The following is a 72,089-nucleotide window of genomic DNA, read 5'->3' as shown; positions in this document are numbered from 1 at the left end:
ATGCCCGTTTTAGGGCAATGGGTAGCTTGGGTTTTTGTTAGAGTTAGGTTTTTTATTTTGGGGGGGTAGTGGGGTTTTTTCTGTTGGGGGGTCTTTGTATTTTTTTCATGTAAAAGAGCTGATTTCTTTAGGGCAATGCCCCTCAAAAGGCCCTTTTAAGGGCTATTGGTGTAATGATTGTGGGATATTCCACTATCAGACCAGACTTGGCCAGTAGTCTTCTTATCCCAGCGTCAAGATGGAATAATAGGGAATATCCCAGAGCAAAGAAAGAATCACTTGAAGGATTGGAAACATACAGGATAGTCTCTGAAGGCAATAGGTAGGGAATCCAGTGGCAAGACAGTTCAAGGATAAATCAATAGAATGGTCAGGCAGGTAGAGTTCGGCAACAGAATGGCAATCCAATATTTTAGGGTTAAGGCAAGCAGCATAGTCAAACAGGCAGAGTTCATCAACAGTTAAGTAATCCAGCAATCCAGAGTTTAAGGCATGTAGCATAGTCAAACAGAGTTCATCAACAGTTAAGCAGTCCAGCAATTCAGGGGTTAAGGCAAGCAGCGTAGTCAAACAGGCAGAGTTCATCAACAGTTAAGCAGTCCAGCAAATCAGGGGTTAAGACAAGCAGTGTAGTCAAACAGGCAGAGTTTATCAACAGTTAAGCAATCCAGCAATGCAGCGTTAAAGGGACACTGAACCCAAATTTTTTCTTTCGTAATTCAGATAGAGCATGACATTTTAAGCAAATTTCTAATTTACTCCTATTATCAAATTTTCTTTATTCTCTTGGTACCTTTATTTGAAATGCAAAAATGTAAGTTTAGATGCTGGCCCATTTTTGGTGAACAACCTGGGTTGTCCTTGCTGATTGGTGGATAAATTAATCCACCAATAAAACAGTGCTGTCCAGAGTACTGAACCAAGAAAAAAGCTTAGATGCCTTCTTTTTTAAATAAAAATAGCAAGAGTTCAGGAACAGTGAATCGATACAGCAATACAGCATACAGATATACAGCACCCAGGAGCACAAGAAGTAACACCTATACTTGGGCACAGCTGAGAGCGACTGAGGCCTTTTACATAGGGAAGACAGGATGGGCGGTGATGCAGTTACACTGCCCTATCCCCAGCAACAGGAGGAGTGCCTGTGTCCAAGCAATGGCCACAGCAGAGCATAGGAGCAGCGTGACAGAGCCCCCTTCTCAAAGGGTACCTCCGGGACCCTACAAAGGCTTGGTGGGATGTGCAGCATGAAATCTGGAGATTAAAGATAGAGCATGCACATCATGGCAGGAACTCAGGAACGATTTGCCACAGGGCGTAGCCCTTCCAATGTACGAGGTATTGTAGTTGCCTGTGCCTGTATCTGGAGTCAAAGATCTTAGCAACCTCATACTCAGGTTCACCATGAATCAGAAGCGGGGGAGGAGGTGGTTGGAGCTGAGTATATCTGTTCTTGATGTAAGGCTTGAGTAACAAGATGTGGAAGACAGGGTGTATGCGCAGGGTTCTGGGCAAGGCCACTTTGTAGGCAACAGGAGACAGTCTTTTAATGACCTTGTAGGGGCCGATAAACCTAGGTCCTAATTTGTGTTTGGGTTGACATAGACGAATATGTCTAGTAGAGAGCCAAACACGATCAGCTACCAAAAAGGCATGTATGTTCAGCTGTCTCCAGTATCTGGAGACAGCTGAACGTAACTGAAGCAAATACGTTGCCAATGAGTAGTGAGGTTAGTAATGTGTCAGTCTGCAGCAGGAACCCCTGTGGACAGAGCAGAAAGAGGAAAGACACAAGGTTGATAACCTGCTGTGGCTTGAATTAGAGAACATCGTAGAGAAGAGTGCCAATGAGTGTTCTTTGCCAGCTCAGCTAGTTGGTATGAAGAGAATTAACAAAAGTTCTGAGATAGGCTTTGAGATCTTGATTCACTCTCTCAATCAGCCCATTAGTCTGAGGATGATAGCTGGATAACAAGGAAACAGTGGTTCCAAATGACTTACACAATGCTCTCCAAAAGGCAGAAATGAATTGTGGACCTCTGTCGGAAACAATATTCACGGGAATGCCATGAAGTCGTACCACATGTAACAGAAAAAAGAGACAATAACTCTTGGGCAGATGGCAGTTTATTTAAGGGTACAAAATTAGCCAGTCTGGAAAATCGATCTACCACAACCCAGATAACCATATGATGGTCAGAAGGAGGGAGGTCCACAATGAAATCCATTGTTATGTGTGTCCAAGGTTGTTTGGGAATGGACAACAGTTGGAGTAAGCCAGGAGGCAAGGATCAAGGAGTCTTATTGGCAGCACAAGTCATGCAGACTTTCACATAATCCTGAGCATCAGTCTTTATGGTAGGCCACCATACATGCTTGGAAAGAAGCTTAAAAGTTCTTGTTAATCCAGGATGTCCTGAAAGTTTACTATCATGAGCCAAGGATAGCACAGGGGTGCATAGGTTCAGAGGTACAAAGAAGATATCGGAAGCCGTAGGGGCTTCAGGAGGCTTTCTAGAATGGGCACATTGCAGTCTTTGAAGAAGAGAGGTGTTAAGTTGAGCAACCACACAGGAGGGGGGTATGATGTGTTCAATAGGAGCGTAAGAGGAATCACTTGACTGAGGAAACTGATGGGAAAGGGCGTCAGCCTTTTTATTCTTGGTCCCAGGAAGATAAGAGACCACAAAGTTAAAATGGCAAAAGAACAACGCCCTGGCCTGTCAAGGATTGAGTCGATGAGTGGTCTCAAGTTACGTCAGCTTCTTGTGGTCAGTGAGAATCTGAATGGGATTGGCGGTACCCTCTAGCCAATGACGCCATTCAGTTAAAGCCATCTTAATGGCTAAGAGTTCACGATTACCCACGTCATAGTTCTTTTCTGCAGGAGTAAAGACCTTGGAGAAAAAGGCTACAGGATGCAACTTGGAGGATAAAGGATCCCTTTGGGTCAAGACTGCTCCAGCTCCAATTTCAGAGGCGTCAACCTCTAAAGTGAACTGCAGGTCAGGATCAGGATGGCAGAGCACAGGAGCAGAACAAAAAGGCCTTTTTCAGGTGAGAGAAGGTCTCCACGGCTTCGGGATGCCAATTTTTGTTCCGTTTAGTTAACTCAGTGAGGGAAGCAACTATTTAGGAGAAGTTTTTTATAAACTTGCGGTAATAATTAGAGAACACCAATAATCTCTGTAGTTCCTTTAATGAGGTGGGTTGAGGCCATTCCAGGACTGCTGTAAGCTTAGAAGGATCCATGGCAAAACCCTCCTTCAAGATGACATAGCCAATTAACTGGACCTGAACTTGGTCAAAATCACATTTCTCCAGTTTGGCTACCAGGGAATTGTCTCTTAGGTGAAGAAGTACCTGTCTCACATGTCCATGATGCTCCTCAAGGGTGGAGGAGAAAATAAGGATGTCATCAAGATAGACGATGACAGTGCGATTGAGGAGGTCACGGAAAACATCATTGACAAATGCCTGGAAGACAGCAGGGACATTACATAGCCCAAAAGGCATTATGAGGTATTTGTAATGCCCTGATCTTGTGTTGAAGGCAGTCTTCCATTCATGCCCTGGGAATATACGAACAAGATTATATGCCCCACGTAGATCCAATTTAGTGAAGTAGTGAGCATTCTGGAGCAAATCATAAAGTTCAGTGATTAACGGAATAGGATAGCGATTCTTGATAGTGATGTTGTTAAGGGCTCTGTAGTCGATGCAGTGTCTGAGCCCACCATCCTTCTTACTGAAAAGAAGCCAGCCTGGCAGGAAAGAGGAAGGGCACATAAAACTTTTAGCTAGGTTCTCTTGAATATACTCCTCCATGGCCTTAATTTCAGCTTTCGAGAGTGGATAAGTCCTCCCTTTAGGAAGTGGGGCTCCAGGAAAGAGGTCAATCTTTGTCAGTCGTAAGGACGGTGGGGTGGCAGCACATCAGCTGTTCTCTTTTCAAAAACATCAGTAAAACCTATGTAAATTGAGAAAAGGCTTGAAGGTATCTGTAGGCTGGCAATGGGGATGTGGCGCAATGGAGTAACTTTAGCCAGACAGGAGTGGAAGCTGGATGTACACCAGGAGGCCAACTGTCCCTCAGTCCAGTCGAACTGTGGATTGTGCATACAGAGCCAAGGAAGACCAAGAATTGCTGGTTGTGCTGGAGAATGAATGACATTGAACTGCAACTGTTCGGTATGAAGGACTCCCACAGTCATGGTTAGGGGTGCTGATTCAAAATAGATTAAATCTGATCCAAGTTGAGTGCCATCCAGAGCAGTTATTTTAAGACAGTGTTCTTTCTGCAGAAGAGGTAACCCTGCCTGAATCATGAAATGGTGATCCAAAAGATTTCCAGCGACCCCTGAATCAAGAAAGGCCTGAGTGTGGACAGAATTCTGAAGAAAGGAGAGGGTAACAGGTAACAGGATTCAAGAAGATTGAGGGGATTAAGTAGTGACCACGCTTAGAGGTACCCCAGTTTTATCCTCTAAGCATTGGCTTTTCCCAGCAGGGTATCACAGTTCTTTAGCTGTTGTGAGTTAGAACCCCAGTAGAAACACAGTCTCAATCTCCTTCTTCTCTGTCTTTCAGATTCTGTGGCTTTGAGGAAGGAGAGATACATGGGTTCCTCTAATGAGGTAACTGGAGGTGCTGAAGGGGTAGAGGATGGTCTAGAGACCCGATGAGTAGGAGTACGGGAAGGAAGGATTCTATGAGTTCTGTCTCTCTCAGCTTGTCTTTCCAGAAAGCAAGAGTCCATAGTGATACAAAGTGCTATGAATTCATCCAGGGAAGTAGGGACGTCACAATAGGTAAGTTCTTCCTTGATTTGTTCATGCAAACCTCTCCTAAAGGCTGCCTTGAGAGCACTGCCATCCCAACTGGTCTCGAGTGCCAAAGTGTGAAACTCAATGGCGTATTGTGCCACAGTTCTATTACTCTGGCGGAAGTCCAAGAGTGAGTACTCTGCAGCAGCGAGGCCAGAGGTCCCCAATACAGAAGATAATGCAGAAGTGAAGGCATCAGCATTGTTCAGGAGTTTAGCGCTCTGTTCCAGAAGAGGAGAGACCCAGGCTAGGGCCTTGTCTTTCAGTAAGGAAACTGGAAGATGTGGTGGTCATTGCGAAAGTGCAACCTGCATTGGTTCAGGAAACCCCTACAGTCGGTAGTACCATCATACTTGACGGGCAATAGTTTTTGACGGCAACAGGCAGGGAATCAGTTGTAAGGCAGTTCAAGGGTAAACCACTTGAAGGACTGGAAACAGACAGGATAGTCTCTGACGGCAATAGGTAGGGAATCCAGCGGCAAGGCATTTCAAGGATAAATCAATTAAATCAATAGAATGGTCAGGCAGGCAGAGTTCGGCAACAGACTGGCAATCCAATATTTTAGGGTTAATTCAAGCAGCGTAGTCAAACAGGCAGAGTTCATCAACAGTAAAGCAATCCAGCAATGAAGAGTTTAAGGCAAGCAGTGTAGTCAAACTGGCAGAGTTCATCAACAGTTAAGCAGTCCAGCAATTCAGGGGTTAAGGCAAGCAGGTTAGTCAAACAGGCAGAGTTCATCAATAGTTAAGCAATCCAGCAATGCAGAGTTAAGGCAAGCAGCATAGTCAAACAGGCAGAGTTCATCAACAGTTAAGCAGTCCAGCAATTCAGGGGTTAAGGCAAGCAGCGTAGTCAAACAGGTAGAGTTCAGCAACAGTGAATCAATACAGCAATACAGCATACAAATATACAGCATCCAGGAGCACAAAAAGTAACACCTATACTTGGGCACAGGTGAGAGCGACTGAGGCCTTTACATAGGGAAGACAGGACGGGCAGTTTTGATGTCATCACCGTGCTGCAGTTGCACTGTTGTATCCCTAGCAACAGGAGGAGTGCCTGTGTCCAAGCAACGGCCACAGCAGAGCATTGCATCAGCGTGACAATTGGTAGTTTATTGTAGGCTAGGGGTTTTTATTTAATTTGGGGGGGCTTTTTTATTTTTATAGAGCTATTAGATTAGGTGTAATTTTTTTTATTTTGGATAATTTTTTTGTTATTTTTCGTAATTTAGTGTTTGTTATTTTTTGTACTTTAGTGTTTTTTATTTTTGTAATTTAGTATTTTTTATTTTTTGTAATTGTAGATTTAATTTTTTTTAGTAGTGTTAGGTTTTTTTAATGTGTAATTTAATTTATTTAATTGAAAGTTATTTTAATTTTAGTATAATTGTAATGTTAGTTTAATATATAGTTTAAACTTAGTTTTTTTTAAATTTCCCAGGTAAGTTTTAATTTATTTTAAGATAGGGATCTTGTAATTGTAATATAAAGTTAGGGGGTTATTAGGTTTAGGGGTTAATAGTTTAATTTAGTTTTTTGCGATGTTGGGGGCTGGCGGTTTAGGGGTTAATAGATTTATTTAGTGGCAGTGATGTCGGAGGCCAAAGGTTTAGGGGTTAATAACTTTATTTAGTGGCAGCAATGTCGGGGAGCGGAGGAATAGGGGTTAATATCTTTATTGTAGTGTGGGCGATGTTGAGGTGTGGGGGAATAGGGGTTAATAACTTTATTATAGTGGTGATGAGGTCAGGAGCGGCAGATAAGGGTTTAATAAATTTTATTAATGGCGGAGATGTCTGGACAGCAGATTAGGGGTTAATAACTTTAATATAGTATTTGCGATGCGGGGGGGCCTCGGTTTAGGGGTTAATAGGTAGTTTATGGGTGTTAGTGTACTTTGTAAAATTTTAGTTATGAGTTTTGTGCAACAGTTTTGCGGCGCAAAACTCAGAACTACTGGTCTTAGATTGCGGAACGGATCGTGTCGGTATAGGCTGTAACGCAAGCTTTTTAGCCTCACCGCAAAACTTGTAATGGCAGCGTTATGGAAATCCCATACAAAAACTTCATTTTTTTTAGTGCGGGATTGACGTTGCGTTACAGGCTAGAATGCTTGTGGTACAGCTATACCGACAAGAATCATAACGGCTTCTTTACTGTTTTAACACTGAAATGGCCATTTTTTCAGCGTTAAAACACGAATGCAAAACTCGTAATCTAAAAACCCCATAAATGAACCCCAATTATTTTAAAAGATTTAAGATTAAATAAAAAAAAACTAATATTACAAAAATGTAAAAAAACTAACATTACAAAAAACAACACTAAAATTACAAAAAATAAAAAAATCTTTTAGAGAAAAAAATAAACGTAATTATCCAAAGTATATTTTTTTAAACCTAAACTAATAACCCTATAAAAAGCCCCCCCAAAATAAGAACACCCCCTAATCAAACATTAAACTTCCAATAGCCCTAAAAGGGCCTTTTGTAGGGCATTGCCCTAAGTTAAACAGCTATTTTACCTAACAAAATTAGAAAGTAATACCCCCACCCAACCAACCCCCCAAAATAAAAAAACCTAAGTCTTTAAAAACCTAAGCTACCTATTGCCCCTTAAGTGGCATTAGTATGGGCATTGCCCTTAAAGGGGCAATCAGCTCTTTTGCTGCCCTAGAGCGATCAGCTCTTTTACCAAAATAACGTACCAATTACCCCCTAAAAGTAAAAAAAAACAAAAAAACCTAAGTCTAAAATACCTAAGCTACCCATTTCCCCTAAAGGGGCATTTATATGGGCATTGCCCTTAAAAGGGCAATCAGCTCTTTTGCTGCTCATTAAAAAAAAAAAAAAAATCCCTAATCTAAAAAAAAACCACTAAAAAAAACCAAAACAGAAAACCTAAGTCTATCCCCGAAATAGGTAATCACTGTTCCTGAAGTCCGGCGGCTGATTTTAACAGCCAATAGGATTTCAGTAGCTCTCATCATATTGGCTGATTTAAAAATTTGAGCCAATAGGAATGCAAGGTACCTTAATGGGGTACCTTGCATTCAATCTTCAGTGTGCGGCAGCAATTGGATGAAGAAGATCCTCCACGCTGGATGTCTGCACAGGCCATTGCTCTTGCTCTGCGATCGTCGGTCCTGCTCCATGGTCACCACCGCTCTGCGCCGCCTTCGCTCCAGTTGAAGATAGAAGATGTGAATTTTTATTTTATCTTATTTAGATTAGGGATTTTTTTCATTTTTTAATGGGCAGCAAAAATATATTCACATATAGATCTCGAGATATCTAGACATATATATATTTATATTAGACATGTGCGTTTTGGCAGAATTCGTTTTTTGGCCGAATTTTGGCCAATTTGGAGATTCGGATGCATCCGAATTTCCGAATCATCACATCTCAGAATTTTTCATTGTTCCTAATGTAAACCGCACATCACTGACACTAACTCTAAATAATTAAATAAAGCTATTAACCCCTAAACCGCCGTTCCCTGACATCGCCAACACTAACTAAACCTATTAACCCCTAAACCGCCCTTCTGAAACATCGCCAACACTAACTAAACCTATTAACCCCTAAACCGCATCCCCCACACATCGCCAACACTATCTAAACCTATTAACCCCAAATCCCAGTTCCACAACATCACCGACACTAACTAAATCACTAAATAAAGCTATTAACCCCTAAACCGCTGTTCCACTACATCGTCGACACTAACTAGGAATGAGAGCTGCTTAAATCCTATTGGCTGATTTAAAGATACAATATAACTATTAGTAAGTAGGTTTTGGCTAGATTATGAGCTGTGCTTTAGTGTAAAAAAGCAGCGTTAAGAGGTCCTAACGCTGCTGTTTTACGCCCGCTGGTATTACGAGTCTTGCAGGTTTAGGGGCACTGCACACTTCTTTGGCCTTACCGCAAAACGACTTACGTAAACTTCGTAAAGTCTTTTTTCTATGGGACTTCCATAGCACCGATATTACTGGGAGGCCAAAAAATGAGCGGTACACCCTAGCCTGTCAAGAGTCCTAACGCATTTAAAAGTCAGTAGTTATGAGTTTTATAGTACAACGCCGTAACATAAAATTCATAACTAAAGTGCTAAAAAGTACACTAACACCCATAAACTACCTATTAACCCCTAAACCGAGGCCCTCCCGCATCGCAAACACTAATAAAAAGTTTAACCCCTAGTCTGCTGCTCCGGACACCGCCGCCACCTACATTATATTTATGAACCCCTAATCTGCTGCCTCCAACATCGCCGACACCTACATTATATTTATTAACCCTTAATCTGCCACCCCAGACTTCGCCGACACCTACATTATAATTATTAACCCCTAATCTGCCGCTCCGGACACCGCCACCACCTACATTATATGTATTAACCTCTAATCTGCTGCCTCCAACATCGCCGACACCTACATACTATTTATTAACCCCCTAATCTGCCGCCCCCAACGTCTCCGCTACTATATTAAAGTTATTAACCCCTGAACCTAAATCTAACCCTAACACCCCCTAACTTAAATATAATTACAATAAATCTAAATAAAATTACTATCATTTACTAAATTATTCCTATTTAAAACTAAATACTTACCTGTAAAATAAACCCTAAGATAGCTACAATATAACTAATAGTTACATTGTAGCTATCTTAGGGTTTATTTTTATTTTACAGGCAAGTTTGTATTTATTTTAACTAGGTAGAATAGTTATTAAATAATTATAAACTATTTAATAACTACCTTGCTAAAATAAATACAAACGTACCTGTAAAATAAAACCTAACCTAAGTTACAAAAACACCTAACACTACACTATAATTAAATAAATTAACTAAATTAAATACAATTACCTAAATTAAATTAAATTAGCTAAAGTACAAAAAAATCACTAAATTAAAGAAAATAATAAACAAATTATAGATATTTAAACTAATTATACCTAATCTAATAGCCCTATTAAAATAAAAAAAGCCCTAGCCTAAACTAAACTACCAATAGCCCTTAAAAAAACCTAACACTAACCCCCTGAAGATCGACTTACCAGGAGAAGTCTTCATCCATGCCGGGCCGAAGTCCTGAATGAAGCCGGGAGAAGTCTTCATCCAAGCCGGGCGAAGTGGTCCTCCAGACAGGCAGAAGACTTCATGCAGACGGCATCTTCTATCTTCCTCCATCCAGAGCGGAGCGGGTCCATCTTCAAGACATCCGACGTGGAGCATCCTCTTCATCCGAAGTCTAAAGCTGAATGAAGGTACCTTTAAGTGACGTCATCCAAGATGGCGTGCCTTAGATTCCGATTGGCTGATAGAATTCTATCAGCCAATCGAAATTAAGGTAGAAAAAATCCTATTGGCGGATGCAATCAGCCAATAGGATTGAAGTTCAATCCTATTGGCTGATCCAATCAGCCAATAGGATTGAGCTCATATTCTATTGGCTGTTCCAATCAGCTAATAGAATTTGAGCTCAATCCTATTGGCTAATTGGATCAGCCAATAGGATTGAACTTCAATCCTGCTGGATGAAGATAGAAGATGCCGTCTGGATGAAGACATCCGCCCGTCTGGAGGACCACTTCACCCGGCTTGGATGAAGACTTCTCCCAGCTTTATTGAGGACTTCGGCCCGGCTTGGATGAAGACTTCTCCCGGTAAGTCAATCTTCAGGGGGTTAGTGTTAGGTTTTTTTAAGGGTGTTTTGGGTGGGTTTTATTTTTAGGTTAGGGTTTGGACGGCAAAAGAGCTAACTGCCCTTTTAAGGGCAATGCCCATCCAAATGCCCTTTTCAGGGCAATGGGGAGCTTAGGTTTTTTTAGATAGTATTTTATTTTATTTGGGGGGTTGGTTGTGTGGGTGGTGGGTTTTACTGTTGGGGGGTTGTTTTTATTTTTTTACAGGTAAAAGAGCTGATTACTTTGGGGCAATGCCCCGCAAAAGTTTAGTTTAGGCTAGGGGGGGTTTATTTGGGGGGGGCTTTTTTATTTTAATAGATTAGGTGTAATTAGTTTAAATATCCGTAATTTGTTTATTATTTTCTGTAATTTAGTGTTTGTTTTTTTACTTTAGCTAATTTAATTTAATTTAGGTAATTGTATTTAATTTAGTTAATTTATTTAATTATAGTGTAGTGTTAGGTGTTATTGTAACTTAGGTTAGGTTTTATTTTACAAGTACTTTTATATTTATTTTAGCTAGGTAGTTATTAAATAGTTAATAACTAATAACTATTCTACCTAGTTAAAATAAATACAAACTTGCCTGTAAAATAAAAATAAACCCTAAGATAGCTACAATGTAACTATTAGTTATATTGTAGCTATCTTAGGATTTATTTTACAGGTAAGTATTTAGTTTTAAATAGGAATAATTTAGTTAATGATAGTAATATTTATTTAAATTTATTGTAATTATATTTAAATTAAGGGGTGTTAGGGTTAGACTTAGGTTTAGGGGTTAATAACTTTAATATAGTGGTGGCGATGTTGGGGGCAGCAGATAAGGGTTTAATAAATGTAGGTAGGTTGCGGCGACATTGGGGGCGGCAGATTAGGGGTTAATAAATATAATGTAGGTGTCTGCGATATTGGGGGCAGCAGATTAGGGGTTCATAAGTATAATGTAGGTGGAGGCGGTGTCCGGAGCGGCAGATTAGGGGTTAATAATATAATGTAGGTGTCGGCGATGTCAGGACAGCAGATTAGGGGTTAATAAGTATAAGATTAGGGGTGTTTAGATTCGGGGTTCATGTTAGGGTGTTAGGTGTAGACATACATTTTATTTCCCCATAGGAATCAATGGGGCTGCATTAAGGAGTTTTATGCTGCTTTTTTGCAGGTGTTAGACTTTTTCTCAGCCGGCTCTCCCCGTTGATTCCTATGGGGAAATCGTGCACGAGCATGTACGACCAGCTCACTGCTGACTTGAGCAGCGCTGGTATTGGAGTGCGGTAAGGAGCAAAATTTTGCTCAACGCTCACTTTTTTGTCTTTTAACGACGGGTTTGTAAAAACTCGTAATACCAGCGCTGCAGGTAAGTGAGCGGTGAGACAAAACTGCTCGTTAGCACCGCATAGCCTCTAACGCAAAACTCGTAATCTGGGCCTTTGTATTTAGTTTTAAATAGGTATTTTTTAGATAATATTTGTAACTTTAATTTAGGTCTCTTTTAATTATGTTAAAATTAGGGGGTGTTAGGTTTAGGGTTAGGTTTAGGAGTTAATATAGTTTAATTTAGGTTGTAGCTTTGTGGGGGCCGGCGGTTTAGGAGTTAATAGATTTAGGTAGTGTTGGCTATTAACCCCTAAACCGCAGTTCCACTACATCGCCGACACTAACTAGGAATGAGAGCTGCTTAAATCCTATTGGCTGGTTTAAACAGCCAATAGGATTTAAGCAGCTCTAATTCCTATTGGCTGATTTGAACAGCCAATAGGAATGCAATGTTACCCCCAGTATAAAAGGGGTACCTTGCATTTGAATCCTCAGTGTGCGGCAGATGATCGCATGAAGAGAACTTCCCCGTCGGATCGATGGACATTCGCCTCTGAGCATTGAACGCTCCGCCTCCCCAGGGATTAAGAAGATGCCAGTGCCTCGATGGATGTAGATGGAGCCGCCTGGATGAAGATGGAGTCTCTGGGATGAAGATTGTTCAAGCTGGACTTCAGCAACTGTGAGTACCTAAAGAGTGTTAGGTTTTTAAGATTTTTTGGGGTGGGGTTTTTTTTAGATTAAGGCTAATGGGCAATCTTAAAAAAGCTGAATGCCCTTTCAAGGGCAATAAAAGAGCTGAATGTCCTTTTATGGGTAATGCCCATACAAGTGCCTTTTTTAGGGCAATGGGTAGATTAGTTTTTTTTTTTTTTTTTGTATTTTTGGGGGTTTGTAATGTTAAGGGGTTTTAGTTTTTATTTTGTAGCAAAAGAGCTGATTTCTTTAGGGCATTGCCCTTCAAAGGGTCCTTTAAAGGCTATTGGTAGTTTATTATAGATTAGGGTTCTTTTATTTATTTTTATTTTTTTTATTTATTTTTTTTGAAACGTGGTATTAGAATAGGAATAATTTTTATTATTTTGGATCATTCGTTTGTTATTTTGTGTTATTTTTCTTTTTCTTTTTGGGGTGTTTTTTTTTTTTAGGATGGGCAGTAAAAGAGCTGAATGCCCATACAAATGCCCTTTTCAGGGGAATGGGTAGATTAGGCTTAACTTTATTTTTTGTTTGGGTGATGGGGGTTTGTATACTGTTAGGGGGTGTTTGTTTTTCTTTTGAAGCAAAAGAGCTCATTTCTTCATTTTTGTAATGTTAGGTTTTAGTGTAAGGCAGCTTAGGTTTTACTTCTATTTCACTGGTAAGTTTGTATTTATTTTAACTAGGTAGTTAGTAAATAGTTAATAACTATTTACTAACTAGTCTACCTAGTTAAAATAAATACAAACTTACCTGTGAAATAAAAATAAAACCTAAGATAGCTACAATATAACTATTAGTAAGTAAGTTTGTATTTAGTTTTAAGGTATTATTTAGCTAATAATTGTAACTTTAATTTAGGTCTCTTTTAATTATGTTAAAATTAGGGGGTGTTAGGTTTAGGGTTAGGTTTAGGAGTTAATATAGTTTAATTTAGGTTGTTGCGATGTGGGGGCCGGCGGTTTAGGAGTTAATAGGTTTAGGTAGTGTTGGTGATGTGGGGGGTGCAGTTTAGGGGGTAACAGGTTTAGATAGTGTCAGCGATGTTGGGGAACAACGGTTTAGTGGTTAGTACTTTATTTAGTGATTTTGTTAGTGTTGGCTATTTTTTGGGATGGCGGTTTAGGGGTTAATAGGTTTAGGTAGTGTTGGCGATGTGGGGAGGGTTCGGTGTAGAGGTTAATTGGTTTAGTTAGTGTCGGCGATGTCAGGGAACTGTGGTTCAGGGGTTAATAGGTTTAGTTAGTGTTGGCGATGTGGGGGGCAGCAGTTTAGGGGTTAAAAGGTTTAGGTAGTGCTAGTGATGTGGGGGGATGGTGGTTTAGGGGTTAATAGCTTTATTTAGTTACAGCGTGGGTGGCAGCGGCTTTACATAATTTTGTTTCAGCAATCGCCGACACATTATTTACGTAAAATTTTTCATTTTTTCGGTTCCATTCTTTCATATGCATTATTCTATAACTTCAAATAGAATAATGCATATGAAATAAGAATGGATCCGAAAAAACGAACGGATCCGAAAAAATTAACGGATCCGAAACTGATTTAACAGAACGTTACTAATTTGCAGAAATTTTTTTTTTAAAACTTAACTAAACTGATTTGCCGAAACAAAATTAATTTTTAACTATTTAAAAACTAAACTAAACAATTTTTTTGTGGCGCACAAGTTTAATTCTTATATATCTCTCTATAAATAGATACATCTGTTCAAAAATCATCACATATATAGAGAAATATTTATTAATAAATAGAACATATTCTGTTAAGAAAACATTCTTGCATTATGAAATATTCGCATTTTCATGTACACTTTTCGAGGAGAATACATCATGAGCTTTGCTCAACAGATAAGGGTTTTAGTTTGTTTTTTTTCTATTTGTCTTCTTTATTGACTTCTATGGGGGAATACGTGAATGCGCAAGCGATCTGGGTTTTTGGATTATGCAGGTTAACACGCGCACAAAATAAGTTATTTTGTAATACCTGTGCAATCCCAAATGCGTAAAAAACATAACGTGCACTGTGTTTTCGCAATTGTGAAAAACGGATTTGCCGCGCAAGTTGTAATCTTGCCCATAGTGATTTCTAGTAGTAATCCAGTTTTGTACAAAGTACATTGCTTTACACACATTAGCACTAGACATGCATTTTTGCTCTTTGTTCACTAAATAAATGCAGAAAATGGCTTTGCTCTGTGGCATTTGTATTTTTTTGATGCCAGATACAGTATCTCACAAAAGGGAGTACACCCCTCACATTTTTATAAATATTTTATTATATCTTTTCATGTGACCACACTGAAGAAATGACACTTTGCTACAATGTAAAGTAATGAGTGTACAGCCTGAATAACAGTGTAAATTTGCTGTCCCCTCAAAATAACTCAACACACAGCCATTAATGTCACTCTAAACCATTGGCAACAAAAGTGAGTAAACCCTTAAGTGGAAATGTCCAAATTGGGCCCAAAGTGTCAATATTTTGTGTGGCCACCATTATTTTCCAGCACTGCCTTAAACCTCTTGGGCATGGAGTTCCCCAGAGCTTCACAGGTTGCCACTGGAGTCCTCTTCCACTCCTCCATGACAACATCACTGAGCTGGTGGATGTTAGAGACCTTGCGCTCCCCCACCTTCCATTTGAGGATGCCCCACAGATGCTCAATAGGGTTTAGGTATGGAGACATGCTTGGCCAGTCCATCAACTTTACCCGCAGCTTCTTTAGCAAGGCAGTGGTCATCTTGGAGGTGTGTTTGGGGTCGTTATCATGTTGGAATGCTACCCTGTGGCCCAGTCTCTGAAGGGAGGGGATCATGCTCTGCTTCAGTATGTCATAGTACATGTTGGCATTCATGGTTCCCTCACTGAACTGTAGCTCCCCAGTTCCAGCAGCACTCATGCAGGCCCAGACCATGACACACCCACCACCATGCTTGACTATAGGCAAGACACACTTGTCTTTGTACTCCTCACCTGGTTGCCGCCACACATGCTTGACACCATCTGAACCAAATAAGTTTATCTTGGTCTCATCGGACCACAGGACATGGTTCCAGTAATCCATGTCCATAGTCTGCTTGTCTTCAGCAAACTGTTTGCAGGCTTTCTTGTGCATCATCTTTAGAAGAGGCTTCCTTCTGGGATGACAGCCATGCAGACCAATTTGATGCAGTGTGCAGCTTATGGTCTGAGGACTGACAGACTGACCCCCCACCCCTTCAACCTCTGCAGCAATGCTGGCAGCACTGATATGTATATTTCCAAAAGACAACCTCTGGATATGATGCTAAGCACGTGCACTCAACTTCTTTGGTCAACCATTGAAAGGCCTGTTCTGAGTGAAACCTGTCCTGTGAAACCGCTGTATGTTCTTGTCCACCATGCTACAACTCAGTTTCAGGGTCTTGGCAATCTTCTTATAGTCTAGGTCGTCTTTATGTAGAGCAACAATTCTTTTTTTAGATCCTCAGAGAGTTCTTTGCCATGAGGTGCCATGTTGAACTTCCAGTGACCAGTATGAGAGAGTGTGAGAGCGATAACACCAAAGTTAACACACCTGCTCCTCATTCACACCTGAGACCTTGTAACACTGATGAGGCACATGACACCGGGGAGGGACAATGGCTAATTGGGCCCAATGTGGACATTTACACTTAGGGGTGTACTCACTTTTGTTGCCAACGGTTTAGACATTTATGGCTGTGTGTTGAGTTATTTTGAGGGGACAGCAAATTTACACTGCTATACAGGCTGTACACTCACTGCTTTACATTGTAGCAAAGTGTCATTTCTTCAGTGTTGTCACATGAAAAGGTATAATAAAATATTTACAAAAATTTGAGGGGTATACTCACTTTTGTGAGATACTGTATATTCATTAAAAATGCAACACACAAATATCTGCATATTTTTAAGAATAAATCTGGCACCGAATGTGACAGACCTCAATCTGAAATGTCTAATGTGCCCAGAAAAAAAAAATGTTTCAGACATATTGTTCTAGATTAGTTCATGGGCTTGTTTAGTTCTATCACATTTTGTTAACATTATTTGTTTGATAACGGAAATTCATAAGCCCCTTAATTCCTATAGGGGACATTTTCAGGGTAACAGCAAAGCAGCTGGGCAGCAGTTTAAACTTAAAGGGACAGTAAACATCTTGAGCTTTTTATATAAAATGTTTTTGTTATTTATTTTGACCTTCTTTCATATAATTTAACCAGGGCCGTCTTTAATACTAACTGAACCCTGGGCAAACATTTTCTTGGGGCCCCCCATGCAATTTCGCTCTCCACCCCAACATCCCAAAAAACAACTAAATCATTTTATGTTATCCTTTTTTTTTTAAATTATTAGCCCAGCAGTGGATCATCCACTGCTGGGCTAGTAATTTAAAAAAATGAAATAAATTGCAATATATGAAACTGGACCTAAGCATTACTAATAAGTAAATAAATATATAAACACTGTGGATTAAGTTAATATGCTTTTGAATGTGATTCTGGTGTGAGGTCAGCTGGTTAAAGAGATTTAGGGCAGCCAACAGGAGCAAAGCAAGGTAAAGACTGAGGAGGAAGCATGGAGGTGCAGACAAATATAAGTTTACTGACTGGAACAGCAGAACTACTATTGGAAGCTGTAAAATCTGAGACAGAGAGAAAAAAAAAACTATAAAAATAAACCTTAACTTAATGTGTGAAGTATCAGCATGACACTATATACATCAGCCACAGCAGCACATGTCACGTCTTTGCTAGGAACCAATTCTGATGCAGAGACCTTTTCTAATGCAGTAGGATTGGTTGGATGCTGAGTTAGGGCTTAGCATTCAGTGCTGCCCAGTGCACATCTAAAACAGCACATGGCACTAGCTTGGCACATTCTGGCACAGTTTCTCACAAATAAATATAAGTAGAGAACTTTTGACTGTGACAGTATTAGGACTGACTGTGTGCCCCCATGTCACATGACATTAGCAGCCAGGCATGAACTAAAAATTTTTTTTTAGGAATCTTGGACCCCTCAACAAAGACTGGGCCCTGGGCAGCTGCCCCTTTTGCCCTGTGTTAAAGACGGCCCTGAATTTAGCTCTGAAAATTGAGCAATTTCTGATTCTCAGAACTGGAAATGCACCCTGCTGACTTCGCAAGGCTAACTCTGCTACACATATGTTCCTAATTGGCTTTATTAAATAACAACTCCAAAACAATGCAATAATATATATAATAGTATATAATGATATAATAGTATAATGCAACATTATCATAGTAGTATCTTAGTATTGTTGTCTGTGTCTTGTAATTCAAAAATAAACCTATTAACCCCTAAACCACCGGCCCCCCACATCACGACACACTAAATTAAACTATTAACCCCTAAACCTAACACCCACTAACTTTAAATTAAACTAAGATTAAACTATAAATAACCCTAACTATTTAAAAAATTAACTAAAATACTCTAAACTAAACTAACTAACTAACTAAAAATAAAAAAAACAAAATTACAAAATTAAAAAATCCTAACACAACAAAAAAATAAAAAAAACTTCCATTACAAAAAAACTCTTAAATTACGAAAAATAAAAAAATCTAAGATTACAAAAAATTATAAACAAAATTATCCAAAATAATAAAAATTAAACCTAATCTAATACCCCTAAAAAAACAAAAAACAAAACAAAATAAAAACACCCCTAATCAAACAATAAACTACCAATAGCCCTTAAAAGGGCATTTTGTAGGTCATTCATTTTACATAAAAAAATACAATGTACCGCCTAACAGTAAAACCACTCCACCCAACCAGCCCCAAATTAAAAAAACCTAACTCTAAATAAACCTTGAAGGTTGTGGGCGTTGAAGGTCTTCTTCCAGGCGACTCCATCTTCATCCAGCGTGGGGACATCTTCTTTCTTCATCCGGAGCGAAGGCAGCACGGAGCGAAGGCAGCACGGAGCGAAGGCAGCTGCGGAGCAGGAACCATCCAGCGTGAAGGATCCTCTTCATGCGATCGTCGCCACACACTGAAGATTGAATGCAAGGTACCATTTTTATATTTGGGGTACCTTTGCATTTCTATTGGCTGAAATTTTCAAATCAGGTTTAATTTTTATTATTTTTGATCATTTCGTTTATTTTTTGTAATCTTAGATTTTTTTTTTTTTCGTAATTTTAGAGTTGTTTTTTTTGTAATGTTATTTTTTTAATTTTGTAATTTAGGTTTTTTTATTTTTTGTTTATTTTAGTTTTTTAAAATAGTTATGTTAGTCTTAGATTTTTAGTTTTTATTTATTTTAAGGTAGTTATATTGTAACTTTAATTTAAAGTTAGCAGGTGTTAGGTTTAGGGGTTAATAGTTTAATTTAGTGTGTTGTGATGTAGGGGGCTGGTGGTTTAGGAGTAAATAGGTTTATTTTAGTAGTTGGGATGTGGGGGGATGGCGGTTTAGGAGTTAATAGATTTATTTTAGTAGTAGCGATGTGGGGGTTTGGCGGTTTAGGGGTTAATAGGTTTATTATAGTATTTGCGATGCGGGGATGGCAGTTTAGGAGTTAATAGAGTTATTTTAGTAGTAGCGATGTGGGGGAAGGCGGTTTAGGGGTTCATAGATTTATTGTTGGTGATGTGGGGGGTGGTGGATTAGGGGTTAAAACTTTTATTTAGGTAGTAGCGATGTTGGTGGGCGGAGGATTTGGGCTTAATAGGTTTATTATGATATTTGTGATGCGGGGGTGGCAGTTTAGGGGTTAATAGGTAGTTTATTGGTGTTAGTGTACTTTGCAACATTTTTGTTCTGAGTTTTGTGAAACATTTTTGTTTTGCAAAATGCCTAACTACTGGTCTTTATTAGTGGAATGGATCGTGGTGGTATACGCTATAACGGTAGCGTAATTGCCTGACTGCACAACCTGTAATACGGGTGACCTGAAAATTCCACACTCAAAAGCCATTTTTTGAGTGCGGAATGGAGCGTTGCGGTACAGGCTAAAACGATAGCCGTACAGCAGCAACTTGTGATATGGGTGACCTTCCATTCCCGCACAAAGGCCAATTTTTCAGCCGTACCACAAAACTTGTAATTTAGGTGAAGAAGATTAATGGATCGCTAAAGAATCATTCAAATCTGCAAATTTGAAGCCTTTCCAGCCTCCAATTAATGCATTTATCGTCTGCTCAAAAGTCAATCCCACCTTTAAAAAAGTCATTCACTAGTTTGTTCATTAAAAGACCTGTTCACTTTGCATCTTTCAAAAATGTATACAAAGTAAACAGCAAAATTAATGGGGGTTTTTTTGCTTTCATTCACATTCCAAAGAACATCCTTTAATCAGCACATACTGGCGTAAGACTTAAACAAGAACAATGCAAAAAAAATGGCAAGAGTATAGCAGAAGAAGCATATGTTGTGTCACAATATCTGCCATAAATAAGCAGTATGGGAAATTAAGTCAGACAATGTTCTCTGCAGCTCATATTATAATGCAGCACATATCACTGAACAGCTTTTTATATCGCAAATAACAGCAAATAGTGCAAGGATAGCCCTTATAAATACAAGTGATAGAAGCCACAGGCAATGTAAATCATGTCAGTAAGTGTTAACTGCTGAGAGAAAAGCTCACGCTAACAATGATTTTGTCATGTAGATGAAAATGTCTGGTGTTAATGTCTAAATTCCTGATGCTCAGAAAATCTCTTAGATCCTGTGAACTTTTTTATGGACAATATTTGGCTATTTGAGTATTTTGTAACTGACAGTGACTTAGAGCCCAACAATAAAAGCATTGTCACAGTAATGCTATGTTCTAAAGCTATGCACATAGCCATGGATATTGCAGTTGAGATGTGCTAAAGGAATCTAATCTAATCTAATGCAGTCTTACAAAGAGGATTATAGTAAACTCCACTGTGGGAGGAGAGGGTTGTCTGCCACTGGCAGAATGTTCAAAGCTTTAAAGCATAGGCACTCGGCATCAGTAATGTCCCATAATGAGTGCAGCCTGCAGGGCTCTGTAAGAACCCTCTACTATAATCCTCCAACAAAAAGCAGCAGCACTCAAAAGATTCCAAAATTCCTTCTTTATTAGAACAGAATATGAAAAGACAACAACATTTCGATCTATCTGGCCTTAATCATGTTGTATTTTATGCAATGGTACATTGCACATTTTCAAACACTTTAATTGAGCAGCTAATTAATTGCACAGGTAGTTAACGCTTTCTCTATCTTATACAGCAACATATCTATAAACAGCACCCCTAGTGTTTATTCCCAATAAAACATCATAAATATGTATATATCACTCTAATATTAAACAGACATAGTGCAGGCTCATAGTTATATACAAAAAATCATCAGTTAAATGTAAAGCAATCAAACGTATGGAGACCAATTAATTTCTTGATTCATACCAATAGTATATGTCATGAGATGCAGGACACAGCATATCAGGTACAATGCTATTTTATTGCAGAGCATAGACGTATACAGCTTGTACAACACATCTAACTTGGTAATTGTGACATAGACAATAAAGGCCCTAAACCACGCCCCGTGACGTCACTTCCCACTCTCATCACATCTTCCCCCTTTTCAAAGGACAAAGAATACAATTTTTTTTAATACATCAAATAACAAGGTATACAAGAAGCATACATAAATAGTTTTGTTTAGTATACAACAAATAACAAGTTATTTCCTGCTTAACATCTCCTGCCGCATGCTAACAGGAATAAGCTCCTGTTTCCTGACGTAGAAGAATCGATAGCCCCTTTTAGCCTCTTCATCCCTCTTAAGGACCTCGTCCCGAGGAACAGAGCTAGTTGGCTGGAAGACACCCACAGAGGGTAAAGTGGTGCAAATCTGACATCCTAGCATCAGCTGTACCGGGCTAAAACCCGTGGCTTGAATGGGAGTCTCCCTATAGGCCAAGAGGGCTAGGTACGGTTCAGATTGCTTCAAAATGAACTTTGTTGTTTGAACTGCCCTTTCAGCCATTCCATTGGCCTGCGGGTAATGTGGACTCGAAGTAGAATGGACAAAATCATATTCACTGCTGAAAGAACTGAACTCTGTGGAAGCAAACTGCATTCCGTTATCACTCACTAACCACATAGAAGTATACAGCTTGTACAACACATCTAACTTGGTAACTGCAACATAGACAATAATGGCCTTAAACCACGCCCCCATCCGGTAACGTCACTTCCCACTCTCATCACATCTTCCCCCTTTTCAAAGGAAAAGCATACATTTTTTTTTTTAATACATCAAATAACAAGGTATACAAGAAGCATACAGAAATAGTTTTGTTTAGTATACAACAAATAACAAGTTATTTCCTGCTTAACATCTCCTGCCACATCCTAACAGGAATAACAATGCGGTCCTGGAACAGCACCAACCCATCCAGTTCCGTGAGCTGCAACCTTTCTGACTGGTAAGAACTTAAAGACATCCAGGCTGCCGGCTCTCGGGCCAACCTTCTTTTATGTACTTAATAACTTCTTGAAGGTCAGTATCTAAATATGTCTCCTTTCTTATTTGCTCTAGCTTCCCTGACGAAATGGATTTGGATGCCAGAACTGAATCTACATACACTTTCACATCTGATTCTGTTGAAGATTCTTCAGCAGCATCCAGCGGGAGCCTGGAAAGTGTATCTGCCACTACCAGTTGTTTCCACGGCACATGCACTGCCTAAACGTTGAACCTGAGCAGCCTCATCAGAAGTCTCTCGCATCTTAGGGGTGTTTTGTCAATATCATAGGAATTGATTAGAGAACTACTGGTTTATGGTCAGTCTGCAGGCCCAAACTGCAGCCAGGCACTCTTTCTCAATTTGGGTGTATTTCGACTCAGCAGCCGTCAGTGTACGGAAACAGTAGGCGAAGGGTCGTAGAACCCCAACACTGGGGCAGGCCCCAGCAGTGACTTGTCCTGCACAGAAGATTCTTCCTGTGAAGGTCCCCAGACCCAGGCAACATCTTTCTTTAGCAACTCTGTGATAGGGTATAGTATTGTGGATTAATCTGGAAGGAACCTGCCCACATGTAACATCCTCTGTACCTTTAAGAATTACTTATCCTCTCTCTATATATTTCTTAGACTTCCCAGAATACTTTGCTTGGTATTCCGGTTTTGCCCATTCGTATCAGCCTCTCAGAGTGCTCCCGCATGCATTACATACAACTGATACCAGAGTGAGTAACCTTTTCCTTCAGTGACTTTATCTCCCTTTTTGTCTGGAAATCATAATGTATCTTTTTTTGTATTAGCGCTTTAGCTATTTCACACAAATCTGCTTTATTGCTTAATGATATCATTATTCCTTGAGCTAAATTCATATTATTACATGAGAAGTGAATCCATAACAAATTCCTTGTTTGTGTTCTCAGATATTCAGCTATAATAATCTTGAACACATAAAAGGAACAAACTCTTACTAAAAACTTAACGTATGTTTATATATATATATATATACATGCACTTATGATGATATTGAATTCACAGAAGTCACCAGATTTGAAGTTCATAACAATGATAAAAATTATTTGTAATACTGTTTTGGGTTGTTACACCACATAATTCACAAGGCCCAATATTTGTCTCAGCTCATGTACATCCGAAGGACTTTTCATCTGTTCAATAGCAAGGATTTTATCAGGGTCTGGCTTAATGCAATCCCCATTGATAATATGCCCAAGTAACATAACTCAGCCTTCCTAAAATGGCATTTCTCCTTATTTAATTTCAGCCCGGACTCTCTAATGGTCTTCAGCACACAGTTCAATCGCTGATCATGTTCTTCCAATGTAGACCCATACACCAAAATGTCATCCATGATGACTGCAGTGCCCTTGTGGTCCCTTAGGTGAGAACTCATCTCTCTTTGAAGGATTTCAGGAGCAGAGGATATCCCGAAGGGGAGTCTGCAGAAGCAAAACTGACCTACCGGTGTAATGAAGGTAATCAGTTTGCGAAACTTTGGATCGAGAGGTATCTGCCAGAAGTCGCTGGAAGCATCCAGTGTAGAGAAGAATTTCGCCCCAGACAATTTTGAAACTATGTCTTCAAGTTTCGGCAGCACATATCTCTCTCTCTTTACCGCCTCATTCAGCCTTTTCAAGTCTACGCAGATGCGTACCTTCCCATTTTTGTTCGCAACAGGCACAATGTGGGCACACCAGTCAGTTGCTTCAACAGCCTCTTCAATAACTCCCATATTCTTCATATGCAGAAGTTCCTTCTCCACTTGAGGCATGAGCGGGAATGGAATTCTATGAGGAGTGGTAATGCTGTATGGGACTGCGTCACCTTTAAGTGATATTCAACTGGGTTGCAATTCAGTAGGCCCAATTCACCAAACATGTCTTCTGAAATCTCATTCACTCTGGCGACCAGGCAAAAACCACAGGTTGCTTTTCTGCTCAGTAGGTTGTTAACACACTGACCTCTAATCACATGTAGCCACATGGTGAATTTCCTCTGCTTGTACTCGCACCTGGCAAGAAATTTCCCCACACAATCAATGTGGCCACCAGGACTATGAACTTTTGTTGTAACTTTTGCCAGCTGAGGCTGTCGAGGCAGTTTAATAAATGCTGCAAGGGACATAACAGTGATGTCTGCTCCTGTGTCAATCTTAAAGGCAACTTTGTCTCCCATTACAGTAAGAGTAACCCGCCAATCTTCATCTGAACCAGACCGTTCAACAACAGACCCTACAAAGGATACTTCTTGACCCTCCTGGTCACTATCCACCTGCATCTCAATGTATTCAGTTTTACACGCCACTTCAAAATGGCCCATTTGGTTACATTTTCTACATATTTTGTCTTTAGCAGGGCATACGACACTCTGATCATGGGTATGGTTACACCGCATGAAGCAAGCATGCTGCGGCCATCCGCTTCTGGGCCTATCTGTTGCCCTTGGTCTACCGCTCACACTGTGAATTTCACTAGCAGTTTCACTAGCAGCTCTCCTGAATTGCTGAACTTCATCCACAATACTCTCGGACCTCTGATCAGCACTTTGCTTTTTACCAGTTCACTCTGGCGGGCCATCCTAATAGCCCCATCCAATGTTAAATCAGCCTCCAACTGTAGCTTCAGTGAGACTTCAGCATCTGCAATCCTATGACTATTCTGTCTCTGATTTGCTCCTCTTTAACAACACCAAACTCACAGAATTCAGCTAGTTCATACAGGCTGCACATAAATGACTCCACAGATTCTCCCACACACTGAGCACGTTTGTGAAAACAGGTCCTCTCATGAATCACATTTCTTTTGGGCACAAAGTGAGCACTGAGTTTGTTCATAACTATTTCAAAGTAAAATTCTTCCCCTTCTTGGAAAGTAAAGGCATTGAACACTGGCTCCACATCTTTCCCCATAGAGTATATTCCAAGCTGGACTCTCCTTGTCCAGCTTGGAAGCAATCCTGAAGTGTTGAAACCGCTGACGCCATGTGGGCCAAGCTGCAGGCTGAGAGAAATCAAAAGGCTCAGGTGGAGTAAACTTCGACATCATCATTAATAAGGAAACAGAAGCGCAGGCAAGTACTTCTGACACCATGTCATGAGACGCAGGACACAGCATAGCAGGTACAACGCTATTTTATTGCAGAACATAGAAGTATACAGCGTGTACAACATATCTAACTTGGTAACTGTGACATCGACAATAACGGCCCTAAACCACGCCCCCATCCGGTGACATCACTTCCCACTCTCCTAACAGTATATAATAAATCCAATTTAAATATCCAAAAGTTTTCTCTCTGTTTCAGTAATCTTTCTCTATCTCCTCCTTGTCTAGGTCTCTTAATCTGTTCAATCACCTGAAACCATAATTGGGAAATGCTGTGACCTGCTTCCAAAAAATGGCTAGATACTTGGGCCTGTTTATTTTTAGTACGTATATTGGTTGTGTGCTCAGTAATTCTATCTCTTATCTTCCTTGTTGATTCACTTATATACATTTTCACACAAAGACATTTGATCAAACACACTATATAATCTTTATTACAATAAAAAACACATAATTTTAAACCTCTGACCAGTTTTGGGGTGAAAAACATATTCACCCTTAATCAGACTATTGCAAACAGCCATGTCTAGGTGTCCCTAGAAAACTCTGTTTAACCATTTTAGCAGGTTCAGTATCTGCCCATATAAATTGGTCTCTAAAAATTTGACTATGTTTACATGCAGGCATGGGTCTTATCTTAAATGCTAGAATCTAAGGATTACATTCCTGTAGTATAGGCCAATTTTTGTTGATAATTTAAATAATATCTCTACTTAAAAGATTATATTAAGTAACAAATGTCAAGTTCACCCTTTTTATCCATCCTAGCGTTCTTAATTAATAATGGTCATTGCATACATAGCAAATATATAGGCGTTTCATGGGACTAACCTTTACAATGTGGCTCTGATTCTGAAGTCTCAGCTTGCACTTTATTGCACTGGATGTGCAAGGACGTTTGTGAGTATTCTGCGAATCTTCAATCATCATTTTTGTCTTGTTTCCCCATGATATCACACCATGAGGTGCCTCTTTCATCTTGTCTTATAGGATATCGCTGCTAACCTATATAATAATGCGGAAGCTTTGCATGGAGGGATTATGGTCTAAACAATACACACTAGCTTAGGTAAACATTTTCACACATATCTGTCTCTCTACCCTTTTGTTGATGAGATGAGCAATTGTACAAAGACATGGTTTTCGGCTATTCAGACCTTAATCATTCCAACTAACAGATCCAAAATAATGTTACTGATATTTTTTACACATTTTCCTAAAAAATATTTTTTTATTCTTTTTTGTTAAAAAACAACCCAAGACAAAAAGGATTACTTTAGTGTAAGGTATTATGTTAAGATTGTTTGTGGTTGCCACTCAGTCTCACAAATAATCGGGTTCACTGTAATAATGTGAACCCTATTCTGCTCCTAGACTGAGGGTCAACTCACTGGAGTTAATATACAGTACGCCACAATAAATTCCAATACCTGAGTTGGTAAAGTATTAGAAAAGTTGTCCCCTGCAGTTTAAGTCTGTTGATCCTGATAGTGACAGAGATTGCTGATAGGGCAAAAGATGGTAGCTTACCACTCCTGTAGCTGAGAATACTGTAATGGAGGAGATCGTCGAATGACTGTGTCGTCAGTGGAGAGCTGTGTTCCGGAGCACTTGCCTTAAAGTGGCTCAGCTGACTCTGCACTTGCAAAGGAAAGAAACAAACAAGTATGTGCTGAAATGTCCTTTGGAGAGAGTACAAACATGAACGACTGTAGGGAAAATATCCCAGATGCTGGAGAATCTGTAGTAACTGCTGCTAGGATCCGTAGAACAAGGGAGTTTGGATTACTTCCCAAATGCAACAAATTGCCAAGCACTGAAAGGAAGGGGGAGGTGCCTTTTAAAGGATATGCAGGAGTGGAATTAAAGGTACAGAGATAATTAGGTAGGAAGACAATTAAAGGTACAGTGATGCTTAAGTATGAAACCAATACATGACATTTAGAGACCATCCTGAAGTCATTTGATGATCATCAAACTACTTTAGAAGTCATTTGCACATCATCAGACATCATCCAGCTTATAAAGTCATCAGCTAAGGTAAAAAAATTCTGTACATTACTGATTACTTCACAAGCATGAACAGCCAGTGAATGACTCTAGAGTCATCTCATTTAAATATTTAAGCCTGTGGGGATACTTCAGGATGGCTTCTGTTGACTAGTCTGGAATCATTGATTACTTCAGAATGACTCCAGAAAAATCATCCTTCTTGACTAGGGAAGTTTAATTCCAGTTCTCAAATCATGGCTCTTGGATACAAAGACTCCTGCCAGTGTACCAAAAAGGACTCTACTCTACGGAAAATACATTTTTGAAGGGAGAGGGATGGATGTGTTGCTACAATACAAAAAAAGCTGAAATTTGATTGGGAGGGAGTTCCTACAAAACAATCAGGAGGAGGTGGGGAGGGGGCATCACTACCTTGCAAAAAAATAATAAATAAATAAATAAAAATACCTATAAACTGGATACTGGCAGACAGCTGCCAGTACCTAAGATGACTGCTACTTGTGGGAGTGTTAGATAGCTGTTTGGGAGGTATCAGGGAGGTGGGAGTGTTGAGGTGGGATCCCTACAGTGCATGAAAAAAAAGCCTTAAGCTGCATACAGTCAAACTGTCTGTAGTACCTAAATTTGTGGTGAGGAGTGTGGGTTGCGGGGGGACTGTTTGAGAGGGAACAGGAAGGGATCAGAAAAGTGGGAGAGGAAAAAAAGATCCCAGAGGGGCTTTTACAACCATTTTGTTATGACTGAACAAGCGATATGTAAATAATTTCAGTGAGAAACCCAAAGTTTGTGAAAAAGTTAACAATTTATTTTATATAATCTTATTTGTCTGCAAAATGGTGGCAGGAAATATACCAATGTGGGCCTAGATTATTACTTTGGGTTGTTAAAATAATAAATGCTGTATTTCTGTTTAAATGGAGTGATAGCAAAATGCTAAAAATTCTTTTGTATTTTGGGCAAGTCTTTCTCTGCCATTCCTGGTAGCAAATGTATTAAATAAAATACATAATAAGTATTATAAGTTTTGAAACCTTTAATATTAAATCTGTGTACAGTTCTGCAATGTAAACATTATTCCCCCTTAATGGGATTATTACAATTGGAATACCCCAAACAGGCGTAGCAACCAGTATTACTAGTTGTGATATACTGTTTAATTTTTTTATATCCGAATTGTACTCCTTCAAAATGGAGCAGTGTTTTTTTTCAAAATCTGAAGTATGCTGTGTCTTAAATGATTACATTCTAAAACAAACAAAATCTGATTTGCCTTCTTCCTAATAGAGGTAACCTAATCTAAAATACTCTATATGGTTTGAATAACCCCCTTCTTTTCTTGATGAATAAGTACATAAGGCTATCCCATCTGTAAAAACCTTTTGCCTATCTCCCTCAATCATAGTTATATGCTAGATCTTTATGACATCAGTACGTGGGACTTTCTTATAATTGTTTTGCTTTCATAGAATATGATTATTGGCTAGTGCCACAGGGTATCTTCATTTCTCATTGTAATCTTCAGAATAGCTGGTGGACAAGTGACCACTCATTTAAAAAAGGTATATATTTTTTATAATTGATATGAAGGGTCACTTGTCTCTCTAGGCCAAACAAGTTAATGGTTAAGGATTCTGTCAAAATCCCCCTCCCTCTCAGCTAAAACATCATTTTAGACTCTGCTTTATGTTGTTGTTATTTATATAATAGTATACTTTAATATAAGAATAATACATGTACTGTAAAATGTTTCTTTCATAGAAGATAATTTGATGCCTGTTTGTCATTCTCTCCCAAAATAAGTATTTTCCCCAAATGTGCAAAAACTCAATCCATCCCCTTCCATCCATATTAGATTTAAAAAAAATGGTGGATTTGGTGTGTCTTCTGCAGACAAACCAAATCAAACAACTTTGTGTGGATCATTGTCTGGCATATAAGGTCCGATTTTTTTCTATTAAATATTTCTTGCCCATATGCTGAAAAATAATATATTCTAAACGTTCCTATAGTTTTTAGTTGCAAGAGAAATGTTTTTACAGTCACTATTTGAAGCCAGTTTAAATTCATGTAGAGAATCCCCACTCTAAGATCTAGATTTGCACAGTAATAAATCCAGCTATGAACATATCTGAAGAACACAAGCTACTGCTTACTTCCTAATTCAGATCTTTGCCCAGACCAAACAGCAGACCCACAAATTTATCATGTCTTTCCAGAAGGGCAAGGTTGATTTTTTGAGAATCAGAATGTGAACATCTTTTAAGTCTATTGTGGACATAGTGTCTGATTCTAAAAAACAAGGGGTCGATCCGATAAAAATCGTCGCCCGCAAAAGCCGGCGACGCCAATAATTGCGCGGATTTGGTATCCTATATACGGCGTAAGCTAGAAGTTACGCGCGTATATTTCTGCCGTCGCCCGCAGTTTTTTGGGCCATAGGCAGGTATACCAAACCCGCGCAGTTTGGTATCCAATATGCAGCGTAAGGACTTACGTGGCGAAAATGGAGAAAACTTACTCCATTTTCACCTCGCCACAAAAAGCAGCCGTAAGAAGCCTTACGCTGACTATTGGAGCCCCGTAACTTCCTAAACTGGCTGCTAAAATAAACCTAACACCTAACGCATGCGCAATGTCTATCTCCCTGTCAACCGCGATCCCCCCCCCGAAATCCCTAATAAAGTTATTACCCCCTAAAACGCCGCTCCCGGACCCCGCCGCCATCTACATAAACTAACCCCCTACTGTGAGCCCCTAAAACCGCCGCCATCTACCTTATCTATCCCGTAATCTGACCCCTTACACCGCCGCCACCTATATAAAAATTATTAACCCCTAATCTAATCCCCCTATACCGCCGCCAGCTATATTAATATTATTAACCCCTAATGTAAGCCCCTTACACCGCCGCCATCTCTATTAAAATGATTAACCCCTAATTTAATCTACCTACCCCGCCGCCAGCTATATTATCTATATTAACCCTAAGTATATTATAGTTAATATAGTTATTACATTATATATATTAACTATATTAACTCTATCTAACCCTAACTACATTTATATTAAATTAATCTAATTAATTTATAAACTAAAATATACCTATTTAAATCTAAATACTTACCTATAAAATAAACCCTAAGATAGCTACAATATAATTAATAATTACATTGTAGCTATGTTAGGGTTAATATTTATTTTACAGGTAAATAGTTAATTATTTTAACTAGGTATAATAGATATTAAATAGTTATTAACTATTTAATATCTACCTAGTTAAAATAATTACCCAATTACCTGTAAAATAAATCCTAACCTAAGTTACAAATACACCTACACTATCAATAAATTTAATAAACTACAAACATCTATCTAAAAATACAATTAAATTAACTAAACTAAATTACAAAAAAAAACAAACACTAAATTACAAAAAATAAAAAAAAGATTACAAGATTTTTAAGCTAATTACACCTATTCTAAGCCCCCTAATAAAATAATAAACCCCCAAAATTAAAAAAATTCCCTGCCCTATTCTAAATTAAACAAATTTCAAAGCTCTTTACCTTACCAGCCCTTAAAAGGGCCTTTTGTGGGGCATGCCCCAAAGAATTCAGCTCTTTTGCATTCAACAAATACAATCCCCCCCCCCCATTACAACCCACCACCCACATACCCCTATTCTAAACCCACCCAAACCCCCCTTAAAAAAGCCTAACACTACCCCCCTGAAGATCTCCCTACCTTGTCTTCACCACACCGGGCCGAACTCCTGATCCGATCCGGGCGATGTCGTCCTCCAAGCGGCAAAGAAGAATTCTTCCTCCAGCGACGTCTTCCTCCAAGCGGCAGCAAAGTCTTCATTCTTCCGGCGGCATCTTCAATCTTCTTTCTTCGCTCCGCCGCCGCGGAGCATCCATCCCGGCCGACTGCTGAACTTGGAATGAGGTACCTTTAAATGACGTCATCCAAGATGGCGTCCGCCGAATTCCGATTGGCTGATAGGATTCTATCAGCCAATCGGAATTAAGTTAAAAAAAATCTGATTGGCTGATTGAATCAGCCAATCAGATTCAAGTTCAATCCGATTGGCTGATCCAATCAGCCAATCAGATTGAGCTCGCATTCTATTGGCTGTTCCGATCAGCCAATAGAATGCGAGCTCAATCTGATTGGCTGATTGGATCAGCCAATCGGATTGAACTTGAATCTGATTGGCTGATTCAATCAGCCAATCAGATTTTTTTAACTTAATTCCGATTGGCTGATAGAATCCTATCAGCCAATCGGAATTCGGCGGACGCCATCTTGGATGACGTCATTTAAAGGTACCTCATTCCAAGTTCAGCAGTCGTCCGGGATGGATGCTCCGCGGCGGCGGAGCGAAGAAAGAAGATTGAAGATGCCGCCGGAAGAATGAAGACTTTGCTGCCGCTTGGAGGAAGACGTCGCCGGAGGAAGAATTCTTCTTTGCCGCTTGGAGGAAGACATCGCCGGAGGAAGAATTCTTCTTTGCCGCTTGGAGGAAGACATCGCCCGGATCGGATCAGGAGTTCGGCCCGGTGTGGTGAAGACAAGGTAGGGAGATCTTCAGGGGGGTAGTGTTAGGCTTTTTTAAGGGGGGTTTGGGTGGGTTTAGAATAGGGGTATGTGGGTGGTGGGTTGTAATGGGGGGGGGTATTGTATTTGTTCTATGCAAAAGAGCTGAATTCTTTGGGGCATGCCCCACAAAAGGCCCTTTTAAGGGCTGGTAAGGTAAAGAGCTTTGAAATTTGTTGAATTTAGAATAGGGCAGGGAATTTTTTTTATTTTGGGGGTTTATTATTTTATTAGGGGGCTTAGAATAGGTGTAATTAGCTTAAATATCTTGTAATCTTTTTTTTATTTTTTGTAATTTAGTGTTTGTTTTTTTTTGTAATTTAGTTTAGTTAATTTAATTGTATTTTTAGATAGATGTTAGTAGTTTATTAAATTTATTGATAGTGTAGGTGTATTTGTAACTTAGGTTAGGATTTATTTTACAGGTAATTGGGTAATTATTTTAACTAGGTAGATATTAAATAGTTAATAACTATTTAATATCTATTATACCTAGTTAAAATAATTAACAATTTACCTGTAAAATAAATATTAACCCTAACATAGCTACAATGTAATTATTAATTATATTGTAGCTATCTTAGGGTTTATTTTATAGGTAAGTATTTAGATTTAAATAGGAATATTTTAGTTTATAAATGAATTAGATTAATTTAATATAAATTTAGTTAGGGTTAGATAGAGTTAATATAGTTAATATAAATACTATAGTAACTATATTAACTATATTAACCCTAATATAATTAGGGTTAATATAGTTAATATATATAATGTAATACCTATATTAACTATAATATACTTAGGGTTAATATAGATAATATAGCTGGCGGCGGGGTAGGTAGATTAAATTAGGGGTTAATCATTTTAATAGAGATGGCGGCGGTGTAAGGGGCTTACATTAGGGGTTAATAATTTTAATATAGATGGCGGCGGTGTTAGGGGCTCACTTTAGGGGGTTATAGATATAATATAGCTGGCGGCGGGGTACGGGAGCGGCGGTTTAGGGGTTAATAATTTTATTAGGTTGCGGCGGGGTAAAGGAGCGGCGGTTTAGGGGTTAATAGCATTTTTATTGTTAGGCTAGTGAGGGGGGATAGCGGATAGAGGGTTAGACAGTGCGGGCTATGTTAGGGAGGCGTGTTAGACAGTGCGGGCTATGTTAGGGAGGCGTGTTAGACAGTGCGGGTGTTTTAAACTTTAGGTTTTATAGGCGCCGGCAGTTTCTAACGTGGCGCAAGTCACTGGCGACGCCAGAAATTTGTACTTACGCAGATTTCTGGACATCGCTGGTTTGTCAGACTTACGGCACGTTAGCATCTGACGGCGACCTATATGGGATGGCTCGAGTTGCGAGCTGAAACTGCGGGCGATGCCAGTTCCCTCGCTTGCGCCGCAAACTGCGATCGATATCGGATCGCGCCCCAGATATGCCAAGTCAAACAAAAAATAAAGCCAACAATCTCAGGGGCTGCCCTCAGGAAACTCGACAAAATGTAATAGAGGTTGCTGGAAAAGGAAACCTTGCTGGGGAAGCAAAAATAGCCCTCTTTCAAAATTAAATCCTGCAGCGAGTACAAACCAGATTACTCTAGATTTTCTGAGTATAATATGTTAAAAGTCTCTTGTTTTAATATGCACGGAAACTTCAGGTCCTAAAGGGAAAAAATGATTTGGGAATACAAATGTATAAGCCTGTTTGATTCTTTCCATTTAGGTTGGAACCTGACAGTTGGCTTTATGAACTAATATATTTCCTAAGGAAATGGCAAATCTACTAATTTCTTGATATTAAAACATTTACTCAGAACTATTTAATCATGCAGATGACTAATATAATACCCCTTACCTAGTGGAGACAGACAGATTCTTCACATATAAGTTACAACATTATCCTGCACTCTGTTTTTTGTTTACCACTTTGTTATGCATATCCAATTAATCACATACCAAATCTCTGACCATGCAACTATAAAAGAACAAATGTTCATGCTTTACATAGGTCACTTTTAAATGTATATACCTTGCCCTGTATACTGCATATAAATATCACAGCTTCATTTGCACATCCAAATACCTGAAAAAGGGACCTCAGTGTCCTGAAAACTTGCAACTGTATCCACTATTAGTTAGCTATTAAAGGTATCACCTGTACATTACTTTTGTTCTTTTTTCAAAAGGATTTTTACTTTCTTCATTTTTTAGTTTGTGCATTTGTTCAGATAATCGTTTCCTGAAAACAAAACAAATATCCAAATGCACATGTCTAGTAAATTGCAGCATGAGTCATTATTTCCTAAATATTTTAAAAACACATGTATTCAGAAAATGAGTAGGTATGAATTACTAGTTTAACCCATTTTGAAGCTATATACATGTTCCTATCCCTGTCCAAAATCCCTCAGCAAAAAAATATAAAACAATTACATTATAAAATTTAAAAAAATGATAAAATAGTTGTACCAAAAGGCATCCTATATAGAATTTCACAAAATATCCCCCATTTTTACATTCTTTCGGTTCTCCCATATATTGTGGCATCTGCAGCAAAACAAAAACAAAAAAAACTGCTCAAGCTCAGGCTTCTGCCACATTCACTAAGAAAAGGTTCCTGTCTGAGCAGGCAGCGGCCATCTTTCTTTAGGGCAAATCTACTCATCACTATGGGGAGTGAGGGCAGAGCTTTGAATCATTATAGGAAAGGCAGATATGGAGCAGACAGGCAGGCACCCCTCTATGGAGGGTGCCTGTAGGTACATGCTTATTCTGCCTAATTATAAATCCAACCCTGCCCCTTCCTCTGTTAAAACAGCATTTTAAATGTAGCTGCAGGTATTTGCCAGTTTTACAGCAATTACCTGAAACTTACAGGGGCAACTAGCTGACTACCCTCTTTTAAATAAGGGGTCACTTGCCACTCTAGCCCAAACAAGGGGGAGATAGGGGCTCTGTTAGACCCCAATTCCTCTCTTTCAAATGAGAATATGGGAGCTGAGATACTGGCTTTCAAAGCTAGTAGCCGTGTTCAGCAAGCCCACCAAGCAAACGCAGAGCTCGCTTGGAGCGCTCAGAGAACACTTCCAAGCGAAGTGCTGGGTGTTCGCTGAGTGTTTGGATGACGCAAGTCCCAGCGTTTACAGCATGCTGGTAATGCTGGGACTTATTCAAGCAAGCTCAGATGCTTCTAAAGAAGGCATCCTCCATGATCAAAACGTGTGTGTATATACTGTATGCTTCTAAAGAAGGCATCCTCCATGAGCAACACGTGTGTGTATATACTGTATATATAGTGTTGAAAATTTGCCACATATGCAATGCTTTGACTATATGTTTAACACCATTTGCAAGAGATAAACCCTTAATTAAAAAAGGGAAAAGTTAATACCATATATCACCGGCAATCATTAAAAAACACATTGTTAAAAAAACATGAAAATACCTCTATAACAGTGCATGGTAATACATTTGAAAACTTGTAAAATATAATTATGTAGGTGGGAAAAACATAAAAGAGCAGGGTAAAGTTTAGTAGCAGTGCCAAGGAGGCCCATTTATCAAGCTCCGTACGGAGCTTATGGGCCCGTGTTTTTGGTGAGTCTTCAAACTCGCCAGAAACACAAGTTATGGAGCAGCGGTCTAAAGACCGCTGCTCCATAACCCTGTCCACCTGCTCTGATGAGACGGACAGGAATCGCCGGAATTCAACCCGATCGAGTACGATCGGGTTGATTGACACCTCCCTGTTGGCAGCCCATTGGCCACGAGTCTGCAGGGGACAGCGTGCACCAGCAGCACATGTGAGCTGCTGGTGCAATGCTGAATATGGAGAATGTATTGCTCTCCGCATTCAGCGATGTCTGTCGGACCTGATCCGCACTGTCGGATCAGGTCTGACAGACATTTGATAATTCGGCCTCATGGTGTTGATAAACAAGTACAACTGGTTCGGAGATAGTTTAATACAAGTACAACTGGTTCAGAGATAGTTTAATAATAAATGCATGCCGCAAGTTGTAGTCTTTGGCTTCTTTATTCTTCGTTGCGTTGTGAAGAATCTGTACGGGCAGTGTGGTGATGGGAGACATTGCACTGGGAACATTTTTTTCTAAGCTTCCTTACTTTTGGCGTCTCTATAGCACCATGTCATCGCTGAAGCAGATGTGCCGGCGCTAGCTCTGAGAGCTCGCCAAACGCGGCAACTGTTAGCTTTGGCAATTAACCCCTCCCTTTGTGATATCTTCCCAGTGTCGGTAGTGATATCACAAGGCCTACAGGGAAGAGACAGAAATGAGGAAATAAACTGCAGTCTCTTTCCCCAAATGAAGTGCAGGAGTCCCCATGATCAGATCAAAAGGGGGGGGGGGGACACCTGGATGATAAACCTATGTTCATAATCCGCACTGCAGGAAAGATGTGCATTATGAGGATGCCTCATCATGTGCATTTAAGTTGTTAACAAGTCTACTGTGAAGTGTGGATTTGTTTTTTAATTCCATTATTTTAAATAGTTTTTTTGTCACTGTTACCAGATCAGGATATAGAAAATATCTAAAAGAAAATAGAGTTTATTAAACACATACAAAAAACTTTTATAAAAGATCTCAAATGTCAATAAACAAGAAGGAAAGTAAAAAAAAAACATCTTGTTTATTATGAAGTGATTGCTGAAACAAATGACAATTAAAAACCAATCAAAGTACTGTAACGTAGTATCACTAAAATGTGAGTATTAAAATAAAGCAAACTTTTTATGAACACAATTAACAAATGTAATGGTTGTGATTTCCATTTTATCACATTTCCAGAAGATCTCTGTTGCTATACAAGACATCACATATTTGGTTACTAAATACATTTACAAATGTAAATTTTAGTATGCTCACTTGGCTTTATAAGAGAGATGAAGAGAGCCTTAATGATTCTGGATCATAAATTCATATGTAGATCCAAAAAAGCACAGTTGGCTTTTTTTCAGTGCATATTACACATTTATAAAATAAATGTTTAATTCCAAAACATCTTGGAATATTCACAAATAAGTTAAAAAGGCCAGTTTGGCTTTTTTTCAAGTGCCTTTAGCTTTCAAAAGCAATAAGCTAAAAATGGTTCCAACAATCTGTTAAAAAGTATGGAGAAATTGGTTTGTGCTCACCTTGAACAGGTCTGTCTCATGTATAGGGCCTTTTTGGTGAGCTGATAATGCATTTTCAAGTCCAAAAAATAATAGAAAAAAATGATTGTGATCCGCTCAAATTTGAAATGTACTTTTTAAGTGATTAAAAACATACTGAAAAAGTTTGCATGATTAGTAAGTAATTATATTTGGGTGGGAAATATAATTTAAAAAGATTTTTTTTAAAAACAAAACAAAACAATTTCATTAAATAAAACTTTGCTTATAAATGTATATTTTCTTTAGATTCATAGCCGGGATTTTGTTTTTCAGGTAAATTTTGTTTGTTTGTTTTCTGCAAGAAATAGTTGTTTAAATTTAAATGTAATCTAATATACAGTAGTTTTGACAGTTATAAACTGATATATTCTAATGCTGGTTGTTAGATACTGCTAGTTAATTTTCATTGGGAGAATTTGTGATTGCAATTTTTAATATGGGAAGTTTAAAGGACCAGTAAATACAGTAAATTTGCATAATAAAAAGACAATGCAATAGCATTGTCAGATTTTTTTCTGACAATTTTGAAAGTCATCTCTATTTCCACTTCTCCTGTGTCATGTGACAGCCATCAGCCAATCTCAAATGCATATATGTATATTCTGTGAATTCTTGCACATGCTCACTAGGAGCTGATGACTCAAAAATGGGTAAATATAAAAAGTTTGTACACCTTTTGTTAATGGAAGTAAATTGAAAAGTTACTTAAAATTGCATGCTCTATCTGAAACATGAATGTTTAATTTTGACTTGTGTTCTTCTTTGTGTTATTTACAAAATTGCGCAAAATTATATTAAATTATTATTTGCACATTTGTTAACTTATGAATCATTAATAATGGTTAAGAAACAAAAATGCATCCAAATACATTAGGGATGCATTATAATTATTGAATCAACTATTCCAAGAAAATTTTTATATATGCACAGTATATAAAATATATATAAAAAAATAATAGTTATGTGCATTCATGTTAAAGGTTGTTTTGATCCATCTTTATTTGAAAATGCTAGACCAATATAAGAAATTCTTAGTAATTCTTTTTTTCTCAGTAAATTTATTATTAAAACGTTTTGCCACAGACAAAAAAAAAGTCCAAGATGGAATGATGTGGGTAGGTATATTTCATATCATGGATCGATGGATCATTTTTTACCTAGAATGGGGAGATTGGATAAATATAGATTGACATAGGATAGATGGATTTTTGATCCTTGAATGACTCACTGCAGAACTGTTTAGCTGCTTGTATGGTCAGTGGGGCATCTAGTGGTATCAGATAAGATTATTATTTTTATTCTTTTCTACACAACAGTAATTATTTTATTAGTTAAATATATTTAAATTGTGTTAAAATGTTTTTTTTATTGTCTTTATTCTTTATTTTGTTTTCATTTTAATTATTTTTAAAGAAATACATAAATAAATAAAATATAACAGAAAAAACTATACATTAAAACAGCAAACTGTTATAATTTACAGATTAATTTAATATTAGGTTTTATGTGAATACATCTACAAATGTATGATACGGAAATTGATTCAAATGTCCTTCTAGAAAAAAACAGTGATCAATCCCAGACAACAGATTCAATGTCAAATAATATATTAACATAAATACATTTATTATATAAAAAAATATTAGGCTGTTAGCACATGAGCATAATGAATATATGATTTAACAGGTGGAATAAATATTCTACAAGTATTATTTATTGTTTCCAGACAAAAATAGATTTTCTGGGTAAATGTAATACAAATAATACAAATAAAGTTAATTTAATGAGATATTCCGATATGAGATTTTTTTGGAGGAGATTAAAAATGCAATTAATAATAGACAAGGAAATGTGATCCAATATGCACAGTGAACTGCATCACATCTATGAAAGTCAATGAAATTTTCTTATAAATAAAGTGTTCAATGGGATACAAACTGAAACTGTGAATCATCCAAAAAGAATGATCCTTAAATGTCCACTAAGTTCAAATTTAAACTTTAATGATTCAGATAGAGAACATCATTTTAAACAACTTTCCAATTCACATCTATTATCAAAATCTGCACTTTTTTATATGCACTCTTTCTGAGGCACCAGCTCCTACTGAGCATGTGTAAGATTCACAGACTATATGTATATGATGTTTATGATTGGTTGGTGGTTGAGTCATGATACAGTGAGAAGGAAAATATAACAAACTGAAACTTTTCAGAAAAAATCTACTACTCGTGAAATTCAAACTGAGCACTTTTGCATTGTCTATTTATTATGCATTTATTGATTTTGCTATTCTAATGTTTTGGTGGTCCTTTAAAGCAGCAGCAGTCTGACAAAACTTTGATAGATTGTTTATTTTTAAATCTAGTAATGATTAACTCTTAGGAAATAAGGGATAAAATATATAGGGCTAGATTACAAGTGGAGTGCTAATTTATCACATGCTCGTTTGCAGGAGCGCAATAAATAACCAGCCATTATAAGTGGCTGGTTATTGCTAATGCAAGTTCAAGGTAGCAATTAGTGCTAAGAAAATGAACCATAGATCAGATCTCTGGTTAATTTTCTAAAAGTGCCCCAAATGTCCTTAAAATAGAGGGTATTATAGTTATTTTTATTAAAAAAGTAGCATTTTTTTAAAAATAAAAACAACTGCACTAGGCCGTTTTAAGGGGTAAAAAATGTGTGTGGTGTTAGAAAAAAAACACTACTGAAATTGCCTCTACATTAAGGTCTATGGGAACTGTGTGTTCCCAGTAAATATATATGAATATGCTAATATACAAATATATTTATGTGTTAATATGTGTATATATTAATGAAAAGAAAAAGTGGCAAAATTCACTATATAAGGGGCAGAGAGTCTTTATTTATTTATTTATTTGATTAATTGTTATATCTCATATTACAATAGACTCCAGAAGCCCCAATAAGATAGCATATACATACACATGTAGTCTTTTGTACCCCATACAAATTATAAATTGCAAACTGGATAATAGTGACATTAGGGGTTAATAGACAGTAATTAAATTGGGCAAGTGTGTTTTTAATTGACCTCATTACAATGTGTATATAGCTGTGCAGTTACTGCACCAGATCAGAGGTCTATGAGTACGGCTCAGCAGAGCTGAAACGCGTGAGACCTGATCTGATGCCCTTTTTTAAACCCTCATGCTTTTTATATGCTTTTAATATATACAAATAAATCTACAATTTTTATCTTACTCACGGCTGGAAACTCCTTTGTTTGTACTTGAATATGTGTATATACACAAATTAATTCATAAATATATATGTTTATATTCATATACATATATATTTACACTTTGCTGCCATCGCTTCCCTACTTAACCCCTTCGCAACGCAAGGTTCTCATGCTGTGTCTCACAGCATGAGAACGAGGCTCTCACATTCGCATTGCTTTCAACTTGTAATACCAGTGCACATTAGCGTGCGCTGGTATTACTCAGTGGAGTGCTAATATCATTTTCACAAAAGCGATATTAAGCGCTCCACTTGCTATCTGGCCCATAGTGAAATATTGTGAACTCCAGAATAAAAAAAAACTAAGAACTTCCTATAGTCAAGTGCATACTCAAGCCTTTCTGAGGCATTGAGGGTTGAATGATATAGCATGCTCATTTTTAACTGTCAAATTGGAAATCTTATGAAAACTTAATAATAGCAGGTTAACAATTGTCAATTACAATTATTGTGCATCTGTTATACTAGATTGAGGATGGCAATGAATCAGCTCCACAATGCAGTTTCCTTGAAAAATCTGCAAGAGACTGGAGAAATGTCAGAGTACCACATACATGGGTGGAACCTATAACAAACAGTGAGAAAAGGAAGCTCAGATTGTGGACCTGAATCCATTGCCATCCTCAAGAGATATAAAATAGATTATTTTTTTATTTTTTTTTTACAAACAGTGAGTGCTGTTTATTTGTAATTTTTTTATTGCACCTGTTTTAGCTAATTGTTAGTTTTTAAAACAGCAGTCACATTGGTACCTAACCTTTATATCATTTTAATTTACATTTTTCAAGTTTTATTTTTTATAGGGGCACTCTATAAACAAGTGTTTTTATACCAACACATGCATTTAATTAAAACTATTATGTAAACAATAAAGCAAAATAAACATACATATATACATAAACAACAACAATTGTTTTTGTCATCCAGCACAAGATCATACTCAGTTGACATTCTACAAAGGAGTCTAGGAGGGGCTGTGATATGAAAGTGGTGCATGGAAACTGGCTTTTTCTTCAGGTAAATTACAACAGCTTCTGATTCCACTGTTGACTGAGTTGCCTGTTCCATTTTTTAATTACAATTTTTCCATAATGAAGCTAATTCATTCTACATAGCATATAACCTCTAGCTAGATGCATTTAAAATAATTTAGTCTATTATTGCTGTTCTAGAAGCAAGTTTTTTCATAACTATTACCAATGATGTGAACCTATGAATCAGCAACTGCATTTGTTCTATCAATAGTGGGATTTATATTACAATTTTGTAACTGTGCTCCCCATTGTCTGGGATGTTAGCGTGTGGAGTAATAGCAGCAAAGAGAACATAATGGTTGCTTCATAGTCTGTAGAAATGTAGGATGATCTTTATTTGTAGGTTTTGATTGCGTTTACATATCATGCAAGAATCCTACATTTGTACATCTTTTGTTTGTTTTTTTTTGGCAGTCTGCAATGGCAGTCAGAAACTCCTGAGATGACATAAGGTGACTGCTGTGGACTTATATGTGTTAACTGAGGAACACATGGGGCTGATAAAATGGCTCAGTTTGCATGAATTACAAATTAACCTGAAATGCTTTCACTACAATTTAACATGTTTTGTCTATATTTTAGTATTTATTACTTTTCAGTTAGTTGAAATAAGTGTGTTGTAAATTTTGAGAAAACTTCCCTGCATACAGCCAGCTCGTGTAAACTACTTAAAAAAAAAAAATCTAAAGACTTGAGAGAGCTTCAGACATACCCTGGGAACTCCCCTGTTCAGCCCAGTGAACTGCCCTGACCCTCCAACCTTTTTGAAAATGTTAGTTTTAGTTTGCAATGCAGCAAATACAACGTGCAATGTAATTTGTAAAAGCTACACAGAAATATACAAGGTATGATCCTAATTTCTTAAAGTAACACAGAAACATTCAAAACATAATCAAAGGCTCAGATTACGAATTTTGCTTTAGAGGCTTTGCGGTGCTAACGAGCAGTTTTCTCTCACCGCTCACTTACCTACAGCGCTGGTATTACGAGTTTTCAGAAACCCGGCGTTAAAAGACAAAAAGTGAGTGTTGAGCAAAATTTTGCTCATTACGGCACTCCAATACCATCGCTGCTTAAGTCAGCGGTTAGCTGGTCGTACGTGCTCATGCACGATTTCCCCATAGGAATCAATGGGGAGAGCCGGCTGAGAAAAAGTCTAACACCTGCAAAAAAGCAGCGTAAAACTCAGTAACGCAGCCCCATTGATTCCTATGGGGAAATAAAATTTATGTCTACACCTAACACCCTAACATGAACCCCGAGTCTAAACACCCCTAATCTTACACTTATTAACCCCTAATCTGCCGCCCCCAACATCGCCAACACCTACATTATACTTATTAACCCCTAATCTGCCGCTCCGGACACCGACGCCACCTACATTATACTTATGAACCCCTAATCTGCTGCCCCCAACATCACCAACACCTACATACTATTTATTAACCCCTAATCTGCCAATGGGGGCAAAATTTGCTCAATCATTAGCAAATCTGTATATGGGATGGTGGGAGAATTTGTATTTGTACACGGAACAGAACCCCTTCAAGAATCAGATTGTGTTTTATATGCGTTTCATAGACGACTTGATTTTTGTTGTGAGGGAACCATTTGATCATACTAGCTTTCTCACTTATCTTAGTCAAAACGAATTTAATCTCAGGTTTTTAGGTGAGACTTATGGAATTATAGCTAATTTCCTGGATCTTACTCTGAAAGGGGATGTTGATACTGGGGTAGTTAGAAGCGATACATTTCATAAGCTGACAGCTGGGAAGACCATTTTACATGCTAAGTCATGTCATCCGCCGCATTTGGTGCGATCAATTCCCAGAGGTCAGTTTATGCATTTACGTAGAAACACTAACTCTAATGAGCTATTTGACCAACGAGCCAAGGCATTAATTGAACGCCTTAAGATGAGAGGTTATGATAAACATCTATTAAACCTGACTTATAATGATATAAAGAATAAGGCCTCTAGTTATGAAGCCGTCTACTTTCCTGCATTCGCCGGCCCAATACGCTCGCCTACCTTCGCTGCCGCGGACCTGAATACATTTGCCAAAGCTATCAAGAAAGCTGTCAAGAAGCCGCGCACCAAGTACGGTGCGATGAGCAGCGGACTTTTGTTCACTGACAGTCATCGATCTCGCTGTTCATCGGCTTCTTCGCAGCTTTTTTGATAGCCTGCCACTAAGCACCCACACTAAACTACACTGTTTTACCCCCTAAACCGCCGCTCCTGGAGCCCCCCACAACTAAATAAAATTATTACCCCCTAAACCGCCGCTCCTGGACCCCGCCGCAACTATAGTAAATGTTTTAACCCCTAAACCGCCACTCACGGATCCCGCCGCCACCTACATTATACCTATTTAACCCCTATCCTGCCCCCCACTACACCGCCGCCACCTATATTCAAGTTATTAACCCCTGTCCTGCGGATCCCGGACCCCACCGCAACGAAATAAATTGTTTAACCCCTAAACCGCCGCACCCGGAGCCCACACCCACCTATATTAAAGTTATTAACCCCTATCCTGCCCCCCACTACACCGCCGCAACCTACATTAAACTCATTAACCCCTAAACCGCCGCTCCCGGACCCCGCCGCAACTAAATTAAATATTTAACCCCTAAACCGCAGCTCCCGGACCCCGCCGCAACCTATATTAAACTTATTAACCCCTAAACCTAAGTCTAACACTAACACTAACACCCCCCTAACTTTAATATTATTTTAATAAATCTAAATAAAACTTACTATTATTAACTAAATTATTCATATTTAAAATGAAATATTTACCTGTAAAATAAACCCTAAGATAGCTACAATATAACTAATAATTATATTGTAGCTATTTTAGGATTTATTTTTATTTTACAGGCAACTTTGTATTTATTTTAACTAGGTACAATATTACTAAATAGTTATTAACTATTTAATAGCTACCTAGTCAAAATACTTACAAAATTACCTGTAAAATAAATCCTAACCTAAGTTACAATTAAACCTAACACTACACTATCATTAAATAAATTAAAATAAATTACCTACAATTACCTAAAATTAAATTAAATTAACTAAACTATAGTACAAAAAAACAAACACTAAATTACAGAAAATAAAAAAAAATTGCAAGAAGTTTAAACTAATTACACCTAATCTAAGCCCCCTAATAAAATAATAAATCACCCCAAAAAAATGCCCTACCCTATTCTAAATTACAAAGTAACCAGCTCTTTTACCAGCCCTTAAAATGGCTTTTTGCGGGGCATTGCCCCAAAGTAATCAGTTCTTTTACCTGTAAAAAAAAATACACCCCCCCAATATTAAAACCCACCACCCACATACCCCTACTCTAACCAACCCAAACCCTCCTTAAAAAGCCTAACACTAACCCCCTAAAGATCACCCTACCTGGAGCCGTCTTCACCTGACCGGGCCGAAATCTTCATCCAAGTGGCGCAGAAGAGGTCCTCCATCCAGCAGAAGTCTTCATCCAGGCGGCGTCTTCAATCTTCATCCATCCGGAGCGGAGCGGAGCCATCTTCAAAGGAGCCGACGCGGAGCCATCCTCTTCAACCGATGACTGAACGACGAATGAAGGTTCCTTTAAGACACGTGATCCAAGATGGCGTCCCTCGAATTCCGATTGGCTGATAGGATTCTATCAGCCAATCGGAATTAAGGTAGGAAAAATCTGATTGGCTGATTCAATCAGCCAATCAGATTGAAGTTCAATCCGATTGGCTGATCCAATCAGCCAATCGGATTGAGCTCGCATTCTATTGGCTGATCGGAACAGCCAATAGAATGTGAGCTCAATCTTATCAAACCAAACATTAGTTAAATATTATTAACCCCTAATCTGCCATCCCTAACATCGCCGCCACCTACCTACATTTATTAACCCCTACTCTGCCGCCCCCAATGTTGCCACCACTATTTTAAATGTATTAACCTCTAAATCTAAGTCTAACCCTAACACCCCCTAACAAATATAATTTAAATAAATCTAACTAAAAATTCCTATCATTAACTAAATTATTCCTATATTAAACTAAATACTTACCTATAAAATAAACCCTAAGCTAGCTACAATATAACCAATAGTTACATTGTAGCTAGCTTAGGGTTTATTTTTATTTCACAGGCAAGTTTGTATTTATTTTAACTAGGTAGAATAGTTATTAAATAGTTATTAACTATTATTAGTATTAAATACCTAGCTAGAATAAATACAAAAGTACCTGTAAAATAAAACCTAACCTAAGTTACACTAACACCTTACACTACACTATAATTAAATAAATTATCTAAATTAAACACATTTACCTAAATTAAATTAAATTAGCTAAAGTACAACCCCCCCCCACTAAATTAGAGAAAATAATAAACAAATTACAGATATTTAAACTATTTAAACCTAATCTAATAGCCCTATCAAAATAAAAAAGCCCCCAAAATAAAAAAAAAAGCCTTGCCTAAACTAAACTACTAATAGCCCTTAAAAGGGCCTTTTGCAGGGCATTGCCCCAAAGTAATCAGCTCTTTTACCTGTAAAAAAAATACAAACAACCCCCCCAACAGTAAAACCCACCACCCACACAACCAACCCCCCAAATAAAATACTATCTAAAAAAAACCTAAGCTCCCCATTGCCTTGAAAAGGGCATTTGGATTGGCATTGCCCTTAAAAGGGCAGTTAGCTCTTTTCATCCAGATGGCATATTCTATCTTCATCCATCTGGCACGGAGCGGGTCCATCTTCAAGACATCCGACGCGGAGTATCCTCTTCATCCGACGACTAAAGATGAATGAAGGTATCTTTAAGTGACGTCATCCAAAATGGCATCCCTTAGATTCCGATTGGCTGATAGAATTCTATCAGCCAATCGGAATTAAGGTAGAAAAAATCCTTTTGGCTGATCCAATCAGCCAATAGCATTGAGCTCGCATTCTATTGGCTGTTCCAATCAGAGCCTGTGCTCCATTTGTGGAGAGCCGACAGCCGGACCTGTTGCCGATTAAACCACATCCACTTCCAGCGTACTGACTGCTGAAAACGTCAGCCTGCTTGTTTGCACTTCTTGTAATAAGAGTGCCACTCTTTTTGTAAGTACCTTTCCACTTGTTATTCATCACTGTGCCATACAAATGTTTTGAGTTATCCACACCATGAGGTGCTTTCTTTTTGTTTTCACCATTTAGATTCACGGATTCACCACCGGTTTCAAGAAAAGCAGCCTGCATCCACATTACTTTAAAATAACGGATTTGACTTGTCACTTCACTAATTGTGATTATATTCACATTGTTTATTTTGTTTCATTGCATTTTATTACATTTATTATCTTTAGTATTACTATTATATTTTCTTCTTGTTACATGTTGTTGTTTCAAGGGAATTGTCATATATTAGTTCCTTTGCATTCCAAAATCTGATATTATATTTTCTTTTAACACATATATTATTGTCACTTGCAACACACCATATTATCACTTCGATAGAATATTCACTCTTTTTTTGGGGTATCACAGTTTTTATCCCCCATATTTTTATTCTATTATTGGAGCACTCTATTCCTATACTTTTTGTATAGTTTTTTTATTGGTTTATTTACACTTTTTTAAATTATATTTAAGTTAGGGAGTGTTAGGGTTAGGGTTAGACTTAGATTTAGGGTTTAATACATTTAGTATAGTGGCGGCGACGTTAGGGGCGGCAGATTAGGGGTTAATAAATGTAGATAGGTGGCAGCAATGTAAGGGACGGCAGATTAGGGGTTAATAATATTTAACTAATGTTTGCAAGGTGGAACTGCGGCGGTTTAGGGGTTAATATGTTTATTATAGTGACGGTGATGGGTGATGTTGGGGCAGCAGATTAGGGGTTAATAAGTGTAGGTAGGTTGCGGCGACATTGGGGGTGGCAGATTAGGGGTTAATAAATAGTATGTAGGTGTCGGCGATGTTGGGGGCAGCTGATTAGGGTTTCATAAATATAATGTAGGTGGCGGCGGTGTCTGGAGTGGCAGATTAGGGGTTAACAATTTTATTATAGTGTTTACGATGGGGGAGGGCCTCGGGTTAAGGGGTTAATAGGTAGTTTATGGGTGTTAGTGTACTTTTAGCACTTTAGTTATGAGTTTTATGTTACAGCGTTGTACCATAAAACTCTTAACTACTGACTTTTAAATGCGTTAGGGATCTTGACAGGGTAGGGTATACCGCTCACTTTTTGGCCTCTCAGGACAGACTCGTAATATCGGTGCTATGGAAGTCCCATAGAAAAAAGACTTTACGAAGTTCACGTAAGTCGTTAAGCGGTAAGGCCAAAGAAGTGTGCGATACCCCTAAACCTTCAAGACTCGTAATACCAGCGGGCGTAAAACAGCAGTGTTAGGACCTCTAAACGCTGCTTTTTTACCCTAATGCACAACTCGTAATCTAGCCGAAAGTTTGTAAAATCACTGATAGGGCTAAATCTAAGTGCATTATAATATAAATGAGCAATTGAAAAGCTTAAATGTAATAACACTGATAGGACCCAATCTGAAATGTAAAGTGATATAAAATACAAAGTACAAAGTGTAAGAATCATGCAGTGCTATATTGCACTGGGCTTGTCTCTCCTTCTGATATAGAAATGAGAGAGATTTCTCAGTGCTGGAGAGTTCCGCCCTTTTTCTTTTGAACATTCAGTAAATTCAGCCACTGTGAAGTCTGAACTTCAATGTCTCTCCATGCTGGAGAATCCTTTAAAGGGATATGAAACTCAAATTTTTTCTTTCATAATTAAGATAGAGCATACAATTTTAAACAATTTTCTAATTTACTCCTATTATAACATTTTCTTCGTTTTCTTGATATGCTTTGTTGACTGAACACATGGGTGAGCCAATGACAATCAGTATATATATGCAGCAACCAATTAGCAGCTAGAACCTAGGTTATTTGCGGCTCCTGAGCTTTCCTAGATAAACCTTTCAGCAAAGGATAACAAGAAAAGGAAGCAAATTAAATAATTGAAGTAAATTGGAAAGTTCTTTAAAATTGTATTCTCTATCTGAATCATGAAAGATTTTGTTTGGGTTTCATGTCCTTTTAAGTATCAAGGCCTTAGTGATTTGCTACTCAACATACTACACCATAAGTGTCTATCATCTTCTTCTTTCCCTCTTTCTCTCCCTCTCCTTTGCACAGTTTCCTTTTTTCTCCACAGTTGGTAGTGGAAATCCTTGAAACATCAGCCAGAGATGAACACCTCCATCTTTACAGGAATTAACAGTCTTTCCAGATACACCAGACCCTATGTTATTCTATGCAGCAAATTTACTAAAGATGACAGAGCTTTAGTGAATCATATACATAGAATAACATTGGAGTTGGCAAAGCTTGAGAATCTGAAGGGACATTTTAGTAATTTTTGCCAAGGAACATGAATAAGAATAAAACTGTTCTTTAAATATTTTTTTCTTTAAGTGTTTTTATATATGTTTTATTATTAAAGGGTGATTATTATATTTCAAGAAAATGGCATGCTCTCATTTGTTAGAGCATGTAACTTTTGACCCTGCAAATTTAGATTACGAGTGGAGCGATATCGTTTTTTGTTCAAGCGATATCATGTTTTTGCATTTATTTTGTGCACACGTTAAATTGCGCTCATATTACAAGTTGAAAGTAAATGCGAACACATAAGCGCAATTGTGATTTACGCTAGAATGATTACTGTGACTTCAGAGCTCTGGTTAACTGTTTTGCAAAACTAAAGAGTGACACAAAACACATAAAAATACATTATAAAGTACAGTTACACTCATAATAACACCATCTAATAAAAATTATTTTAAAAAATATTGCACACAAAATGTATAAGGGCACTAAGATATGAGATTGCAAAAATAAAAGGAAAACAAAGGGCTTTAACATAGAGATACATACATATACATGTCTAAAGATGTATGTGTATATATATATATATATATATATATATACTGTGTGTGTGTACATATGTATTTATATATGTATTTACAGACATTTATACATATATAAACACATAAATACATATTTATAGATTTGTTGTTTTAGCAATGGTATAATGACCATATATAATTATTTATCAGTCTCTTTATTAGAAAATGCAGGATATTTGTATGCAGTATTAAAAAACGGAATAAATTCTGAAAAAAACAGCTTCTATAGTCTAAAGTGTCAAGTAATTAGTGTGACCGACCCTTACACTTGAGCAATAGCTGGAATCAGTCTCTCATAAACCTAAATGGAATGGAACCCTAATTAACAGACAAAAAAAATCCAACTTTTCAATCAGCAGGACTACTCTAAAAGGGAAATCAGCAAACAAACTGGATACTCAAGATGTGGTATTCAAGCTGTTATAAAGAAATCTAAAGAATCAGGAGAGGACGAAGGGGAATAAAGGACTGAAAGGCCAAGAAAAATGTCAAAATCTGATGAGAAGTTTCTATGAGTCTCTTCTTTGGGGGACTGCAATAAGTCCAGCAAGGACCTGGCTCATCATCTGTCAGCTTCATCGGGATGCCAAGTTGACTGTTCTAAAGTCCAAAGAAGCTTGATCAGGAATGGTCTTTGTGGAAGGAAATCCCTTTTTCAAAAGGGGAACAAGGTGAAAAGGCTACGATATGCTAAAGCTCATAAAGATTGATATTAAGATCAGTGGAAAAGAGTATTATGTAGTTTGTTTAATTTGTAGTTATTTTAACTTTAGTATAATAGTAATGTTAGTTTAATATATAGATTAAACATAGTTTTTTTTTTATTTCACAGGTAAGTTTTTATTCATTTTAAGATAGGGATATTGTAATTTTAATATAAAGTTAGAGGGTTGTTAGGTTTAGGGGTTACTAGTTTAATTTAGTTTTTTGCGATGTGGGGGTCTGTCGGTTTAGGGGTTAATAGGTTTATTTAGTGGCAGTGATGTGGGAGGCCAGAGGTTTAGGGGTTAATAACTTTATTTAGTGGCGGCGATGTCGGGGAGCGGTGGAATAGGGGTTAATAACTTTATTATAGTGGTGGCGATATCGGGAGTGGCAGATTAGGGGTTAATAAATTTATTTCAGTGGCGGCGATGTCGGGAGCGGCAGATTAGGGGTTAATAAATTTATTTATGTGTCGGCGATGTTGGTGGCAGCAGATTAGGGGTGTTTAGACTTGGGGTTTATGTCAGGGTGTTAGGTTGAAAAAAAGATATAATAAAATATTTACAAAAATGTGAGGGGTGTACTCACTTTTGTGAGATACTGTGTATATATACCTGTATATATATATATATATATATATATATATATATATATATATATATATATATATATATAACAAGAGTAGTGCATTGAGCAATGATACTTTTTTTATTGGACTAACTATACATTTATAAGTACATTAGCAAACTTCCAGAAGTATTCCTTCCTTTTTCAAGGCTAAAGCAATATATATATATATGAATGACATTAATCAATAATCTAGAAAATTACCACCCCTTTATACTAATTAATTGATTTTGGAGTTACTAAATATGTGTCTTGCAATGAACTATTTCAAGTTTGAAAATAACTTCTACCTACAATTGATGGGCACTGCGATAGGGTCAAATGTGGCCCTGATCCTATGCCAATCTCTATTTGACAGAATTTGAACAACATTTAAAAGAGATATTCCAACACCAGAATATAAAATTCTTCAAAAAATACATAGATGATCTTTTCATGTTTTTGAATGGTAAGGAATCAACATTTCTGGTTTGGTTCAATCCATTAAACAAAAAGGTTTCTACTCTAAAATTTAAGATCCAATATGATCACTAAACAATAGATTCTTTTCATTTGAGAATCTACAAACAAATGCACAACTCTTTTCCATAAGAGCACTGACAGAAACTTATTATTAGAAGCAAGCAGTTGTTATCCTCCAGCTCTAAAGAGAGTGCTTCCTATCTCACAGTTTTAACAGGTAGTTCGTAACAACAATGAACAAACACAAGTCTGTCAACAATTGTTGGAAATTAAAGAACTTTTTATACATTGTAGGTATGATAAGTCACAGATTGAGACACAAATGTCCAGATTTTGGAATACTGATCAAGATACGATACTGAGGGATACTACATGTAGAGAACATGATAATAGAATTACTTTCCTAACTAAATTGCCATCTTTATTATTGAATGATTGGCACATTGTGAACACTGACACCACACTACCAATTGGGGACATTAATTCTCCAAATGTGGGGTACAGAAGATCAAGATCAATTAGACACCCTATTAAAGGTGGACCCTACTGAGACTTATAAGTCTTTAACGTGACTTGATCAACCAAAACCAGTTTACTACAGGTGTCTGGGTTGCACAATGTCTTACATACACTAAATGTTTTGTACATCCATGGACAAACAAAATATTTTACATCAAATATCAAGTGACCTATACAACTAAGTATATTGAGTATCTATTATACTGTCCATGTGGACTGCTCTATGTAGGGAAGACACTAGACAACTTATGGACTTACATGGCCAATCATGGGACAGCGATTAGGTCTGAGGGACAGAGGGGAATAATTTTTTATTTTCCAAATAGATTTTATTTAGTTTAAAAGATAAAAAGTAACAATTGGGGACACGCAGGACCCCTGCTCTGATAGACATAATAAACATGACATTCAAACAAACATGTCTGAGATAAATGAACATACATTAAGCACATAAAGGAATAACCATATATAGAATCATAATTCCCTACTCGGGAATAGCGAGTAAATAGTCCGCCTAATTTGAACCCTGGTAACTTTTTTTTCCCCATGGGGTTGCGTTACAGAGCTTTTCATTCTGTGCTTCAGGTGTTAGGGTTTTTTCTAACACTCTCTCCACATTGATGTCTATGGGGAAAGTGTGCACGAGCACGTCAAAGCAGCTTTTGGATTTTGTGCAGTATGGAGCTCATCGCCACCATATCCCACGCACAAGGCAGCTTTTTAAAAACTTGTAATGGTAGCGCTATGGAGAGTGAAATAACGCAACTTTTGTTGCGTTCGTTTCGCACCCTCTATAGTGCAAAACTTGTAATTTAGGTGTATGTGTTTAACATGTTTGCGTGTTAACTACTCAGCTTTGCAACTAATATCAGTTTCTGGCATAAAGATATGTATACATTTTGGAGCAACATATGCTGCCATCCATACATCGTCTTTTCCAAGGACGTCCCTGCATTTTCCAGCAGGACAACGACAAACCACATTCTGCCTGGATTACAAGCGCATGGTTGCGTAAGCAGAGAGTGCGGGTGCTAGCATGGCTTGCCTGCAGTCCTGACCTGTCTCTGAAATAGAATGAGTGACGCACTGTGAAGCACAAAATAAGGCAACGAAGGCCCAGTACAGTTGTGCAACTGAAGACATGCATAATGGATGAATGGGGGATAATTCCACTTGCTAAACTTGACCAATTGGTGTCTTAAGTGCACAAATGCTTAATAAATGTTGTTAAAAAAAAATGTGATGTGAGGGGCGGAGCCTGGCCACGCAGGGACATGGTCGCTTAATTCCCGGCTCCTAAGCCCTGTGCCTGATAACAATTAAATAACAAGAAGGAATATGCCTAGAACATCTTTAAAAATATAATACAGGAGTGTGATCAATCCCTGCATGTGATCCTTAAAACTTTTTGAGCAATTGGCGGATCTTCTATAATACAGAAGACTGCGGCCTACCGGGACCGCTCACTGCACCTCGCTGTCTGGCATCCTACCTCACATATTGCGGAGATATCCACCTCACTGCACCCGATTCTCGGGATATCGATAACCTCTTGAGGCAAACATCGGAAGGCAACAGATCAAGCGGCTCCCCGCCGAACGCTACAAAAGGCGGACACATGATCAGGCCGCAAGGCTCTCTTCCTCTCGCAGTGCCTAAACAACGGCAGCAGCGGCTGAATGACAAAAGAGGCTAGCGGACCCAAAGGACAAGACACCGGTAAGAGGGGAGACCTGCTTGAGCACACACAGGGGTATACCTCATCAATCAGAACCTCATACACGGGGTAACTCAGCTAAACATCATAGCACTGGGCCATTGGAATATCCCCACACGCTGCAAAGAACACCCTATTTTTTATAACCTAGCACCTCTCATAGCATTCACCAGAGAGATACTAGAATAACCAAATACGACCTGCACAAATAAGCTTATACATCTGCTGGTACACAGGGAAAAACTTTTGCTGTGAGTTATTTAAAACACTGGGCAAAGTACACGTGGCCACTGTAGCTATTCTCAACCTAGTCTCTGACAGCTCTGTGACTATGTCTAGCAGGAAACATAATAAAGGTGACAAAAGCATTAAAAGCACCAGTCTAACTAACTTTCTGAAAATACCTAATACTTGTTCGGATCAACCCCCTGCAGAAAACACAGAGCAGACCTCCCCACTAACTTTCACTCCAAGTCCTCTGCCCGACATGCAGCCACAGGAACCTCTAACAAGAGGTGACTTAAATGTAATCTCCTCTAAAGCAGACATTAATGTGGTTCTAACAGAAATGAGGTCTTTATTTGGAGACTTGAAAAGGGATTTCCAGCAAATCAGCCAGCAGGTTACCACCTTAGAAACTAAGCAGACAACCCTGCAGGCCCAAGCCGATTCAAATACACAAAGGGCTTTTGAGCAAGAAGGGGACATCCAATTTCTCCTAACCAGGGTGGAAGACTTAGATAATAGGGGGAGAAGGAACAATCTACGCATCAGGGGGGTGCCGGAATCTGTGAATAATACAGCTATTGAGGGCTTCCTGCAAGACTTTTTCCGCACCATTAAAGAAACACCGAGCTCCCCTGATATTATGCTAGAAAGGGCACATCGGGCCCTCCGACCAAAACCCCCCCCCAAAGCCCCCCCCGAGGGACATTATTGTCAAGTTTTTGAGTTATAAAGATAAAGATATCATCGCTCAGAGGGCCCGCGCCATCAAAGATCTCACTCATGCTGGTATACCTATCCAGGTTTTCTCAGACCTGAGCCAAATTACCTTACAAAAAAGAAGGGACCTTAAGTTTATTACCAGTGTTCTTCAGCGCCATAAAATTCAATATAAGTGGGGATTTCCCGTATCGCTTATAGCCACTCGCAATGGGAAACAAGCCATCTTTAAAACCCGCACAGACCTCTCTGATTTCTGCAATATTCTGGATGTAGACATTCCAGTACCCGAAGAAGCAGGATCCAGCCAAAGTGCTCCTGATTTACCAACCACAAGTAGGGACAAATAATAGACTTTGCACAGGACACTCATTTGGTACCTACCGAACATTTCTAATATGCCCTATTTCAACATCAACTAAGTTTTGTTATGGTTATATTGTACTGTTTTTCTTGTAACTGGTTCATATGTCTTTCTTTTTGTCTTTATTTTGTTTTTCTCTCCCACCAGGGTATATTGTCTTTATAGACCAGCCTATTGGAACCATGAGTAACTAAAGGTTTGCACGATAGTAATCCCATACTTGTAAAGATATCTCTAACTATGCCACCCCAGCCTAATAGCGGTAACCAAAGGCCCCTTAATTTTAGACCTTAATATCTATGATTCATTATGGGGGGAGTAATCTCCCTCCCTGAGCCTCCTTTTGCAGTGGCAGCCTTATGAGGCACACTTTCTCCAAATAGACCAGGTCAGATCATACACTACACTATAGAGGCCTTCAGACCCCTGTCCTGGGAATCTTTAGCCTAAGTTTACCTACTTGAACCTCCTTTATTTACATTGTTTTTGAGTGGTTCTCATGGCTTTATTTGGATGTAATTTTAACCAGGAATCTGTTGAAGCTACTGTTGATATATGTATGTTGTTGATGATGTTGTATCTAGGGGAATAATATTATTGCTATTCTTGTCACTCCTGACCACGCTCTAATCCTTCTACGTCTTCACTATTCTTTCATTCGCTAATCACATCAGGCACAGGGATACTTATCCCACACTCTTTGATACTTTTTTGCTTTCTCTAAAACTTTTTTTCTTTTTTATCCTTCTTTCTCCTTTGTACAGAGAGACAACACTGCCGTCTCTCTAAAGTACATACCCTATCTGCTGCCCACATTGGACGTCCCCTTTCATTAGGGTCTGCGTCTAATTTACTTTCATTCTTTCTGATTCTTTCTTTACACTCCTCTCTTTTTTCCCTCCCCCTTTAAGGTTTTTTTTTTTTTTTTTTTTTTTTTTTTTTCTCTTCTCTCACCCTCCCCCTTTCCCCTCACCATGCCATCCCACGGGGCACAAACCCTCACTTTGCTGACCATAAACACCAAAGGACTGAACATACCTGAAAAACGCTCCCATCTAATTAGAGACGCTATCAGAACACATAGTGACGTTGTCTTCATGCAGGAGACTCATTTTCGTAAGGGCAGGGAACCGACCTGGACAAATCCTAAGTTTCCGACCTCATACTTTGCCTCAGGCCCATCAAAAAAAAACGGTGTCGGAATTTTGATTAAGCATTCTGCACCTTTCTCACCTATACACATAGAAAGAGACCCTGAGGGGAGGTTTCTGATTGTAATAGGCCTACTATTCAACAGACTCGTCACATTAGTGAATACATACTTCCCTAATCAGGGACAAAACAGTTTTCTGACCAGACTAACCAACAAGATCCTAGACCTGCGTAAAGGAGCTTTAATTCTTGGGGGGGACTTCAATCTCCCTCTAGACCCAGTCCTAGACACGTCCAGAGCTACGGCTTCTATATCTAAAAAAGTGATTAGACAATGCAACTCCAGACTTGAAGAGTTAGAAGTTCATGATACATGGCGCACTCTTTACCCCACTAGACGGGACTTTACCTTCTTTTCCCACCCACACAACCTGTACACACGTCTGGACTACTTTTTTACAGATCAGTCCACACTGGCGGGGGTTATAGACTCCCAAATACTCCCCATGACATGGTCGGACCACTCACCTGTCCTGTGTAAATTAAATTGGCCTTCTATCCCAGACAGACCCCACATATGGAGGTTTGATGACTTCCTGTTGAACAATCAGCCAATTAAACTGCAGATAGAGACTAGATTATTAGAGTACTTCCAACACAACAACACAGGGGAGGTCCCAGGCCCAATAGTGTGGGAAGCACACAAGAGCGTGCTGAGGGGGGAACTGATCAAACAAAGAGCTCTAAACTCCAAACAGCTGAGACTTAAGTACTCCACCCTTCTCCTTAAAATCCGAGATCTAGAGATTAAACATAAAAAACTGCCCTCTGACACCGCGACTACCAAAATATTGCAACAAGCCAGAAAAGAGATCCAAGATATCCATTCTATTGATCACCAAAAAAAGGCATTACAATTGCAACAAACATACTTTGAATACGGGGATAAACCCGGTAGGCTTCTGGCACGCGCTTTAAAAAGAAAACAATCAAAATCCCATGTTCACTCCATCTTTAATCAGCATAATCAAACCTGTGTAGATAGCCCTTCAATTGCGGAAACACTTAGATCCTACTACCAGAAGTTGTATAACTTAAAAGATGAGAAGGTATCAACTTCGGAGGCAGAAAGAGACCCCCCCCCCTTCCCCATATCGAGAGATATTTGAGTTCTCTCACATTGCCGACACTGTCGGATAAAGACAGAGAGGCACTGGACAATCCCATCACGGTAAAAGAGGTAACTAAAACCATTGAGGAGTTGAGTACTGGTAAAAGCCCCGGCCCTGACGGCTTTAGTGCCAAATATTACAAATTATTTAAGGATATCCTTTCGCCACACTTAGCAACCCTATTCAATGGCATTGGACACACTCAAAATTTCCCCCCAACCATGTTACTAGCACACGTTACCACCATCCCAAAACCCGGGAAGCCACCTAACCGCCCTGAGAACTTCAGGCCAATTTCCTTACTCAATGTAGACCTGAAGATCTACGCAAAAATCCTCGCCACAAGACTAAACGTCTACTTGCCCCATTTGGTTTCACCTGACCAAGTAGGTTTTGTTCCCGGCCGTGAGGCTAGGGACAACACAATAAAAGCCAATCTCTTAGTAAATTACGCCCGACATAATAATATCCCTTCAGTGCTTATATCAACTGACGCGGAGAAGGCTTTCGACAGGGTCAGCTGGGACTTTCTTGCAGCTGTCCTGTCGAAAATGAATTTCAGCCACTCTTTCATACAAAAAATATTGGCCCTCTACTCGAAACCTACTGCCCAAGTTAAAGTTAATAATATATTATCTGAACCCTTCGACATCACCAATGGCACAAGACAGGGCTGTCCACTCTCACCCCTGTTATTTGCCCTTTCTATAGAGATCTTGGCGCAAAAGATACGCGCCAATCATACAATTTCTGGGATACAGGTGGGTGGCCAGGACCACAAAGTCTCGCTCTACGCGGACGACGTTCTTTTGTCTATCTCTAACCCTTTGACCTCTCTTCCAGAGATTCTAAAGGAGTTCGATGACTATGGCAAAGTATCTAATTTCCACCTAAATCACACAAAGTCTGAGATTTTAAATATAAATTTATCCCAAGCGGAGCTGTGTCAAATCCCGCACATATGTAAACTTAAAATTAAAACCCAAACGCTTAAATATTTAGGAATCAACCTGACCCCAGATTCAAATGGCCTATTCGGAGCTAACTACCCCCAACTGTCAAAATCAATAACAGACGACCTATCTGCTTGGAAAAATAAGAGAATTTCATGGCTGGGTAGGATAGGTGTGGTAAAAATGAATATCCTCCCCAGGGTATTATATTATTTGCAGACCTTGCCGACCCCATTCCCAATACACTTCTTACGAAAGTTGCAAGGACAACTAGAGACATATATTTGGGGGGGTAGAAGACCCCGAATCCCTAGACGCACCTTATACTTGGCCAAAGACAAAGGAGGTTTAGGCATACCATGCCTCCTATTATATAAAAAGGCAATTAACCTTCAAACACAAGTGGAATGGTGCACTAACTCAATAGAAAAGACTTGGGCCCAAATTGGACGCACGATTTTAGGAGTACAGAACCCGGGAACACTGAGCTGGATCTCTAGTAAAAATAGGCCAAACATAGTCTTCCATTACCCTTTCCTTAGTGAATTTTTCTCACAATGGGATAAGACACTTGTCGAACACCCACATATCTCCTCCCTCCCTTCACCACTATCTCCATTTACACACAACCCCGACATCCCGTTTTCGAACACATATCACATAAATATAAATAGGGCACAGCTAGATCAAACAATGTTTCATAGACTACTCCTAGATGGGAGATTGAAACCCCTAGAGGAATTGCAGCAATCGGGAGTTCCTCTCACTTGGTATCATCACAGACAACTTCAACACTACTTAAGCACTACTAAAAAAGCAATCTACATTACAAGACAATTTACACGGTTGGAAACACTCTGTCTACTTCCATCCGCCCCAAGACACTTAATCTCAATTATGTATAACCTGCTGTCTTCTCATAAAGAAGTTGGCTTGCCTTCATTTGTTAGAAGGTGGAACACAGAGTTGGATAGGGAACTGACGGATGCAGACTGGGATAAAATATTTTACAACCACACTAAGGCATCTGTCTCCGCCGGAATCCTTGAATCTAACTATAAATATCTGTCTCGTTGGTATTTGACACCAGAAAGAATTAGAAAATTCTATAAGAAATCAGATGGCAAGTGTTGGAGGGGGTGTGGTGAATCTGGCACTCTGATCCACATTTGGTGGACGTGCGATCTGATCCAACCCTTTTGGAATTCTGTCTTAGATACGATTGACTCCAAATTAAATGTCAGGGTGAGCAGAAATCTGAGCCTCTTATTATTCCACGGTCTCCCTAAGCTAGTAGAAAAACCCAAAAAACACCTCTTGTATATAATGCTCAACAGTGCTAAAACCCTAATCCCCAAATACTGGAAAACGACCCAAACACCTCAACATTCAGACTGGGAAAGTAGGGTGGACAGGTATTTGACTCTGGAGAGATACAGGTATATGAGGGATGACAAAATAGAACTACATGAGTACATGAAGGAAATCTGGAAGCCCTTGATCAGATAAAGTCACAAGATATGAAGGAACATCCCCTCCCTCCCTCTTTCCTTCCCCCCCCCCTCTTATCCCTCCCACATATGCTGGGGTCACCCCCTTCCCTTTTTTTTTTTTTTTTTTTCTCTCTCTCTCTCTCTCTTTCTATCGTCCTTCCTTTTCTCTTTTCACTAACTACTGGCATGCACTGAACCCTATGTCGCATGCCAGACCCTAGCGTACAGGTGCGCACAAAAGCACTTGAGTTGATTATTGTTGTTACTGTTTTTGAGATGCATGTTGCAGAGTTTGGTACACATCGCTACACTCCCCTCTCAGGTTGCAGAGGATAAGACTCAATGGAGTCACGAACTGTTTTCCTTCTAAGATCACGGACATTAGTTATCTAACTTCCTCCTGTAAGCTTTTGTGTAATAATTATCCCCTGGTTTTGCCATCTAAATTCTGATTTAATGGAGTGTACTGCTTTATGATTCTTATGAGATGCTATTACCTTTCTGCCATTGTCATTTCTTGTTATTTTCAATAAAGCTTTTTGAAATAAAAAAAAAAAAAGAAAAAAAAAAAAAATGTGATGTTACACAGTGGTAAACAGTTGAGTGTCCTAACTTTTTTGGAGTGTGTTCGTCATCATTTGAAATGAGTGTATATTTTAAAAAAATACATTAAATTCACAAAGGAAAACATCAAATAACGTTTCATAATGTATTTTCAATATAGTACAGGGGGAATTGAATTTTCAAATGACTCTTTTTGTTTTATGTTTTTTGCATTTCTCATACAGCCCCAACTTTTTTTGAATTGTGGATGTATTGGGATTAGGATTTGGTTTTTTTAAAGGTTTACTGGGCTTGCACAAATACATCATCCATAAAAAAAAGAAAAGCTTGTAATTCCTTTAGATTTACACATGCAATAGTCCTTGTAAATAAGAGTGAGCACAAAAAAAAAATCCATAAGAAAAGTCAATAGCAAGTTTATAGTTAAAAAGCCAGTCTTTCACAATACAACACAGTATTAATGTGTAATCTGGAGCAGGGAGCAAATGGTAGAAGACCCAGGTAAGCCCACCCAGAAACCTAGTGACTTCCTCGTCATATATGGGCTAGTTGGCAAGCTCCATAGGAGACCATCAGAAATAGACATTGGATCTAATGGGTATATCTACACATCCTGATTCATGAATGTATTAATAATATAAACTGATGCTCAAAATAAGCTTAATGATTTGGTTTCTAGCTGGAATTCAAATATATTAATTTCAGACTCTAATTTATAAGCACATGAAATGCTGTTGGCTGTTTAATAATACCAAGTGAATTGACATTTAAAAATGTAAAGACATTAACATTATATGCAATTCACTCAATAACAATCTAATTAAAAAAACTTGAGTGTTGCCACATTATTAAATATTTTTAACAGATATATTGGAATTAATTATATATGGGACACTAGTATTTCTATTTAATCAGCTGAGTACAGTGGAGATATAAATTGATGCTTGGAATGGAATTTTCTTTTTAGATGAGTTTATAGAAATGATGACAAACAGAAATTGAAAATGATTAGATTAACAACTGATCATTGAATTTTCACTAATGCAGTAGATTTATTCACCTGGCAAATTAATTAATAAATGTATATTTTTATTAAATACATTATTTAAGTTTCATTATTAATTCCATGAATGATCGCCTATTTAGTTATATGGGTTTTATCTTTCAATTTCAAGCAAATCTATGTTAAGAATGATTTGAGTGATAAATGTCTTTTTAAATGTTAAATTAATTTATAGATGTTTTATGAATGCCCTGGTTTAGTCACAAAATCAGTTAAACGGACATTAAATTGCACTTTCTCCCACTCTACCTAGAAAAGCCAAAAAGCAAATTCTGTAATACTTTTAAAATGCTGCAAATTGCCCAAACAAGATATTGATTTGCAGCATTTGCAAGTTAGAGAATTTGCTTTTTTGGCCTCCTAGGGGACAAGCAACATTTACACACAAAACAAGAGGTAGCAGAGTTAAATCAATCCTGACAATTACTTTTGAGGTGACTGACATATCCTGATCTTGAACAATTAGTATCATCAGAGCAGGAGGTGGATCTGCATATTCATTTGTTTGTGAAGTTATAACCTGAAAGTAGATGCCACCTAAAAGTAGCTGCATATTTGGAAAGACATGTTCCCTGCATGGGAAACTTGTCCACCCGCACTTTCATAAATTGGACCCATATAGGTAGAATTGAATATATTTTATTTACTGGAATAATGTTTAATGAGAAAATTAAGGATGGTGAGAACAGGTATATGTGAAAATGTGCACCTAACATTAGAAATATACCTTGAAAAATTAGAAACTCCCAGCAATGTTTCCCAATTATAATGATATTATTTGCGATCACCATTGTTAATAAAGAACAAAAAAAACTATCCTATATACAGGGAGTGCAGAATTATTAGGCAAGTTGTATTTTTGAGGATTAATTTTATTATTGAACAACAACCATGTTCTCAATGAACCCAAAAAACTCATTAATATCAAAGCTGAATATTTTTGGAAGTAGTTTTTAGTTTGTTTTTAGTTATAGCTATTTTAGGGGGATATCTGTGTGTGCAGGTGACTATTACTGTGCATAATTATTAGGCAACTTAACAAAAAACAAATATATACCCATTTCAATTATTTATTTTTACCAGTGAAGCCAATATAACATCTCAACATTCACAAATATAAATTTCTGACATTCAAAAACAAAACAAAAACAAATCAGTGACCAATATAGCCACCTTTCTTTGCAAGGACACTCAAAAGCCTGCCATCCATGGATTCTGTCAGTGTTTTGATCTGTTCACCATCAACATTGCGTGCAGCAGCAACCACAGCCTCCCAGACACTGTTCAGAGAGGTGTACTGTTTTCCCTCCTTGTAAATCTCACATTTGATGATGGACCACAGGTTCTCAATGGGGTTCAGATCAGGTGAACAAGGAGGCCATGTCATTAGATTTTCTTCTTTTATACCCTTTCTTGCCAGCCACGCTGTGGAGTACTTGGACGCGTGTGATGGAGCATTGTCCTGCATGAAAATCATGTTTTTCTTGAAGGATGCAGACTTCTTCCTGTACCACTGCTTGAAGAAGGTGTCTTCCAGAAACTGGCAGTAGGACTGGGAGTTGAGCTTGACTCCATCCTCAACCCGAAAAGGCCCCACAAGCTCATCTTTGATGATACCAGCCCAAACCAGTACTCCACCTCCACCTTGCTGGCGTCTGAGTCGGACTGGAGCTCTCTGCCCTTTACCAATCCAGCCATGGGCCCATCCACCTGGCCCATTAAGACTCACTCTCATTTCATCAGTCCATAAAACCTTAGAAAAATCAGTCTTGAGATATTTCTTGGCCCAGTCTTGACTTTTCAGCTTGTGTGTCTTGTTCAGTGGTGGTCGTCTTTCAGCCTTTCTTACCTTGGCCATGTCTCTGAGTATTGCACACCTTGTGCTTTTGGGTACTCCAGTGATGTTGCAGCTCTGAAATATGGCCAAACTGGTTGCAAGTGGCATCTTGGCAGCTGCACGCTTGACTTTTCTCAGTTCATGGGCAGTTATTTTGCGCCTTGGTTTTTCCACACGCTTCTTGCGACCCTGTTGACTATTTTGAATGAAATGCTTGATTGTTCGATGATCACGCTTCAGAAGCTTTGCAATTTTAAGAGTGCTGCATCCCTTTGCAAGATATCTCACTATTTTTTACTTTTCTGAGCCTGTCAAGTCCTTCTTTTGACCCATTTTGCCAAAGGAAAGGAAGTTGCCTAATAATTATGCACACCTGATATAGGGTGTTGATGTCATTAGACCACACCCCTTCTCATTACAGAGATGCACATCACCTAATATGCTTAATTGGTAGTAGGCTTTCGAGCCTATACAGCTTGGAGTAAGACAACATGCATAAAGAGGATGATGTGGTCAAAATACTAATTTGCCTAATAATTCTGCACTCCCTGTAATAAAAGGCCAAGTGTGTTTGTCCGAAGCTGTCATGCGCAGTAGACAGCACAGCACGAGGACAAACACACCTGGCCTTTGAGAGTCCCTAAGTCTCTGCGCTGCAGTGCGAGCAGAAGTGTGCGTGACCGAGCGTGGCCCGGGGGCGTGGCCGAGAGCGAGGGCCATGAGGGGGCGTGGCCGAGAGCGAAGGGGCGGGGCCAGACGGGCCGTGAAAGGCTGTGCAGTTTGAGAGCTCAAAACAGCTCAAAAGAGGGGAGAGAGGGGGTAGGGAAAAGATAAGAAAGGTGAGAGAGAGATCAAGAGGGGAGAGAGAGATCAAGAGGGGAGATAAAAAGAGCACAAGAGAGGGAGCAAAAGAGAGGGGGAGAGACAGCAAAAGAGAGTGGAGGGAGAGCAAAAGAAAGGGGACAGAGAGATCAAAAGAAAGGGGGGAAGAGAAAGAGAGGCGGAGGGGGGAGAGAGAGAGAGAGAGAGAGAGGGGGGGGAGGAGAGAGAGAGAGGGGAGGAGAGAGAGAGGGGGGGGAGGAGGAGAGAGAGAGAGAGAGAGAGAGAGAGGGGAGGGAGAGAGAGAGAGGGGGAGTGAGAGTGAGAGGGGAGGGGGAGTGAGAGAGAGAGAGGGGAGGGAGAGAGAGAGGGGAGGGAGAGAGAGAGGGGAGGGGGAGAGAGAGAGGGGAGGGGGAGAGAGAGAGGGGAGGGAGAGAGGAGGGGAGGGAGAGAGAGAGGGGAGGGGGAGTGAGAGAGGGGAGGGGGAGTGAGAGAGAGGAGGGAGAGATAGAGAGAGGGGAGAGAGAGAGAGGGGAGGGAGAGAGAGAGAGAGGGAGAGAGAGGGGAGGGAGAGAGAGAGGGGAGGGAGAGAGAGGGGAGGGAGAGAGAGAGGGGAGGGAGAGAGAGAGAGAGGGGGAGAGAGAGAGGGGGGAGAGAGAGAGAGGGGAGAGAGAGAGGGGGAGAGAGAGAGGGGAGAAAGAGAGAGAGGGGGGGAGAGAGAGAGGGGGGAGAGAGAGAGCGCAAAAGAGAGGGGGGGAGAGAGAGAGCGCAAAAGAGAGGGGGAGAGAGAGAGCGCAAAAGAGAGGGGGGAGAGAGAGAGCGCAAAAGAGAGAGGGGAGAGAGAGAGCGCAAAAGAGAGGGGGGAGAGAGAGAGCGCAAAAGAGAGGGGGAGAGAGAGAGCGCAAAAGAGAGGGGGGAGAGAGCGCAAAAGAGGGGGGAGAGAGAGAGCGCAAAAGAGAGGGGGGAGAGAGAGAGAGCGCAAAAGAGGGGGGAGAGAGAGAGCGCAAAAGAGAGGGGGGAGAGAGAGCGCAAAAGAGAGGGGGGAGAGAGAGAGCAAAAGAGAGGGGGAGAGAGAGAGCTCAAAAGAGAGGGGGGAGAGATCTCAAAAGAGAGGGGGAGAGAGAGCAAAAGAGAGGGGCAGGGAGAGAGCGCAAGGGGTGGGACCGATGTACCCTGCAAAAAATGACCCGTGTGAATGGGCTTTAGGATTAGTAAGAGATAAATGGTTGTGGGTAAATTGTACATTTGTATATAATTTGGTATATGTACATAGTATACTATAAAATACTATATTATGCATTTAAAGTAATTTCTTTATTTGAATAAATGTGTTTTTCTTTTCTGTTTAGTGAAATTAATATTCCATAGAAGACAATAGTCGTGTCTTTTTCATTTTACTAAAGTGTGTTTTTTCAGCTTTCCACTATGTAAAATGTGTTTTTTTAATTGACAGCTGTTTTAATATTGTATTTGTATTGCCACCATAAGTTCCCACTTTACTATATGTGTTTTAGTTTTAATATTGTAACCCACACTGTACAAAACGTATTGTATATTTCTTTCCTAAGATATGGAGAGTCCACAACGTCATTCCAATGACTAGTGGGAATATCACTCCTGACCAGCAGGAGGAGGCAAAGAGTACCACAGCAACGCTGTTAAGTGTCACTCCCCTACCCATAATCCCCAATCATTCTCTTTGCCTCTGTCAATGCAAGAAGTGAAGTTTGGTGTCTGAAGAAATTTTTTATTTATTTTCACTATATGCAAGATTTTGGGTCTAGCACAGTAATCTCTTCAGTAGAGTAGTGGTGGCTTTAAAGCAATTAGAAAGTTGTGAGGTAGACCTTGCTTGTTTTTCAAACATGTTTGCTGCCCATGGTATAGAAATCCATAATATACAAAAAATAAATTAAATTAAAATAATAACGTTAAAATCTTATAATTTATACAGTTTTGGGTTTATCACAAGTTGTAATTTCTAACAGAATGTTTGTAGATACAATTTTATAGTGGATAAAACAATAGTTGCTGTATAGTTTATATAGGATACTTTGTTTCAAGTTCAGCTATGCAATTGAGATCTTATCTTAGGCAACTATATATCAAATGTAGAGGTATGTTGGTGCGATTTTTATCACACTATAATATAAGTATACAAATTAGTACCTTGAAGTGTATCTGTTTGATATCACTTTTGTGAGATAATTGCGGTTAAATAAACGCCGCTATGCCAGTGTTTTGATTAAGTTTCAAGATCAAGCTGGTGGCAGTTCTATATGAGCTGCTGGCGGTTAAATAAATGCCGCTTTGGTTTCCTCTTATTAGGTGGGCTTATCTGTTTGCTGCGAGAAAATTCACTTTTATATAAGTGTTTGGGTAGTTGTCGTGGCCACTCAGTTACCTTATCCTTTGTTGGTCAGTGACCGATCGCGCTCTTAAGGGTTTCTTGGTGGGATCTTCGTTGCGCTTAAGTGCTAACCGTCTGCTGATGTTTTTTAAATATCTCCGGTTTTTCTATTCTGTGGCTTGTCTGTCGGTCAGTGACCGATCACGATGGTATGGTTGTTGGATAACCTCCTGATGTGGAATTTTTGCGTGCCTTTCCGGTCTGTTGTTCCCAGGTTTCTTAGATGTCGGTCAGTGACCGATCTGGGTGCTGAAATGTGGTTGTTGGGATAAGTAGAAAGATTGTAGGATAAGTAGAAAAAGGATTTCTAGTTATCAATGTGATCTTTGCGGTTAAATATATGCCGCTCAGTGGGAACTTGAATATTTCAACTGGGTATAGCTGGTATTCACTTTGTCTTCTCAAATCCTGTGCAGGTGTGCTCTGGTATCAACATGTTTCGGCTGGACAGCCTTTTTCAAGATACCAGATGTGGGGATTCAAAGGCTATTTAAAGCCTCTCTAATTTAGCAATAAATCACTAATTGATGATATACATAAAATCAAAAAAATCAGGAACAATTATAAAATGCTGTTTTATTATATAACATAGGTATCCTTGGGTCTTAATTATAATATAGTTGGGTGTTTTTATGTAGTGATTAACATTTTATATGATTACTTTTAAAATAGAGAAAGATATTATATATCTTAATGTCAATTACTTTTAGAGTGTATATTTTAGTCACTTTATGAAACCATGAATATTTTTAAAAGGTTTCTGTAATTAGAGCGTAATATTAGAGTGAAATAATTTGTCTATACTTATCGTTGTATGGATATTTTAACCATAAAATATAGTTAAAACGGGGCCAATAGTGAAATTAGAATTTAGTGAAATAAAAGTTAGATGGGCCAAAAGAGAATATAAATTTAAGTGAATCTTTTGACTCTAGTTTGAATGTTTCTATTTGTTATCTGTGGGCTACAATAACCAGATAGTGGGTATTGTAAAAATATGGTAAAGAGCTGTATGATCCAATGAGTGTGTTGTACCAATACTTTTCTAGTTTTTGTGGATGTTAGTATTATCGGATGAGAGATTAGCCTTCTTGTATGAATTTTTATAATTATTGTAGGAATTTTAAAATTTCAAGTTATTTGTCCTTAGACTGTAAAACTAAGTTGTAATTTTGTCAATTATATATATATTTTATTTTAGAATTCTATTGTATTTAATCAACTTGGTTTGTTAGTGTGATGGCTTGTTTTTTATGATCTTAATCTTTATAGAAATGGCCTATGTGTTAGTTTAAATTTCAAGTGGTGTGTCCTTAGACTGTAAAACTATATATTTATTTATGATATATATATATATATATATATTTTCTTGAGTAGTTTTATTATGTTTAGTAAATATGTTTTAATGGTGTGTTTGCATGTTTTCGTGTCTATACTTATCGTTGTATGGATATTTTAACAATAAAATGGGGCCAATTGTGAAATAAAAATTAGTGAAATAAAAATTAGTGAAATAAAAGTTAGATGGGCCAAAAGAGAATATAAATTTAAGTGAATCTTTTGACTCTAGTTTGAATGTTTCTATTTGTTATCTGTGGGCTACAATAACCAGATAGTGGGTATTGTAAAAATATAGTAAAGAGCTGTATGATCCAATGAGTGTGTTGTACCAATACTTTTCTAGTTTTTGTGGATATTAGTATTATCGGATGAGAGATTAGCCTTCTTGTATGAATTTTTATAATTATTGTAGAAATTTTAAAATTTCAAGTTGTTTGTCCTTAGACTGTAAAACTAAGTGGTAATTTTGTCAAATATATATATATTTTATTTTAGAATTCTATTGTATTTAATCAACTTGGTTTGATAGTGTGATGGCTTGGTTTTTATGATCTTAATCTTTATAAAAATGGCCTATGTGTTAGTTTAAATTTCAAGTGGTGTGTCCTTAGACTGTAAAACTATATATATATATAAATTTTTATGATATATATATATATATATATATATATATATATATATATATATATTTTCTTGAGTAGTTTTATTATGTTTAGTAAATAGGTTTTAATGGTGTGTTTGCGTGTTTTCGTGATATTTATCTTATAGAATTGCATTGAGGTCTAGTTCGCTATTGAGGCCTTTTGGGTGTAGAGTTTTCATTTTGAAAATCAATTCTGCTTCATGGTATAGTAGCTTTTTTTCCATATTTCCGCCTCTACCATCTGTCTTTATTTTCTTAATGCCCCAAAATTTCATGTCATTTGGGTTACCTTTGTGGGCATAAAGTCTGGTATTATCTTTTTCTTTTTCTATGCATCTGATGTGTTCTCTTATTCTTTCTTTCAGTTTCCTTCCCGTTTGACCTAGGTACTGTAGTTTACATGAGCACTGAATTAAATAGATTATGTTGGTGTCAGTGCATCTTATGGTGTCATTAATCTTCAGTTCTTTCTGGGTTACATTAGATTTTACCTTTTTGGTTTTGGTGCTAAATTTGCATGATTTGCATACATGACATGGAAAAAATCCTAATAGTTTTTCATTGTTTAAGTTGTATTGCTGGGGACCTGTTTTTGATTTAAATTCGCTTGGCGCTAAGATATTCTTTAAATTAGTGGCCTTTCTGAATATAACATCAGGGCGATATTTTAGTCTTTTCCCTATTATGGGGTCACTTCTGGCTATGTGCCAGTGTTTCTTTACAATGTTCTCAATTAGTTTATGTTGACTAGAAAATAATGTAATAAATGGAATGTCATATGGATCTTTTCCTGCCTTGTTAGTCATATTGCTGTCTTCTAGTAGTGACCTCCTGTCTATTTGTCTAACCAGTTTGTTGGTTTCTAGTAGTTGTTTGGGGTGGTATCCTTTCTCTAAAAATCTGTTGTGCAAGATCTCTGCTTGTGAGTCATAATCTGCGATGTGTGTGCAGTTTCTTCTGATTCTTGAGAATTGCCCTTTTGGTAGGTTTCTTTTCCATTTATTATGATGGCAGCTTTTAAAATCAATATAGCTGTTGACATCGACTTTTTTAAAAAAGGTGGTTGTGGTTATTTCATTATTTATTATAGATATTTCTATATCCAGAAAATTAATTTTTACTTTGTTATATTCATATGTGAATATTAATCCGAAATCATTGGTGTTAAAATCTGAAATGAATTGTTCTAGTAGTTCCTCATCACCTTTCCAGATAATGAATATATCATCAATAAACCTTTTGTAGAGCACGAGATTCGCACCCCACGGAGTTCCGGACAAAAAAAGTTCTTCAAAATGCCCTACGAACAAATTGGCGTAACTGGGTGCGAATCTTGTGCCCATGGCTGTGCCCTTTTTTTGCAAATAGTAATGCCCATTAAATGAAAAATAGTTATTCTTAAGAATAAACTCCATACAGTCTAATATGAATTCTTGCTGTACTTTTGACATTTCTGTATCTCTTAGTAGATAGGAATGAGTAGCCTCTAGACCTTTCTGATGTTCTATGCAAGTGTATAAAGAACTCACGTCACACGTGACTAAGATGTAGTTATCTTCCCATTTTAAATTTTCTATTAGATTTAAAAAATGTTTGGTGTCTTTGAGATGTGATGGTATAGATTTCACATATTTCTGTAGGTAATAATCTGTGTATTGCGATAGTTTAGATGTTAGGGAATCAATTCCTGAGATGATTGGTCTGCCTGGGGGGTTGGTGATGCTTTTATGGATTTTGGGCAGGAAATAAAAGACTGGTGTCCTTGGGTGATCAATTTCTAGAAATCTACTTTCTTGGTTATTAAGAATACCTTTGTTTTTTGCTGTAAGTATCATTTTGTCCAAGTTTTTCTTCATGGATTCTAAGGGGTTCCCAGTCAATTTTTTATATGTTGCCTCATCTCCCAATAATCTATATGCTTCATTAAGGTAGTGCACAGTGTCCATTATAACCACTCCCCCACCTTTATCAGCTTGTTTAATCGTTAGGTCTTTGTTCTCTTTTAGATCTTTTAAAACTAAATTTTCTTTTTTGGTTAGATTCCATTTTAAGTCTTTTTTATCATCTATTTTTTCAATATCTTCTTTTACCTTTTTTTCAAATATTTCTATTGCACTACCTTTTTCTTGTGTGGGGTTGAAATCAGATTTCTGTTTGAGATTAGTATGAATGTATGTGGAAGTATAGTTAATAGTACTTTCTAAAGGATTTTTTAGAAAATATTTTTTAAGTGCTAGTTTCCTTGTGAACTGGTTGACATGAATTAGAGTCTCAAATTTGTTGATTCTATTGGTTGGTGCCAATGATAGTCCTTTACTTAATACAGATTTCTGTTCATTGTTGAGAGCTACTTTACTGAGATTAAAAATGCCTTTTGGTTCTATTTGGATTTTTTCGTGGCTTTTTTTGGTTCTACCTCCTCTTCCTCTGTGTCCTCTAATCTTCTTTTGCCTTTTGGGGGGTCATGGGTTTGGATTGGGCCCTCTTCTAAAAAAGATAACCTTGAACTGTGTGTTTTTGCTGGAACTGCTGGTGTTCTGTGATCATCATTTTCGTGGGTTAATGAATTGTATCTGTTATTAGTTTCAATATTTCTTTCAGTCTGGTGGTTGTGTGATTCTTTGTGTCTAGGTAAATGTGTTTTCCTCTGGTGATTTGTCGGTGTTTCCCAATCTTTTTGTTCTGTGTGCTGATATCTCCAGTTAGTGTGCTTATTGTCTTCGTTGTGTCTGTTATTCCTATCTCTGTGGTTAGTTGGTGTTTCCCAATCTTTTTGTTCTTTTTGTTCTATTTAAAAATATCCATGGTTTCATAAAGTGACTAAAATATACACTCTAAAAGTAATTGACATTAAGATATATAATATCTTTCTCTATTTTAAAAGTAATCATATAAAATGTTTATCGCTTCATAAAAACACCCAACTATATAATAATTAACACCCAAGGATACCTATGTTATATAATAAAACAGCATTTTATAATTGTTCCTGATTTTTTTGATTTTATGTATATCATCAATTAGTGATTTATTGCTAAATTAGAGAGGCTTTAAATAGCCTTTGAATCCCCACATCTGGTATCTTGAAAAAGGCTGTCCAGCCGAAACATGTTGATACCAGAGCACACCTGCACAGGATTTGAGAAGACAAAGTGAATACCAGCTATACCCAGTTGATATATTCAAGTTCCCACTGAGCGGCATATATTTAACCGCAAAGATCACATTGATAACTAGAAATCCTTTTTCTACTTATCCTACAATCTTTCTACTTATCCCAACAACCACATTTCAGCACCCAGATCGGTCACTGACCGACATCTAAGAAACCTGGGAACAACAGACCGGAAAGGCACGCAAAAATTCCACATCAGGAGGTTATCCAACAACCATACCATTGTGATCGGTCACTGACCGACAGACAAGCCACAGAATAGAAAAACCGGAGATACTTAAAAAACATCAGCAGACGGTTAGCACTTAAGCGCAACGAAGATCCCACCAAGAAACCCTTAAGAGCGCAATCGGTCACTGACCGACAAAGGATAAGGTAACTGAGCGGCCACGACAACTACCCAAACACTTATATAAAAGTGAATTTTCTCGCAGCAAACAGATAAGCCCACCTAATAAGAGGAAACCAAAGCGGCATTTATTTAACCGCCAGCAGCTCATATAGAACTGCCACCAGCTTGATCTTGAAACTTAATCAAAACACTGGCATAGCGGCGTTTATTTAACCGCAATTATCTCACAAAAGTGATATCAAACAGATACACTTCAAGGTACTAATTTGTATACTTATAGTGTGATAAAAATCGCACCAACATACCTCTACATTTGATATATAGTTGCCTAAGATAAGATCTCAATTGCATAGCTGAACTTGAAACAAAGTATCCTATATGAACTATACAGCAACTATTGTTTTATCCACTATAAAATTGTATCTACAAACATTCTGTTAGAAATTACAACTTGTGATAAACCCAAAACTGTATAAATTTTAAGATTTTAACGTTATTATTTTAATTTAATTTATTTTTTATATATTATGTACATTTTTATACATAGAGACACCG

This window comes from Bombina bombina, chromosome 4 (assembly GCF_027579735.1).
Source record: "Bombina bombina isolate aBomBom1 chromosome 4, aBomBom1.pri, whole genome shotgun sequence".
Classification (NCBI taxonomy): domain Eukaryota; kingdom Metazoa; phylum Chordata; class Amphibia; order Anura; family Bombinatoridae; genus Bombina; species Bombina bombina.
Note: the sequence above shows the minus strand (reverse complement) of the source record.